Source organism: Suncus etruscus, chromosome 3 (assembly GCF_024139225.1).
Source record: "Suncus etruscus isolate mSunEtr1 chromosome 3, mSunEtr1.pri.cur, whole genome shotgun sequence".
Taxonomy (NCBI): Eukaryota; Metazoa; Chordata; class Mammalia; order Eulipotyphla; family Soricidae; genus Suncus; species Suncus etruscus.
This window is the reverse complement of record NC_064850.1, coordinates 125,771,921-125,844,009: the sequence shown is the minus strand read 5'-3', so window position 1 is coordinate 125,844,009 and position 72,089 is coordinate 125,771,921.

Here is a 72,089-nt window from a genome sequence, read left to right as displayed (position 1 = left end):
TCACCCAGGCTTAAATAAGGACCCAATTAGGTTTAATTAACACAAGTACCCTTAACTAGTTCAATCCTGCCCCTCAGGTAAATTACCATTGTTCTAATAACTCTGGCTGATAAAAAGTGGCAGGGGAAGTAGCCAATTTAAGCTTGGCTATCTCAGTAAGATCCGAGAGGCTGCTCAACCTCTTGGCTTTATGCACCTTCTCCTGTGGATTCATCTAATTTCTTGTGCAATGTCCCAGCAGTCGACCTGTCTATTCAGAGTCAGCAGAATTTGGCAAAGAAGGCTGCAAGCAGCTGTCACCCCAGGAAACCAACCCCCCATAGTGAGGGTCTTAAAATTTTGGTGATAATAAGTTGCAGGAACTGTGTATGTCAAACTCCGCAAGTTCAAACCATCGCAACCATGTGACCTAAGCTGCACTGATAAATCATGAAATTAAAAAAGTAAAAATGGAAATAAAGTGAACCTTAGATCCTGTAAACTTCAAGTGGCTGACACAAAGGCGAGCAGGCTGGCAGTCTCTGATCTAAACAGGGTGAATCATTCAGGTAGTAGTTTGTATTTATCCTCATGTCAGCCCATAGGGACAGCAGGGTCTTTGTAAGGAAATAGCCAGTGTGGGTCTGGATTTGTAGCTGACCTGACAAAAAAAAACAGCAGCAGGAGTGAGATGATCTCCTCAGCTCATTATTTAGAGCAGACACAAATCCCATCAAAAGGAGAATTGTAGCCATGTGAAAAGTCTTACTAGGAACTGTATTCAGGGCGTATGGGACAGCAAACCCCAAGGTCAGATCAGGTTTTATTTTGAATTGTGTATCCTTTGCATATTTAGAAAAATCCCATTCTGATCCCATTATGGTCATTTGCTATTAAATTGATATTTCATCTGTATTCTATTTCTAAATTTGATTTTTTAACCAGAAAGCAAGTTATCTTACAATTGACATAGTTTTGCCTTTTCCATCTCAACTTAGAATATGTTCTCTCATGACCAAACTATATAGACAGTCACAAATATGTCTATAATATTGAAGTTTGTATGCTATGATTTTCCATTTAATTAATAATTTAAGTATAATTATAGAAAATATTGCCTCATGAAAATTAAGAAAATAAAACAAAAAGAAATCAAACTTAATTATAATCAATATGTCATTAAGTAATTTAAACTTTTGTTCTATATGTTTGCTTAATTCAATAAATATATCCATTCTTTCTAGATAAAGTAACTTTAAATAAATTTCAAATAATTTTACCTTCAAATAATATAAACCAATTAAAGTTAAATCCTAGTAAATCTTTGCTTTATCTTAAACATATTGACAGTACTAATTATTTTTGTTTAAAATTTTACATTCATCACTCAGTATTATTAATATGTTTTAAACATAAGACAGAAGAAGAATGGCAGTTGGCAGTGATTGGGAGACCATAAATAGTACCAGGGATTTAAAATGAGGTTGACATGGTACAAAGTAGGTGCTATAACCTCTGTACTATCTTTCTGGCTTCAAGATATTTTCAAAAGAGGATTATGAGATACAATACCATAAAATTTGGGTAATTTTAATAAGATTTTTTGTGCACAAACTTTGACTAATATTGCAGACTACATAAGAAGTTGGTATGGCTTTCAGATAATGACTATTTGGGGTGTGTGTGTGTGTGTGTGTGTGTGTGTGTGTGTGTGTAAATTATAGTAACTAATCTCTGTTTGCTCTGGGGTGGTTCAGGACCAATTAAGGTAATGGTAGCCATAGTGGTATATAAATAATGATTTGGGAGCCAGAGAGATGGAGCATGGGGTAAGGCGTCTGCCTTGCCTGCACTAGCCTATGAAGGACCACAGTTTGATTCCCCCCCAGCTTCCCATATGGTGCCCTAAGCCAGGAGAGATTTCTAAGCTCATATCCAGGAGTAACCCCTGAGCATCACTGGATATGGCCCAAAAAAAAAAAAAAAAAAAAAAAAAAAAAGAAAAGAAAAAGAAAACAAAGAAATAATGATATAGTGCTTAGGGTCAGCAGAGCAAAGTCCTACCCATCTCAAGAAGGGAAGAAAGCATGAGATACTAGGGGTTGAACTATGAGCCCCAGGTAAGCTAGCCTCAAAATCCTGCACTTTGAGCTATTTCCCAGGAGAGGGAATGAAATGAAATGGTCATTAAAAAATGAAATGATCTCTTTTCTTCATGTCTCAATATAAATATAGCTTTAGATATTTAGATATAAATATACATATATTTTATCCTTGAAGTTCTAGGACAAAAATAGACATCTCATTCTGATTATGTTCCACTTAATATTGATAAATAATTCATGATGAAACCTCTAGATTTGACTATTGTCTTTACTTTGCATTTATAATAAGGAACTGTCAGTGTTCATTCCAGATTAAATGAAAAATTGTGCAATTTTTACTTTTACTATAATTTGAATTGAAATATTCTGTTTAAGTGATAACTTCTGGGAAAAAATTAACATTTATTTTCTATATGGATAGCTGTGAAAAACAAGGACCCAGCAGCATTGATTATAACAATGAGTATTTAAATAGAGATGATGAAAATGTAATTTTGCTTTTTAGCATTTCCAAATGTAAACCATACTACTTATGTTGCTTTGCTTCTTTCAAGTTTTCAAAAAATGAGCTGTTATACAATTATTAGGAATGCCTTTAAATAGTAATTAATCGTAACATGTATAATTTCATCCATAGAATGCACAACAAATTAAAGACAAGAAACATATATTGTTTTTCTGATACACTCTCTGAAGATAAAATGCAGAATTATTTTGAAAAACACAACCACAAATTACTAGTGAGGAAGTTGAGCAAGAAAATAGTCTGTAAATAATTTTTCTCTTCTCAAGCAACTGAAACTATTTGAAATGGTATGTAATTCAGAATTACTTGTTAATATTGATTTTGTTTAAATAGAAATAGTAATAAAGATGGAGCTGGAGATAGAAACACACTAAATAGATGAAACCATATTATAAATTATTCTAAAGAAGCACACCATATGCAATCTCCACATATTACTGTGGAAGTTAATTTTTCAACCAATGATCTAAAAATTTCTTCTGCGTGTCTTGTAATTTAAAGCAAGAGACCTAAGAAGGTGGGTCTGTTGTAAAGCACCTACTTTTCAAACTGAATGCCACATGTTTGAATCCAGAATTAGCTTGCAAGTGGACTGGACACCCAGCTTCAATGAGACTGCAGTTACCAACAGAGGACAAGTATGTCACAGTGAATAAAATCTCAACAGCCATATATCACAAGAAGTCAACAACAGGAAATACTGACACAATTCATAAGATTTTGTTTGACAAAGCATCTTTTTTAAAAGTGAAATTTATTGTTCTCACTTTAGATATTGTAAGATTATTTTCAGCACAAATTTCTCCTACTATCAAACCATGCATTTTCAGTTTGCCATTGAAATAATACATACTTTTAATTAGTTGTTGGCCTATTATGAAACACATTTCCATTTCTTCAAAACCTAGTTTGCTATCTTGCACATAAAATCATCAAATAAATGTGGTCGTTGCTGATGAATACTTGCCTAATTATGCAATATATTTATTTCCCACAAAAGGAAGCTGATATGATGAATTAAACAACAGTAAAACAAATGTATTCAGTAAGAATATCATCTGCCCTCTGTGCATACTTTTGAATTGTGAAGGTCAATCATTGTAGGAAAAATATAATATTTACTTAGTGAAACAAAAAGCATTACTTAATTTCAAGTGAATTGGTTAATAACTAGAAAGCATTTAAAATACCAAAAAAGAAGTACGACTGTATTGTAATATTCATAAAGATGTTGTCCTTTAAGTATCACAGAAAGGGAAGTTTAAAATTAAAACATACCAAAATCAAAAATAAATCCTCACAATAAATCAAAAACAGTAACAAGAAGTAGCCTGCAATATTTTACTTTTGTTTCTATTGAAATAACATACACATAAGCAAGTATTATTTTTCCATCATTCTTCAGTTTCAATTTTATTGAATTAAATAGTTGAAACTTCCACCATTTTCCTCGTTATCTTTATTTAAGTTTCAAATTAGGCTGGAATCAGCAAACTCCCCAGTTTTCTTCACTACCCACATTATTTAATTTGTGAGAATCTCTTCAGTCAAGAATGTGAATGAAATCTACCATTTTTCAAAATATTTTCACAAATTTTCCCTTTACTCTATATTATTTATCACCCTTTATAATTTGTTAAATGCAGAAGTTTTGAGCTATTGTTTATTCCCATCCAAGCCTTATCAATATTAATTTTTCATTATAACTGTTTTAAAACAGAAGTATTACATAATAAAAGTGAACATAACTAAAACACACAGCTTTTCAAAAACTACATGCCATAGACCAAAGTATCATAGCTCAGGTAAGAAATGCATTTTTTACCAGCACATGAATATTACCCTGTATATACCTGGAGTCACTATTTACATCCCTATCATGACTATAAAACAATCACTATTTTACGTTTTATTTTTCCACATGACTTTCAAGTCTTAACATTCACTGGATAAGGGTACTGCAATTTGACACTTCGGTCTTTTAATTACAAAAGCCATTAGTGATTTTCATATGCCTATTTACCTTAAATTGTCTCTATTATATGTCTTTTCAGTTGGTTATGCATATTAATACTTGATTTTTAAAAATTGTTATTTCTTTATTCAAAAGCTATAAAACATATTTTTCTGATTCATTTCATAATTATTTTGGGAGGTTAGATCCACAATAATTATCTATTTTATTTTATAATATTATAACTTGAGGTCAAGGTTTCTATTTATTTTCTTGTTTGTTTTGAGGCAATGTGCAATGACTAGTTTATCATTTATTTAACACAATATCATAGTTATCAATTTTCTACTGAAATAGATGCTTGAAATGGGACGATTATGGGATGATAAAAAAGCTTAATTCCACATAAACACGAATTGACAGAGAATCTCTAATTAATTTCACTTATGTTTATCATGATTAATTGCAATAATGTCCAAAAAGCTGTATCTTCCCAAATTTAAATATTAAACTGATTAAATCAATATTTTGGTATTTTTGGTTTGTTTTTTCGTTTTGTTTTTGGGCCACACCTGGTGACACTCAGGGGTTTCTCCTGGCTATATGCTCAGAAATCGCTCCTGACTTGGGGGAACCATATGGGATACCGGGAGATCAAAATGTGGTCCATCCTCGTTCAGCCGCATGCAGGGCAAGTGCCCTAGCACTGCGCCACTGGCGCCAATTTTCACGTTTTGTTTTAAAATGTCTTTATAATCTTCTTGGAATAACTTGATTCAATATAGAATTTTATTAAATCATAATATTATACTTTAATTTTGTAATGTTTGTCCTCTTTTGTTCCAATTACCAATGATCTTTTGCTTATGTGTATAGTCATCACTCAAAGAACAGAAAATAAGTTTCTAAGGCTGCAAATGTGTGTCTGATCAGTGCCAACACTTAACACCCTGAATCGTGCTAACTGTTATTTGGCAATGTTTGTACATTGTAAATCAGCAATTGTGATCACATTAAGCTGTGTGTTAACAGCTATATATTGACATTGGTTTCCCACTTCTCTCAGCACAGACACACTCACAGACAGATAAAACATATCCACATTTACCATCAGATAAATAATATCAATTGATTAAAACTCAGAGCCAAGTTCGGTGGCTATGCGATGTTTAAGTGGCAGTACCTTAAGTTGCTTGGTTTTTATAGACAATTCAGGTTTCCAAACTGTATACTAGGAGGAATACTATGTCAGACCTGTAGAATCAGAAGTCAGCAGAAGGTTTCAAATTGAATATTATCTTTTCTTTAGGTCACAGCCTCATCTAAAAATGTCCCATCTTGCTTTGGACCAAGTTTCCAATCGTTTAATTCCTCCTTTCTTTTTTTTTTAACAAGCATATGAGACAAGGAGACACCAACTGTTTAGACAAGCTGAGCATCGCCATGGCTCAAGTGCCCTGTCCAACCCTGGCTCTACCATCAACTGACATGTTTATAATTTTATTAACATTCATATGTGCACTGATTTGGGAACATGGTTTTGACTTGATTTTCTCAATCACCCACCCTAAGTGAGATATCCCACAGAAGAGGCCTTCAGAAGTGGAAACATGTTGAATATGTTTGTCTTTAAACAAATCTTCTAACATTTTTCTTAATGTTTCATCTCCATAATAGGAAACAAAATGTAAATCTCTTGGACAGCAGAAAACTGTCAGAAAAATGAACCTGTATTTTCCACCCATGGTTCTTCTTTCATGTGATTTTTTGTCAGACTGTCACTTCAGCAACTTTGCTTTCTGAGTAGACACTATTTGCCTGTAGATTTGGACAAAAAGATAAGTACATTGTCTATCAGTTTTGCAATGAGTATCCCAGTTAATAGTCAGGGTCAGAAGCAGATGCGAAGCTGCAGGATGCAAAAAGATGGATTCTCCTGACATAGTTGATTGATGAGGAGAAAGAAAAGTTCATTTCAGTTGCTGGAATCCTGGGTTTTTATCTCACAGTCCCATATTCAAAACATCACCATCTGGTTAACAGGCAGAAGAAAATGGAGAATCATCTTGGAGGGACAAAAGCTAATATTCATCGGCAAAGATGCAAGAGATCAAAGAGTGAATCAGATACATCTAAGGAGTTTCCATAAAGAAAAGAAAATGACACGGAGCAAAATGCCTTAGACCACAAGTCAGGGGATTCTGTTCACCCATGTTTTAGCCTGTGTGATGCTCCTGAGAGAACTGAGCTATGGGTCTTTTATGACCATATTATTGCTCTTCTTCAAGAAGCTACATGTACACCCATCATGAAACAGTTCAATGCATATTGATTTGCTTTGAAGGATTTTATGGAATTTTCTTCCTTTGCAGCATAGTTCTTTTGTTCAACTCTATTTGGTAAAAATCAAAAAACCAAACAAACAACAAAATAGCTCCCAAAATGTTGTTGTTGCAATAGCTACAGTTTATTTTCTCTGCATGGTAATTTTAGTCTCCTTATTTGGGTTATTTTATCATTTTGTTATTTTATTATGTATCAGCAGTCCCATATAAGTAGAAGCAAAGTTATTGTGAAAATAATTTGCACTTTTAATCTGAGAAGCAGAGCTTATCCTATGCATATAAATAACTAATAAGAAAGACAAGTGGTCATAGATTCAATTAGAAACTGGCACTTTTTTCTTTTACATTTATATTTATTTAGACTTTTTCTGCAGTATGTGGATTCCATGGCATCTTATTTTTCATTTAGCAGTTGAGCAAAAATGAAAAGTTTCATATTAACAAATTGCCATTTCTGATATGAACCACTTTAGATGGCAAATTTTGACATCTTTTAAATTTTACAAAACACATCATTAGAAAATGCAATTTCCTTTATTTGTCTTAGTGAAATACTAACATGTGTATACATAAAATATTAAAAAGAATATTTATCATAGATGTCTTTTTTAATTATTTTGAAATAACATGGTTGGCAACAATGTTAATGCTTATGTTTTAGACATTTGTTTGTCTTTGGGGGAACCACATCAGGATGTGCTTAGAGTTTATTCTTGGCTCTGCACTCAGAAATTATTCCTGGCAAAACGTGTGTCACAGATTGAACCCAGGTCAACTGTGTACAAGGAACTTGCTCTGCCTGCTATACTGTCTCCTGCTTCAAGATATTGAGTATCCAAGTCCCGTACTTACCACCTCACTGCCATAATCTGTTCATGACACCTATATCCTTCTCACCCTCTGCAACTCTCATGGCCCAGTCCTACTTTGTATTGCTGATTCACGGTCAGAGTCTAAGGACTTATTATTATTGAGCATGACCTATACCTTGTTTTGTTTCTTTATATACTACTTATGAGTGTATATAACAAATTTGTTATTTGTTCTTCTGACTTATGCCACTGAAGATGATAACCTCTAGTTTCTACCCAAGTGTGGTTAAAAAAAAAGTCCTATTTCTCATCCATTTTCTAATACCTAAGTCCATGTTTTCACAAATATATGTGATTGCTTTGGGGAAATGTCAGCACATGTGTACATCATACTGAAGCAGTATCTTGATATGACGTAGCAAAAAAAACTGTTGGCAATTTTTTTCAAGTGTCATCTATGACTAATACCTACTTAGTAAAGATTTTGATATTTCCAAATGTGATAATTATATATATATATATATATATATATATATATATATATATATATCACATGCAGGGACAACATCCTTGACTTGAGATAAGTATAAGATTTGTAAATATAGTATAAAGCTAATGAATATTAACCCATTCAATCTTCTCACTGTCTGCTTTTTTGTGACCTTCAACTAAGACTGACTATTTAAAAAGTATTTTTTTTTTTGTTTTTGGGTCATGCTCTCTGATGCTCAGTTGTTACTCCTGGCTATGTGCTCAGAAAATCTCTCCTGGCTAGGGGGACCATATGGGACTTTGGGGACCAAACCTGGTTCATCCTGGATCTGACACATGCAAGGCAAATGCCCTACCACTGTGCTATTGTCAGGCCACTATTTTTAAATATTTAAAGTTGAAACATCATCAGAAGAATGATATTATGTATTGTTTGAAATTACATAATTGAGTTTTTATAATTTCATAGATAAAATAAAGAACATTACCTCTATTTTTAAGTTAATTCTCTTTTTAAACTGGGAAAATTAGCTTTTTTTATACTTAATATTCACATTATATGTATGCATATTTTAATTTTTCTATCCACCTTTTAATTTATAGAACATTGTTATTTAAAATAATTATTAGTATATATCTAATTACAACTATATAATTTATATTCCATGTTCATAAATATACTTACATGCAAATGAATAAATTTTTCTGATTTAATTCATAACCTTGTTTAAAAGAAGAGTATTTGATATGATTATACTCACTTGACTGATCACTCAAATTAAATGAATAGTTAAGTCCTATTTTTTGAGATTTTGCTTTGCCAATACATAAAAAATAACTAGATCATGATCTTAATTATTTTTTCTTAATTAATATTAATATATATGAGAACTCTTTCTGACAAAATTTTGTCTTTCCTGCTTCCTAATTACTGAGTATGGACCTTTTGGGAAATTAAGAATAGAGATTATTTATGGTAGATCTTATCAAAGAATACTTTTAATAGACATTCCTTTAAGATAGTTCTCCAAAAATAATTTCTTCATTCTAAAATAGTGTGTTTAAATATAATAATGTTATTCCATAGAAAATAATTATGGCAGCAGAATTATGGGATGGACACATGTAGATATTCTAATAATACTGCTTGTCAAAAAAGTGTTGTGGAGGCTTTAGGACTAAAGACAATTTGTTTAATAGTGTCAGAATTCATTTTAACATCATGAAAAGAGTATGTATTTGTTCAATTTTCACTCACTGCACAAAGCATTAGATAAAAGAAGGTTTTCAGTAATAGCATTTTTTCTCTCGGTCTTACCAGTCCTTTTAGTTTGGGTATAACAAAAAGGCTATTAGCTTTTACTCTGTTGTATAGATTGTTGATATTTTTTGACAGTCTTCACTGAGGCACTCGAAGATGAAACTTGCCAGTCGAATAACACAAGATTTCATTAAATTTACCAAGCACAGAAAAGCCGCCTCTATCTCTTAACTTTTTGATGTGTTGTCTTTCCCTAATCCTCTACTCAGAATTTCTGTGATGGGAGGGAAAAATTTATTTTTTGAGTGTTCAAGGTTTTTTTCATAATCACAAGCACAGTTCAATCTTAAATTTAGAACTATTACATTTATAAATCTAAAAATGTAGATAAAAGTAAAATAAAGCAATGTTTTGCATTAATATAAAGTAACATATACTGTACTATGTTATTTTAAATAATTTTTTACAATGATATGGTTTTCAATTTGCTACAAAATAAGTGGAAAATATAGTATTATTTCATATGTTCACAAAATGGTCTATGTGTAATAAAACATGTTTATTAGTAATAAGTAGTTGAGGTGTCAGATATCAGTAGAAATGCTCAATTTTTAAAATTGTGCATCTTTTGTCCTTATATAGAATTGATTAGCAAAGGAATGTGAACTTTTTCTATTTGATTATTGGACACATCTTTGGGAGGAATATAATATTAAGTGTATGGGAATGCTTAAAGAATTTATATATCCTACTTTAGAAAGTACGTTGTGAGGGAGAAAAGGAAATTCTAGTTACCAGTGAATGACTTGTTTTGATTTTTTTCCAGTAGGTTAAGAATTGTAAGCTTAAAGACACTGAAAGATGATGCTTTTCTTTTTCTCAACAGTCATGATATTCAAGCTAATAAAACATATTTTAAAATTTGAAAAATAAAATTATCAACAAGATAAAGCAAAGGATTATATATTATTGATAATAATCTTTTATGAGAGCAATCTTGTTTGCAAACTGCTTTAAAGTAAGGGGGTATTCTGTTTATGACTGAAACCCAACTACAATCATGCATGTAATCATAGTGCTTAAATAAAGATTTTATAGAATAAAAAATAAAAAGAAAGAAAGAAAATAACTACACAAACAAGCATCATGCCAATGGTAGTGAGTGAGAGAAATAGAATGTCTGTCTGGAATACAGACAGGGAATAGAGGAGGTAGTAGATGGGGGCATTGGTGGCACTTGTGAAAGGGGTGTGCATTTTATGGCTAAAACCCAGCTATAAGCATGTTTGTAATCATGGTGCTTAAATAAAGATATTATTAAAAAATAAAAAATAAAGTATGTGAAGGGAAAAATGCAAAGATCTGTTTAATAATCTGATCTCCAAGAAACTTTAAAAAAAACAGGTTTTTCTATATAGATGTTTGAGGGTTTGCTTCTGTTTTTGTTTGCTTCTTTGTTTTCTGCTACATCCAATAGTATTGAAGGCTTCTCCTGGCGAAGTTGGAGTAACATGTGGGTTCGGTACTGAAATGAGCCCTGGTCAGTATCATGCAAAGCAAATACTCCACTATTGTATCCCCCGGGCTTCTCTTCTTATGCTTTATTTCTCATGAATAATAAGAAATAGAGTAAGAATAAAACTTTATTATAAGTAAAATATGGCAAATCTGATGAGGAAATGAAGGTATAACCACTTTTTTATTAAGATAAAAAAGCTAAGATAAATATGACTGCTGATTATTTAAATTCTAAGCAAGATAAATATATATAATCTCCAGGTCCTTACTTTTTATCATGCTAGAGAGAAATATCTACTCAAAAAGTCTGAGTTTTATTCAATTTTTATGATATCACAGAAAATTAAGCCAGAGACCAACTAAAATATTTCCCTATTACTTGTTTTCATTCGAAGCACACTATCAAGTATATTGATATTAGTTGCTCTATATTTTGCTAAGTAGGAAAACTGCCTATACTACTCTGTACTTAGAAAAACAGCTGCCTGAAAGTAAGATTATTTCATCAATTATGACCACAGTTTATTAATCAGGAGACAATTACTTAGACAAACTCAGAGTTTTTCAACATGCAACTCTGGCATTGACATTGTAGATGTATTATATTTGGTTTTGGACTCAGGGTGGCCCTAGTTAGTGCCAAGAATTAAACCTGAGCCAGCTGTGTTCAAGGCAAGCTTCTTCTTACCCATTGCACTATTTCTCTAACCCTATGATATTTTCTTTATCTTACACATAGATCTCTTAAAAAAAGACTAGTTAGAGAATGGCTGAGCACAGAATGGCAACAAAATTAAACAAATGACAAGAGGGTGAGACTATGAGGATAATTATCTAAGTACTTAGCAGTTAGGCATAGCACTGGGCAGAATTAAAGACAAAGATAAAATGAAGGTAGCAGGAGATGTGTGGTATTACAATCAACAGCCATACCCAAATATCACCATTAATTCCTATGCACAAGAGAAGTTTATCTTCCCTAGAAAACAATTTGGGGAACCAGATTAAAATTAAATAATATAAATTACCAGAAATAGAGAATTGTATGCGGATCAAAAGAAAGACAATTTTTATAAGTAGTTTTCAGAAATGGAAAGTGAATGGAATTCAGTATTATATGATTAAATGGATTCAGCAAAAAAATCCTGGCCCTTTGTCTACTTTGAGAATTTTCCATCAACTCGCCCCATCCTTGTTCTTTATAACACTCCATATTATCATCAGTCCATGGTTTGGCAGAAAGGATGCTTCCTTGCAAGTGGCCAGCCTAGGTTCAATCTCTAGCATCCAAGCACCTTCAGGTGTAATGCCCGAGAGCAGTCAAGAGTAACTCCTGAGAGATCGGAGTGATAGCACAGTAGTTGGGCTTTGCTTTACACTCTGCTGATCCAAGACAGAGCTGGGTTCGATCCTGGGCATCCCATATGAATCCCTGAGCCAGGAGCGACTTCTGAGGGCATAGCCAGAGGTAACCCTGAGTGTCACCACGTGTGGACCAAATACCAAAAGAGAGAGAGAGAGAGAGAGAGAGAGAGAGAGAGAGAGAGAGAGAGAGAGAGAGAGAGAAAGTAACCCCTGAGCATTACTAAAGTTGTTTCCAAAGCAAAACAAAGCAAACAAAAAAAACTGTATCATTAAAATGTAGGGAAGAATACCTGTTGGGGCCATCCACTGCTGTGCCCTGAACCATAGCTGGCACTGTGGATGGAGATGGGGACATCTGCTAGCAAGGCAAGTACCATCATCTGTACACTGTCTCTTTAACCTCAGAAACTGAATCTTTACCTTGTAATCATTGCATGGTTCTTCTCTTTCAAGAAAGAATTTTAGAGAAAAACATAAATGCAGTCTCTTCTACCAATAAAGGATAGAGATGAGGTCATAATGCCTTTGAAAGTGATACTGGTCATTCATAGTAATGGAAAGAAATTATTCCACTGGGAATATACTTTCAAAAAAGAAATAATAGTTCTATGTTAGACTATTGACAGGACTAAAATAAAAGAGGTGATTAACAACTCTTTTAGTGCTTCTCTCCAAAGCTTAGAGGAGTCAGGTATAAAATGAAAGTATTCCAGTTGCCAACGTATATGAGTCATTTAAAATAATGATCTTTTTTTAGTGCATCGCTCAATCAAGCATGGAGTGATAGATAATAAGCGCTAGTACTAAGTGATCTTCAACATTAAATTTGTCAAAATTGACATGAGAATAAACATTTCAGAGTGGCAAGAAGAATTTTAGTTTGTTATTCATTTAAGGACATGCATAAAAAAAGAATATTTGGAAGGAGGGAGTTGTCAATTATCCAAAATGCTGCTGAGACTTTGGGAAATGTGAATGGGCCATGCAAAAGTTATTGGTGGTAATTAAAAGAACACTTTCATTAAAATTATGGACAGAAAAAGAGATTAGAGAGAGATGAATGGGTCCTTAATTCCAGAATTATGGCAAAATAGAAAACCTAAAAACTCTCATTAGAAACAAAAGAAATGCAGCATAAACTGTAACAATCATCCATTTAAATATGTATTAGAGGAGTTCTGGTTCTTTTCATGATAAAATTTCTCACGGACAACAGGGCTATGTACTGGAAAAAGGCTATAAAAGATAGGAAAAATATCTAAGACAATAAGCTGAAGGCATTTCTTAGCAACCAACTCATAAAGGGATGTAAGGGATTTATTAAGTGGAAGTCAGCCCAGAAGATCAGCTTTTTTTTGAAATGCAAAGGTTACATTTATTCTCTACCACAGTCAATTTATAATAAAACAGAATTATCAATTTAAACAATTAAGATCTATATCCTATCATGCATACTCTTTCATCTATACCCCATAAGTGAGATGTTTGGCAAAATCTATTATGGATTCATAACAGAGGCTCTTACAATACCGAATTAAGAAGACACTTCATGCACCTAATACATCATAAATTTGTAAATCTTAAAATAAATGTTTCATGATATAATGTGGAAATATGAAGTCCATGAATAAGAACATTTATAGGGTTTGTGTTCTGTGCTAAAATGAGGTTTTGTGCAAGCAGACACAAAAAAATGACCTAGCTGTTATGTCTTAACCAAACAGCCAGCTATCATACTTGAAAATTGTTGTTGTTTTAGTGATGTTTTTGGTTGTTGTTTTTTTTTTGCTGCTGCTGTGTTTTTTGTTATTACTTGTTTTTATTTATTTTTTTAATTCCTTTCTTCTTTTGAATTGATATTCATAGCCTCAAGACTTTTTTATTTCTTTTTCCAACAGAATCACAGAACTTGAATCATCTTATTCTCCCTCTTAACTTGAGGGGGAAAAATGGATGGTACCAGGAGCAACCAGTCATATGAATATTGAGTGGAAACAAAAACTGATCAGACTGAAGTAAGACCCAATTTTAATGACACCAGAATCAATACCCAATCTACAACAAGTTATACACAGAAAGGACCAGTTACACTAGCAGTTTGGGGACAAAGGAGGAAGATATAGGATGCATGCTGGGAACAGGAGTGGAGGGAATACAACACTGGTGGCAGGAATGGCTCTAATTCATTTTCACTATGTACCTTAAATATTACTGTGAAAGACTTGTAAATCACTTTGATCAAAATAAAAATTATTTAAAAAAATAAAACTCAATAATGAAGAACTTAGTAAAAAAAAATAGAAAAGAAAATTAGGATGATTTAAGAGAAGCAAAGGAATTCTAATTTGTGGAGGTTGAACAAGTAGATGACCACAAGACAAAACCAAAGGATAGAGGTAAAAGCTCATTCTGAAATTTTTGAGAAGAAAAGGGTGTTTTGTTTTGTTATTTTTGTTTCCAGAGGAAAGTACAGTGGGATAACTTCTTTTAGGTGGGGTACAATTGTCATTGTTGTTATTAGTGGAGCTGCTGCTGGGGAGGTTTGATGTTCCACCAGGGGCAGAGAAAGAAGGTAGCTCTGATGGGATTCCAAGTGGAAGCTACTTCTTGTAGGGACTTGCAATGAAGAAAAATTGTATGCAATTGATGGAAGGTGACAGTGCACAAGACAACCCTTCTCAGGTCCAGTTTTACATAAGTTTTCCTTACTAAATTTTTATAAAATAAAAAGAAGAATAAAATTTCCTAGTATTGAGATCTCTGGTGCAGCTTAAACCTTACCATATTAATGATGCTACTTTATAGACTAAAAGGGTAATGAGAGATAAATACAATTTCATGAAATCTGCTATATTTATATAAGAATGTATTTCAAACATGCTTTAAATTTGAAAGAGAAAAGGAATGAGATAATAGTTGATGAAAATCTAGAAATTTAGAAACAAGAGATTCCATAAGGCACAGAATCCAAAAAAAATTAGTAAATGTCTCTTCTCAGAAACCTTTGCCATATATACTGTATTTTCCGGCGTATAAGATGACTTTTGAAACAAAAAAAAAGGCAACCGAAAATCGGGGTCGTCTTATACGCCGAGTATATCCCGAAAAAAATGTTTCAATATGCCGCTAAATGAAAATTGTCTGAATATTGCCACAAAATGAATTTTCCAAATCGATCCTGCACCAATCACTTCCAGGTTGCTCAGACCGCCTCTCTAACTCAGCCAATCCAAGCAGGCTTTTTATGCATGCAAATTAGACAATGTTCTGGACCCGAATCTACGCTGTCAGAAGCCTGCTCAGATTGGCCAGAGTCGGAGAGGAAGTCTATTACAGTATAACCTTTGAACCTTTGCTTTTTGTGATTGGCTCTCTGTGGTACATACAGCTGAAGCACAGGAACATTTTGTCTGATACAGCGAATATAGGCCTAAATCTATGTTTTAACTGCAAAATTAGGGGATCGTCTTATACACCCGGTCATCTTATACACTGGAAAATACGGTACTACCTTCTTTATTTTCAGGTTTAATGTCATACTTCAGTTTATTTTCTCCATGTAGCTATGTTTGCTTTCCTTTCTAAGGACAATAATTGTGGACGTCTCTTGACAGAAAATTCCAATTATTTTAAGATTTCATTATTAGGAATAGCTACACTTAATTAATCCAGAGTTGTTATTTCAAGTATAATTAATTACTTCAGGTATACTGCTTTTATGGGATATAATTAATAGACAGATAGGTTTTTGCTCTGCAGCACAGTTATAATTTAAATGTTCATGGTCTTATAAAATTAAGGATAGCCTTTCAGTTATTAATGATATCTCATACTATTTAGTCTGTGGGCTATAGCTCCAATGCAATGCATTATTTGTGCTATGATTTTACTTTGATATAAAAGTTAGATAAGATGATATTCATGGTAATAAGGTAGAATTCTTGGAAATGTACCTAAGAAGGATGGTTATGAAAAAGGCAACCCCATAGATTATTTGCTATTTTAGTTGTCATTCAAACTATTCAATTGTTTTTATTGTAAATTCTGTTATATAATTGATCTCTGACCTTTCACAGAAACAGATAAAAGCACATTTCTCATGCACTGGAGGCAGCGTTAAACATTAATTCTTTAAAATATTAGCATTAAAACAAATATTTGTTTTTATTGTCAAGAAATGATGTACTAATGAATTACTTTTGGTTCAAAATCAGCATTAGCAGAATGAGAATTAAGAGTAGTTCTTAATACATGAGTCAGAGGCAGTAATGTTAGTCCAGACATCAGAGCAATCTTCAGTAGCTAAATATATCTACAATTCTTCTCATTCAAATCTTGGTGAAAAGTAGCATTTTATTTTTTGGAATGTCTTAAATATTTTCACTATATACTCTAAAATAATTTAAAAGAAGTTATAAGTTCATGAAGGGATTACATAGAATAGGTCAGTCTGAAAATGACAAGTATAATTTTCTTATTTATTTTTGTTTTGGGGAGTCACATTCAATGATGTTCAGGGGTTATTTCTGGATCTGCACTCAGAAAGGCACTGAAGGCTTTTATAGGACCCTGAAGTATGCTGGGAATCAAATTGGGTCAATGACATACAAGGCAGGTGTCTTATATTTGGTACTACTGCTCTGCTCTGGCCAACACATTGCGCACCTATTTTTGTTGACAGGGTGTTTTCCATATATCTGTAGCTGAAGTTGGTTAACAACTGTAGTATTTACTATCACCAAGAATAGAACAACAATTCTACTATCCCATCTTTGACTTTGTCTTCGACAAAATTAACTTTTGATGGCAAGGTAGTGTTTTAGAATTCTCCTATTGTATAGGACTTCACTTCTTAAATATAATATATTTATTTAAATATCTAGCCCAATATCACTAGGATTTGTTTCTAAATTCTCATGCCTATAAACTCAGACAAAATTCTCTCATGGAAAATATTCAACAGGTGCAAGATTATTTGATATCAATCTTACTTTTGACTATGTTAATATTGCTGTAGGAAAACATTGCAAAAAAAAGTCCCTCACCAGAGAGAGTGATAAGATCCTTACTAGATCATTTCTGCTGTCTCAGATGTCTTGTATCACTTTCTTTAACCCAAAAGAATATATATCTTTTCTAATATATTTCATGCACAGTTCTTTGTTCAACTGTATGTAAAATTCTAACAACATATATGGAAATAATAAATAAATAAAATGCCTAAAGACATGAATATTTATGTATTTAGTGAATTTAAAAATGTGCTTTTTAAAACATGGTTAGTAATAAACACTTTATTTTTATTGGGTTTTTTTTTTTTTGGTTTTTGTTTTTTTGGGGGGTCACACCTGAAAGTCAGTGCTCAGGGATTACTCTTGGCTTTGTGCTCAGAAATCTTTCCTGGGGACTGAAGTGGTGGCACAAGCGGTAAGGCATTTGCCTTGCGCTCTCTAACCTAGAAAGGGCTATGGTTCCATCGCCTGGTGTCCCATATGGTCCTCCAAGCCAGGAGCGATTTCTGAGCACATATCCAGGAGTAACCCCTGAGTGTCATCAGCTGTGCCCCCGCCAAAAAAAAAAAAAAGAAAAGAAAGAGAGAAAGAAAGAAAGAAAGAAAGAAAGAAAGAAAGAAAGAAAGAAAGAAAGAAAGAAAGAAAGAAAGAAAGAAAGAAAGAAAGAAAGAAAGAAAGAAAGAAAGAAAGAAAGAAAGAAGAAATAAAGAGAGAGAGAAAGAGAGAGAAATGAAAGAAAGAAAGAAAGAGAGAGAAAGAAAGAAAGAGAGAAAGAAAGAAAGAAAGAAAGAGAGAAAGAAAGAAAGAAAAGGAGAGAAGAAAAGAAAGAAAGAGAGAGAGAAAGAAAAGAAAGAAGGAAGAAAAAGAAACAAAGAAAGAAACAAAGAAAAAGAAAAAGAAAGAAAGAAAGAAAGAGAGAGAGAAAGAAAGAAAAGAAAGAAGGAAGAAAAAGAAACAAAGAAAGAAACAAAGAAAAAGAAAAAGAAAGAAAGAGAGAGAGAAAGAAAAGAAAGAAGGAAGAAAAAGAAACAAAGAAAGAAACAAAGAAAAAGAAAAAAAGAAAGAAAGAAAGAAAGAAAGAAAGAAAGAAAGAAAGAAAGAAAGAAAGAAAGAAAGAAAGAAAGAAAGAAAGAAAGAAAGAGAGAGAGAGAGAGAAAGAGGGAGGGAGGGAGGAGGAAGAAGGAAGGAAGGAAGGAAGGAAGGAAGGAAGAGAAAGAAAGAAAGAAAGAAAGAAAGAAAGAAAGAAAGAAAGAAAGAAAGAAAGAAAGAAAGAAAGAAAGAAAGAAAGAAAGAAAGAAAGAAAGAAAGAAAGAAAGAAAGAAAGAAAGAAAAAGAAAAGAAGGAAGGAAGGAAAGGAAGGAAGAAAGAAAGGAAGGAAGAAAGGAAGGAAGGAAGGAAGGAAGGAAGGAAGGAAAGAGAGAGAGAGGAAAGAAAGAAAGAAAGAAAGAAAGAAAGAAAGAAAGAAAGAAAGAAAGAAAGAAAGAAAGAAAGAAAGAAAGAAAGAAAGAAAGAAAGAAAGAAAGAAAGAAAGAAAGGAAAGAAAGAAAGAAAGAAAAAAGAAAAGAAAAGAAAAGAAAAGGAAAAGAAAAGAAAAGAAAAGAAAGGAAAGGAAAAGAAAAGAAAAAGAAAAATCTTTCCTGGCAGACATGGGGACCATGTGGAATGCCAAGCTTCGAGCCACCATCTGTCCTGGATCGGCTTCATGCAAGGCAAATGTCCTACTGCTGTGCTATTTCTACTGTCCCTTATTTTTATTTTTAAAAACCAAATTTGTGATTTAGACGTGAAATTCCCTGTCTATAAAGGAGATATTTTATGGAACCCAAATCATCATTTACTAAGTATATAAATACATTTGTATGCATGTGTTAGTTGGAGAGAGGACAAAATTACAGCAAGAAGGGGCTCTTTTTGCCAATGACCTTTCTTTCTAGAACATTAGAGAATTTATTATGAGCTACTACAAGAACACAGTTTTTCTTTTATAGGCTCCACTTTCGAGTCCATAAGTATTCATTCAATGAGAAAGAAACGTCAGATAGAGTTCCAATTTAATTTTCCCACTCAAGATATGCAGTGAAGTTAATTAAAATCATATAATCTTAGAGCCAAAAGGATCCTTAGAGATTGGCTAATCCTGTCTCTCATTTATGCATATGGAAATGGGTTTCGCAGTCTTGCTAAGGTCAAACACACTCAAAGAACACATAGAAGTCTGATAATAAAACACAAATTAAACTAAGAAACTTAATGGCATTATTAATTTATTTAATTTATTTACTTGTGAATATGTATAAGGAAATATTAAAGCCCTTGAAAATAATTTTCCTTAGGACTTGGGTCTGGTAAATTTAGTGAGTCAAAAGAAATCCATCTCATACTTTAGAGTTGTGTTTGTTATACAAAGGCACTACTGCATATTTTTATAAGACATTATTTGGAGAAAAGATAAATGCTATTTGCTTCAAACTTTCCAGTGTACATGTTGAAAAATAGCTTTTTGCTAAAAGAAATATTCTTATATAATTCTGATACACTACATTTTAAATTTTCAACTAAAACCAGTTTTTGATTTATAATCATTTTAAATACCTCAATTTGGTTTTATAATTAACATTAAAATGCTGTTTTTGAAATAAAAGGTAAAAATACTGCATAAAAATAAATTGATTTATAGTAAAATGATTCAAGTTTATGTCATGATCTAACAGTCCTGGACGCCCCTTTAATATTGGTGACTCATTAAATGTACTTACTTTCCTTAGCATCACAATATCAGTTAGTCTTATGCTTAATTTTCTTTTCTTTCTTTCTTTTTTTTTTTTTGTTTATGGGCCACACCCGGTGATGCTCAGTGGTTACTCCTGGCTATGTGCTCAGAAGTTGCTCCTATCTTGGAGGACCATATGGGACGCTGGGGGATCGAACCATGGTCCGTCCTAGGCTAGTGCTGGCAAGGCAGACACCTTACCTCTAGCATGCTTAATTTTCTTTATTGAAAAAGTATCAGAGCAAAAGAATCCTATCCTAATTAATGGTAAAACACCTGTTTATATATATTAATATATATATTTAGAAAAAATATATATTTAAATATAAATATTATAAATGCTATATATTTATATTCATGTAATATATGTCCACATAGAGATATATAGTCTACTACATGGACAATAACTTGATTGCTTTTGTGTGCAAAACCTGGTTGTTCTCAGGTTTTTCCCCTAACTCTGTGTTCAGTGTTCACAACTGACCATGTTTCTGGTTATATATGCATTTCTGAGGATTGAACTTGAATGTTTCACATACAATGCAAGTGCATCATCTGCTGTGTTCCTTGGCCACTTGATCCATTACTGAGACATCGGTTCTTTGTACTATAGCCTGGTTTACTCAAATACGAGTGTTACAATGATTTTATATGGGTTTAGAATTTTGAAGATGGGAAGAAGGTTTTTTAAATAATAAAGAAAAGTTGGGTAGGATGAATAGCTCTGTGCCTTAGACTTGAGTTCTTCAGTAGTTACTGAGATATATTAGTAGGATAATTTTGTTATGATTATAGATAGTCAAGTATTTAATAATAAAAGTTCTTTTTACTCGTTTTATGAACATCCAGAATATTACATGTGAAATTATATAACAAATAGTAGTGTCATGTATCTATGTTTATTATTTCTGTAAAAATATATGTGTATGCATACAGGTTACATTTATGCAACTGTTTAACATTTTATGACAAAAGTATTATTATTTTTAAACTAAACAAATTTTTCTAGAATTTAAAATAAATTATGCCTGTATATAAAAGCCCATTCTAAAATTAAGCATCATTGTTCTTATTCCACAAAATGTATTATAAAACTACTGATTACAAAGTATTTATAGAAAAGAATAAAATCAGTCAATAAAATTTTAATTGTACGGGGCCGGTGAGGTGGCACTAGAGGTAAGGTGTCTGCCTTGCAAGCGCTAGCCAAGGAAGGACCATGGTTCGATCCCCCGGCGTCCCATATTGTCCCCCAAGCCAGGGGCAATTTCTGAGCGCTTAGCCAGGATTAACCCCTGAGCATCAAATGGATGTGGCCCAAAAACAAAAAAAAAGAAAAGAAAAAGAAAAAAAGAAAAAAAGAAAAATTTTAATTGTACGGGCTTTATAGAATTTCCATTTCAGCATTGAGAGAATAAATAGAATGACCAAATGTAATGTAATTTGTGACACTTAAGGACTGAATCTTATCATTAAAATGGAGAAGCAGAGTAGGACAAGGAGTTGGGCAGGAACTTTGGGGATATAACAAACTCAAGGATAAAGATATCACATAAAGAATATCACATGAAGGGTTATAAGAGTTGGGAGCTCAGTGCAACCAACTTGCTCAGGGAATGAAAGTTCCAAGTTCTGTGGTTCAGATAAGGAGGTTCAGGATACAGAGAAAAACGATAAGACCAAGGGTTCAATGAGGATAGATAAAGGGAGCAACTTAGGATATGGAAATTTTCTTTTTTGCTTTCTCATTAAACAGCTGATTAGTAACAGTTGTAATATTTAATGGCCTATAAAGTTTTCCAGAATTGCATATGTCCATGTGAACAGACTACAAGTAAGCCAAAGGGGAAATAGGAAGATTAGAACAAAGACAATTTTTAGTGAGAAGTCTAAAACATTTTATATGGATTCTGATCTAATTGGAAGACAGTCTTTTTTTAAAATATATATTTTATTTAAACAACTTGATTACATACTTAATTGTGTTTAGGTTTCAGTAATGTAAAGAAAACCACCCATCACCAGTGCAACATTCCCATCTTCGATGTCCCAAATCTCCCTCCTCCCCACCCTACCCCACCTGTACTCTAGACAGGTTTTCTATTTCCCTCATATATTCTCATTGTTAGGATAGTTCAAAATGTAGTTATTTCTTTAACTAAACATATCCCTGTTAGTGCTGAGCTTTATGAGGTGGGTTGTAACTTCCAGCCCTCCTCTCTTTTATGTCTGAAAATTATTATTGCAAGAATGTCTTTGATTTTTATTAAAACCCATAAATGATGAGACCATTCTGTGTTTTTCTCTCTCACTCTGACTCATTTCACTCATCATAACAGATTTCATGTACATCCATGTATAGGAAAATTTCATGACTTCATCTCTCCTGACAGCTGCATAATATTCCATTGTGTATATGTACCAGAGTTTCTTTAGCCATACATCTGTTGAAGGGTATCTTGGCTGTTTCCAGAGTCTTGCTATGGTAAATAGTGCTGCAATAAATATAAGTGTAAGGAAGGGATTTTTGTATTGTATTTTTGTGTTCCTAGGGTATATTCCTAGGAGTGGTATAGCTGGATCATATGGGAGCTCAATTTAAAGTTTTTGGAAGAATCTCCATATTCCTTTCCATAAAGGTTGAATTAGACAGCATTCCCACCAGCAGTGGATAAGAGTTTCTTTCTCTCCACATCCCTGCCAACACTGCTTGTTCTCATTATTTGTGATATGTGCCAATCTCTGGGGTGTGAGGTGGTACCTCATAGTTGTTTTGATTTGCATCTCCCTGATGATTAGTGATGTTGAGCATTTTTTCATGTGTCTTTTGGCCATTTGTATTTCTTCTTTGTCAAAGTGTCTGTCCATTTCTTCTCCCCATTTTTTGATGGAATTAGATATTTTTTCTTGTAAAGTCTGTCAGTTCCTTGTATAAATTTGCAGATTAGACCCATATCTGATGGGTACTGGGTGAATAGTTTCTCCCACTTAGTGGGAGGCTCTTGTGTCCTGGGCACTATTTCCTTTGAGGTACAGAAGCTTCTCAGCTTAATATATTCCCATCTGTTAATCTCTGCTTTCACTTGCTTGGAGAGTGCAGTTTCCTCCTTGAAAATGCCTGTAGTCTCAATGTCCTGGAGTGTTTTGCCTACGTGCAGTTCTATATATCTTATGGTTTCGGGTCTGATATCGAGGTCTTTATCCGTTTGGATTTTACCTTTGTACATGATGTTAACTGAGGGTCTAAGTTCAACTTTTTTGCAAGTGGCTAGCAGTTGTGCCAACACCACTTGTTGAAGAGGCTTTCTTTGCTCCATTTAGGATTTATTGCTCCTTTAACAAAAATTAGGTAATTGTATGTCTGGGGAACATTCTCTGAGTATTCAAGCCTATTACACTGATCTGAGGTCCTGTCTTTATTCCAATACTATGCTGTTTTGATAATATCGATTTGTAGTAAAGTTTAAAGTTGGGAAAAGTAATTTCTCCCATATTCTTTTTCTCAATGATTGCTCTAGCTATTCTAGGGTGATTATTGTTCCAAATGAATTTCAAAAGTGCCTGATCCACTTCTTTGAAGAATATCATGGGTATCTTTAGAGGGATCACATTAAATCTGTACAGTGCTTTGGGAAGTATTGTCATTTAGATGATGTTAATCCTGCCAATCCATGAGCAGGGTATGTGCTTCCATTTCCCCGTGTCCTCTCTTATTTCTTGGAGCAAAGTTTTATAGTTTTCTTTGTATAGGTCCTTCACATTTTTAGTCAAGTTGATTCCAAGATATTTGAGTTTGTGTGGCACTATTGTGAATGGGGTTGTTTTCTTAATGTCCATTTCTTCCCTATTATTATTGGTGTATAGAAAGGCCATTGATTTTTGTGTGTTAATTTTGTAACCTGCCAACTTGCTATATGAGTCTATTGTTTCTAGAAGCTTTTTGGTAGAGTCTTTAGGGTTTTCTAAGTAAAGTATCATGCCATCTGCAAGCAGCGAGAGCTTGACTTCTTCCTTTCTTATCTGGATTTTCTTGATATCTTTTTCTTGCCTAATTGCTATAGCAAGGTCTTGCAGTGCTATGTTGAATAGGAGTGGTAAGTGAGGACAGCCTTGTCTTGTGCCAGAATTTAGAGGAAGGCTTTTAGTTTTTCTCCATTGAGGACAATATTTGCCTCTGGCTTGTGGTAGATGGCCTTAACTATATTGAGAAAGGTTCCTTCCATTCCCATCTTGCTGAGAGTTTTGATCAAGATTGGGTGTTGGACCTTATCAAATGCTTTTTTTTGCGTCTGTTGATATGATCATGTGATTTTTATTTTTCTTGTTGTTGATATTATGTATTATGTTGATAGATTTATGGATATTAAACCAGCCTTGCATTCCTGGGGTGAAACCTACTTGATCATAGTGGATGATCTTCTTAATGAGGCTTTGAATCCTATTTGCCACGATTTTGTTGAGGATCTTTGCATCTGTGTTCATCAGCGTTATTGGTTTGTATTTTCTTTTTTTGTAGCATCTCTGTCTGGTTTATGTATCAAGGTGATTTGGCTTCATAAAAGCTATTTGGAAGTGTTCCTGTTTCTTCGATTTCATGAAAGAGTCTTGCCAGGATTGGTAGTAGTTCCTCTTGAAAGTTTTGAAAGAATTCATTAGTAAATCCATCTGGGCCTGGGCTTTTGTTTTGGGGCAGACATTTGATCACCATTTTAATTTCCTCAAAAATGATGGGGGTGTTTAGATATGCTACATCCTTTTCATTCAACCGTGGAAGACTATAAGAGTCCAAGAATTTATCCATTTCTTCTAGGTTCTCATTTTTAGTGGCATAGATTCTCAAAGTAGTTTTTGATTACCCTTTGAATCTCTGCCATATCAGTAGTGATCTCTCCTTTTTCATTCCTAATACGAGTTATCAAGTTTCTCTCTCTCTCTTTCTTTGTTAGTTTTGCCAGTGTTCTATCAATCTTGTTTATTTTTTCAAAGAACAAACTTCTGCTTTCGTTGATCTTTTGGATTGTTTTTTGGGTTTCCACTTCATTGATTTCTACGCTCAGCTTTGTTATTTCCTTCTGTCTCCCTGTTTTTGGTTCCTTTTGTCAGCACTTTCTAATTCTATGAGCTGTGTCATTAAGCTGTTCTGGTATGCCCCTTTCGTCTTTCCTGATGTGTGCTTGCAAAGCTATAAATTTTCCTCCTAGTACTGCTTTTGCTGTGTCCCATAGGTTCTGGTAGTGTGTATCCATTTTTATTTATTTCTAGCAAGGTTTTGATTTCCTTTTTGATCTCATCTAGGACCCACTGGGTATTCAGTATTAGACTGTTTAACTTCCAGGTATTAAAATTTTTCTTCTATGTCCCTTTGTAGTTCACATATAATTTTAGGGCCTTGTTGTCAGTGAAGGTAGCCTGCAAAATATCTATCCTCTTATATTATGGAGGTATGTTTTATGTGCTAGCATGTAGTCTATCCTGGAGAATGTCCCATGTACAGTCTTGATTTGCTTTCAGATCAGTCTTAAATACATTAATTAAAGAAAGGAGATGTTATGATGAATATATAGCAACTTCTTGAACCATCATGCTGTGAATAGTTATCTGTGACCCCATCAAAATAAAGTATTTTTAATAACTCAAATGAATTATATGTAATCAAATTTCTATAAAAATAATAATGTAATTACAATACTTCTTACTTCACTTGGCTTGATTGTCACAAAAATAGCATTCATATTTAAATAATCTTAAACATGTATTGGCACTGTAAATTCAGCTTTTCGAGCATGCCTTTTCAAAGCCTATTTGCTGTGATTCAATGACTTCATTTTAAGTCTATTTAATGAATAAATTAATGAGTACCATTTATTCCCATGTGAAAGTCCTTTATTGTATGTCCTATTTCTGAAGATGTAGGGTAATTTCAATGACTACATGAGTGATTCAGTATCACGTATTTTATATTATCACATGAATGGACCCCAAACAGTATAAACACTAGAAATGTTGCATCTGCTGACATATGAAAACAGTATGGTAATTCAAAATTGTTCAACACGAAGTCATTTTTAAAGATGATACTGCATATATGTTTGGCTACTTAAAATCTAAAAATAAGCTTCCATTAATCACAGGAAATATAGTAGATATCAAAAAATCATAAATAAATTTCAGGATCCAAACAATAATATGGCTTTATCTTTTTCCCTTAAAACAGGTGTAAATACTTAGTCCAGGGCTCTGAAATCCCCCCACACCAGGTGGGTCTTCAGGGCCACGCCTGGGTAATCGGGCCCTGGGGGGTGGGGAGGGAGAGAAATTCCTTCGTATGCATCCACAAACTACAGAACCACATGGGGGCTAGCGCCCCCATGCACACTGCTTGTATTAATAGTATTCCTTATCCTTATGTTATGTTTTGCGTATTCAGAATGTCCATTTTGTATTCTGCCCTTTCCCACACCCCTACAAAGCTTATTTTTACTCCTTAACTCTCTCACCCCCCAAACAACACTAACCCACATTACTCTTTTTAACTTCAGTACTGCACAATCTTAATCACAGACCAAAGCCATGCATTGTGTGTAACAACTCCAAACTGTTTCAAGGGACATAAAATGGACACGTATTTCTTTCAACTATTTTGTGTTTTTTCTCTGACAGCTATAAGTCTTACTAAATATTCTCTTATACAGTTACGATTCTAACAGCATTTTATCTTCTCTTTATGAGCTGTTCAACAAGAAATTTTGGTGAAAGAGTCCCCCAGTTTAATGCTTATGATTGAACCATGTCATGGGGATTGTTGGACTTGTTCTTATGGCTCCCATATGTGCCAATAACACAACGTGGCATTGATCCTTTTTTGCATAGGCACATTAAAATGGGAAAATACTATACATATAAATAAGATCTTATATAATAGAGATTGGAACACACAAATCTTGTGGTGCAAAGGGACCTTACACCCTGAACATTGACATAACGACCTGGCACAGGCCTCTGAAGAAAGGGCATCTTCCATTCACCCCTGAACTTGGGAAGCCATCCATGAAACATCCAGGTTTGTCTATAACATCACCTGGAAGCAATCCTCTACTACGGAAGACCCTACCACTGCTCAGACATCGACCTGCTCAAAAGAGACTTCCCTTAACACTGAGGGGACTTAACAACAACAATGACCTGCTTATAGGACAGGGCTTCCTGCATTGCCCTTTAATGGTGAGGTAAAACGAGAGGACGCTCCACATCCTGACTTCAATGTAAGATATGCAGATTCCAGGATCTTTAATACAGAAACATGATACCAACAACAAAAACTGTGTGAAAAATAAAAGTGTGTTGGCACTACAGACAATGTCTTGGATTGGACGATCTAGCTTGCCTGGAGCCTAGTTGGTCTTATGCCAGGAAACTTGAGGGGTAGGGTCTCTTTGTATTTAGGCCAAGGTTATTCCTTTCCATATCCCTCATATTTTGGTGGGCCTATGCAAACAACAATTGCCACACTAACACCGTTTTTACTGTGCTCCTTTGACTCTAATCCTTAAAAAAAAAAAAAACACTTAAAATTTGAGGTTAACTTAAGCTAATATGCATGTACATGGAAATGTAAAAATACTATGCCTCTAATATTCAAGGAGTTATGTAAGTTTTATGGCTTTAGATTGCCTTGTGTGCTGTTAAGAAATATTATAATGTGTTACAATCTGGGGACTTGAGGGACAAAGTAATTGTACATGGATTCTGTTTTATTTATCTTAATGTTCTTTGGCTGAAAGTTTAAAGTTAAGATATCAGCAAGGGGACTTCTTCTGAGAATTATGTTATGGGTGATTGTCCTTCCACTGTAACTTTACCTTGTCCTCTTTCTTTGCATCTTTTTTCTTATAATTAAAAATAAAAAATTTTAAAAAAAGAAAGCGGAAAAGGAAGGAAAACATAAAAATAATACAAAAAAAATCAAACCCTAAAGACACAAAACAAAAACAAAAACAAAACCGACTTCTCTTTTAACACACACCAAATGAAATTAAAAATCATAAGAGAAAAATAGTAGAACCCTCAAAGTTTAACAGTAGATGTTTAATAAAGCTAGACTTTGTAGTGCCCCCACCCCAAAAAAAAACAGGTATAAATATCTGGGATAGCTACAATACTAAGTAGATTAAAGCTGTAATTGTTGTTACTCCTTGATTCAATGATATACTTTGAGTCGATGACTGTAGGTCTATAGATCTTTCTGCAAACAATGGAGGGAGGTCAATTCCCTTGATTTCTGCTCACTGACACAACTCCAGTGAATTTATTGTGTAAAATGCTGACATATCTGTCTCTTTTACTACACTACCTGTAGGATTTGGGATTCTATTTAATTGACTTGATGTATTTAAACATAATTTATGTCATATCAGTTTGGAACAACTGCTCAGTAGGGATTTGGCAGGAAGTATAGACACTGCTGGAATTCCTGAGCAGCATAACTTGAGGGACACTGACCATGAAAGAACACCTTCTAGTACAATGACAGCACATCTTACAGGAGGGACTGGAGTGAGCTGCACACACACACACACACACACACACACACACACACACACACACACACACACACACATATATACACACACAGGATTTTCAGCTACGCACACTAAACTTGGTCCTGCTGTTGATAAATCAAATAAATAATTGCATACAAGTGTGATTCCTATATAATAATATATAATATATAATAATCGCATACAAGATGCATTCCTATAACTTTATAGATTTAGGTTGGATCATGACTAATGTAGAAAGAACATCTAATTTTTAAAAACTGTTTATCTATGATGCAAAATAAATATAGTTAATTTTGTCACAGTGACTGAATGTCTTTTGTAGAAAATTTGAATAGTTGGGATAATTCATCACCTTAGTGCAATAAGACATTTAATTTAGACATAAAGTAAAACATTGGTTGAGACAGTGTAAAATGTGCACTGTAGTGACAAGTTACCATAGTAGATCTCTTTCTGCAAATGAACTTATTTCCCCCCACAAAAATAAAGACTTCACTTTCCTTCAGTTACCAAGGATATGATAAATTACAAGGAAAATTCTACTAGTGAATGTAAATATAAGTCTTCTAAAAATGTTGCATACTACAGCTATAAACTAGGTAAAGAATTGACATTTTACTGACCATAGATGCTATAAAAACTGTATATTTTGTTTTAAGTGAGCCAATAATCAATATCAATTGCTCCTATTATTGTGATAATCTCTCAGAACTTGCTTTATACTAGGATATTTAATTGTATTATGTCCTTTAATTTTTAGCCAGTCTAGAAATTAGATGTGTCTTTTCTGTTGGGCAGATGATAAAGAATCAAGAAAATTCAACAATAATTAGATATTTTTAGTTATTAAAATGAAAATAAGTTATGAGCTATATGTCAATTTTATTTGCTACTAAAGAAACAAAACAATTAAAATATATAACTTGCTTTGAATTTTATTACAACAAAACATTTGTAAAGAAATTTAGAGAAACTTATTCAGTGTACCAATGAAATTATGGGTAATATAAATTGTATGTTCTCAATACATGACACAATTATTAGCAATCTTAAGGAATTTTTTCAAAATGTTAGAAAGGATATGAATACTGTATTCAGTTTAAACAGTCAAATTAAAGGAAGTATCTGTTGGAAACAAAATTGCTACAAACATCAAGAGAAAAAATGTATAATAATAGAGCAGACCCTTTCTCCTTCCTCTCTCTCTCCTTTCCCTCTCTTCCTCTCCCTCTTTCTCTCTCTCTCTTTCCCTCCCTATCCTTTTCTTCCTCTCTCCCTCCCTCTCTTCCTCTCTCCTGCTCTCTCCCTCCCCTTCTCCCTCTCTTCCTCTCCCTGTCATTCCTTTCTTTCTCTCTCCCCCCTCTTTCTCCCTCCCTGTCCCTCTCCTCCTCCTCTCTCTCTCCTTCCTTCTCTCTCATCCCTCTCTCTTTCTCCCTCTCTCTCCCTCTTTCTCTCCCTGTCATTCCTTTCTCTCTCTCTCCCTTTCTCCCTCCCTGTTCCTCTCCTCCTCTCACTTTCCCTCTCTCTCCTCCCTCTCCCTCTCCCTGTCATTCCTTTCTCTCTCCCTCTTTCTCCCTCCTTGTCCCTCTCCTCCTCTCTCCTTCCCTCTCTCTCCTCCCTCTCCCTCTCCCTGTCATTCCTTTCTCTCTCTTCCTCTTTCTCCCTCCCTTCTTGTCCCTCTCCTCCTCTCTCCTTCCCCCCTCTCCTTTCTCTCCCTCTCCCTGTCATTCCTTTCTCTCTCTCCCTCTTTCTCCCTCCCTGTCCCTCTCCTCCTCTCTCTCCTTCCCTCTCTCTCCTCCCTCTCTCTCCCTCTCTCTCTCCTCCTCTTCTCTCTCCTTCCCTCTCTCTCCTCCCTCTCTCTCTCCCTCTCTCTATCACTCTCTCTCTCCCTCTCCCTACCTCTCCCTCTTTCTCCTTCTCCTCCTCCTTTCTCTCTTCTTTCCTCTCTCTCTCCTCCCTCTTCCTTCATCTCTCTCCCTCTTACTCCTTTCTTCTTCCCCCCTCTCCCCCCTCTCCCTCTAACTCCCTCCCCCCTCTCTCCACTCTAAAAAAAATAATAGAGCAGAAAATCCTACAGAAAGCTGATTTATTTAGAAAATACACATACATAAACACACTATCTACCAGGTACTTTATGGTCTCAGACTAGGTCAAGGCAAATAAAAAAGGAAGAAAAAATAAGGTCAGGTGTCAGGAGGAAGGCAAGGTAAAACAAGTGAGAATGTGCAGGCTGAGATCAGAAAACAAAGATTGCATTTGTGTGTATGTTTGTGTGTGAGAGAAAATATAAATAACGAAGCCATAGAGAGCACTGTGCTATTAATATCTTTTTCCCAAATATGTTAAACATCTGATACAAATTACTCCAGATTGTGAGCACAGGCCTTGTACGTGTGAGGCTCAAGTTGCATCCCCAGCACTGCTGCTGTCATCTTCCATCCAGCACTTTGCTGAGTTTCAAGTCATCCCTGGATTCATGGGCTAAATAGATTGCCTCACTCACTTTCATCCTGAATGTCTTCCATGGCCAATGAGCACTGTTTGGGAGATACATCTCCAAACATTCCCAGAGTAAACTTAGCAAACTAACCAACAAAATAAGGGAGAGAGGAAGTTGACTATTCTTAAAAGCTAATTTAATAATTAAAAAAAAAGTGTTTAAATTGTACAGGAAATCACAGGGAATTAAAAGAAAAGTACCAGGGCAAATACTTAAGTCCTAACAAGCTTAACCTGGAGAAGAGGATAGACTCTTTCTACCTTACTCAGAAAAAGCACCATAAAAAAAACCATAGTCTAATTGACCCTTAAATAAAAATGTAAGGAAATCAACACAATGATATAACTAATATATGAAAATGATCCTATATTGTATCAAGTTTTATATTTTTATTAGGACACTCTTGGTGATGCTCAGGGACCACTCCTCTATCCCCTGGTAGCTCTCCTGATAGTGCTCAAGAGAACATATCACAGAGGAGATCAAAAAGGGCCTCCTGCCTGCAGAGCTCATCCTACCCTGTTAAACTATCCCTCTAGACTCCAAATTAAAATTAAAAGTGAAAATATTTCAACATTGTAACAGTTATTACCTAATTACTAGAATAAATATCAAAGAAAAAATCTTATAGTCATTCAAATAAAGGCAAAAATTTACAATGCCCAATATTCATGAATTAGGGATAGGCAGAAACTGTCCCCTCCTAGTAAATTGCTATTGCTTGTGAAACAGTTGGGTGTTATTTTTAAACTTAGAAGAAATGTAGCACAAGTTCCAAATTCTATTAAGTCATAGTATCAATTCTGTTTAATGACATATTTTTGATTTGGGGTCACACTTGTGCTTATGGGTTACTTTTGGCTCTGGCAGGAAACACATTGGTTACCAGAGATCAAATCCAGCTTGTCAGTATGCAAGACAAATACCTAACCCACTGTACTCTTTCTACAGCCCCTGTTTCTTCTTGTAATTAATTTTATGTTCAGAAAAATGATTAATATTTAAATATCATGTGGTATATTTATATAATATTTTATTGAAACTAGAAAACAATTTATGGATTATAGAATAAGTGACAAATATTATAGCAAAATTATTTTACTATCTTAGAAAAATACAATATAATACAAAATACATAGTAAGTTCTCTGAAAACATTACATCAAGAAAGTACTTCATACTTTTTGCATACTATCAATATGTTTCTACTATTAATTTACCTGAACCAAATTAATTTTGATGTTAGGTATCATTGATGCACTTCACCATTGCAAACTTATAATAACATGAAAATACCCAACTTACATAAACATGTGTGTTCTATAAAAGAATACACATATAACAGAATTAGCTTGACAGAATATTATAGTTCAAGAATCTTCCAAAAGATATCATTTATGTCTATTTTACTAGATCCACTATTGATTCATTTCCTAAGTCCTTTGTTTGTAAAATAATTTTGATGAAGTATTTTGTTTACTCAGTGTTCTCTGGAAGGTCAAGGTAATATAAAGCCATCATTATTGCCTTTTGGGGATCGAGTATTATTTTTTTTGCTACTTCAGGTAGGCCCTTGGTGGCCCTGGTTAAAATTTTAATTAACTGGTAATTTTATAAAAAGAAACTGACAAGAATAACATAGTTTATTGTGTCTGAAGTATTTATAATGGACCTCACTTATTTTTGTAAATGAGAAATGTTCATTTACTTTTTTTACCAATTGATTTGATTTGATTTTTCGTCTCATTTATGGATTTGTTTTTTGTATGTGTTATGATTTACATGCTTATATCTAAGTTGAATTTGGACTTAACTTTGTTACCACTTAGATTTTTATTTTAATGATCATCACAACCTGTAGATTGGCTCTAAATAAGCAGAATGCCTCAAGAATAAACCATTCTGGTGATAATAACTTAATTGTAAAGTAAACAAAAACTGACATTTGACAACTTCTAATGTTTGATAATGTCCACTTGATATGTGTATTTTGATGTCTGTTCTCTGGAATGAAAATGTTTGAAATAATACATGAGAATATTTTTAAGGAAAGTAGAATTTATTATACATTTATTTACTCCCATAAATGTATACATGATATGTTTTGTTTGTGAGTATATTTTATAGCAGAATAAAAATACTCATTCAAAGAGATATGAATGACTCTTGATGTTTAATATAATTATTTTCCATTCTTTGTTTCTGATATTCTTTTTTGTTTGATTTTTTTTATTTTTAATTATGAGAACAAAGATGCACAGAAAGAGGACAAGGTAAAGTTACAATGGAAGGACAATCACCCATAAACAGAATTCTCAGAAGAAGTCCCCTTGCTGATATCTTAACTTTGAACTTTCAGCCAAAGAACATTAAGATAAAAAAAAAACAGAATCCTTGTACAATTACTTTGTCCCTCAAGTCCCCAGATTGTAACACATTATAATATTTCTTAACAGCACACAAGGCAATCTAAAGCCATAAAACTTACATAACTCCTTAAACATTAGAGGCATAGTATCTTTTTACATGTCCATGTACATGCATATTAGCTTAAGTTAACCTCAAATTTTAAGTGAGTTTTTTTTAAGGATTAGAGTCAAAGGAGCACAGTAAATATTCTTTTTTAACTGAACATAAATATATAGTCAATAATTTCATAAAATTAAATATAATTTAGAAAGGCAAAAAAGTAAAATAAAATTAAGTACAATTTTAACAAAACTCACAAAATATGTTATATTCTTGGAAATCTTACCTGAAACTTTAGAAGTTTGACTTGAAGTACAGCTCAGTTTTGCTAATCTTACTTTTCCATCTTATATGTGTCTTCACTTTTAATTTAATTGCAAGAATTAAGTGCAAAGGTAATCGAAATTTTTAAAGATTATTTTAATGGGACCAGAGCAGTGGTGCAGCCATAGGGCATTTGCCTTGCACGTGGCTGACCTAGGGCGTACCACAGTTTGATCCCCTGGAGTCCCAGTCCCATATGGTCTTCCAAGCCAGGAGCAATTTCTGAGCACAGATCCAGGAGTAACACCTGAGCATCACCGGGTGTAGCCCAAAAATAAAAAAAAATAAAGATAAATAATAAAGATTTTATATTATTAACACTTAAGCACAGTAAGAAATAAAACCTAAGTTTGTCCATGAATTAGTTGTATGGTTTCAAATTTTGGTTCAAATTTTGGTCATGATGTTCAGTATTTTAAAACATATTAATTCTCTTTATAAAACTTTGCTTCAAATTCTCACAGTAAATATACAAGCTTGAATATTTTAGCACTATTGAAAATAGCATTTAGTTGATGTTGTGTATTATGTTGATAGATTTATGGGTGTTAAACCATCCTTGCATTCCTGGGATGAAACCTACTTGATTGTAGTGGATGATCTTCTTAATGAGGTATTGAATCCTATTTGCCAGGATTTTGTTGAGGATCTTTGCATCTGCATTCATCAGCGATATTGGTCTGTAATCTTTTTTCATAGCATCTCTGTCTGGTTTAGATTTCAAGGGGATGTTGGCTTCATAAAAGTTATTCGGAAGTGTTCCCATTTTTTCAATTTCCTGAAAGAGTCTTGCCAGCAATGGTAGTAATTCCTTTTGGAAAGTTTGAAAGAATTCATTAGTGAATCCATCTGGGCCGGGGCTTTTGTTTTTGGCAGATATTTGATCACCATTTTAATTTCCTCAATAGTGATGGGAATGTTTAGGTATGCTACATCCTCTTCATTCAACTGTGGAAGATTATAAAAGTCTAAGAATTTATCCATTTCTTTCAGGTTCTCATTTTTAGTGGCATAGAGTTTCTCAAAGTAGTTTCTGATTACTCTTTGAATCTCTGCCATATCAGTAGTGATCTCTCCTTTCTCATTCCTAATACAAGTTATCAAGTTTCTCTCTCTATCCTTGTTAGTTTTGCCAGTGGTCTATCAATCTTGTTTATTTTTTCGAAGAACCAACTTCTACTTTTGTTGATATTTTGGATTGATTTTTGGGTTCCACTTCGTTGATTTCTGCTTTCAGCTTTGTTATTTTCTTCTGTCTCCCTAATTTTGGGTACTTTTGTTGAGCACTTTCTAATTCTATGAGCTGTGCCATTAAGCTGTTGAGGTAGGCCCCTTCTGCCTTCCTGATGTGTGCTTGCAAAGCTATAAATTTTCCTCTCAGTACTGCTTTGCTGTGTCCCATAAGTTCTGATAGTTTCTGTCTTTATTATTATTTGTTTCCAGTAAAGTTTTGATTTCCTCTTTGATTTCATCGCAAACCCTATATTTTAACATGAAAATTAGGGGTTAATCTTATACACTAAGTCGTCTTATAAGCTGCAAAATACAGTAATTGTTTTTTATTATCTAAAATGTATGTAATAGGAGGAATCAATGTTTATTTCTATCAAAACTAAGTAAAGTTTTAGACTTATTGGTTAAAACCTCTGGAAGTACTTGATTCACCACAAACATTGCCATGAACGGAATATTTGTTGTGTCTTTTCTGTTTGGTGGGGTGTCAAAACAGAAAAATATCTTTGGCAAGGCTCAGGGCTTACTCTTGGCTCTGGGCTCAGAGGTCACTCCAGGTGGCCTCTGGAACCATAAAGGATACAAGATTCAAACTTGGGTCAGTGCCCTAAAAGCAAGCTTTTTGTCTGCTCAATTGTCTCTCTAAGCCCACCAAGTCAGGCTTTTAGCACCAAAGTAATCCATATACTCAGCTAAATGTTGAAGTCTAAGCAGTAGGAGAAACAGAAATGTGAGAGAACAAGTGTATGTACATTAATTAACTTGTTTCACATCCTTTTTTTTAAACCTGGAAAAAGTTCCTTAAACTGTGCTGAAGTACAATACAGTGCTTTGCCAAGCTGATCACTAAATATTGATCACATCCGTTGAGTTCTTTCTGAAGATTTTTATTTTTCTGAATTTCTTAATTTCTGAATTTCTGAATTTAATTCTTAATTTTTTTAATTTCTATATAAGGGAAATAAAAAGCTTCAGAAACTAACATATATATGTATATATACATATTATTGCAGGTTGGAAGTAGTGTAGGTATTTTTGATTATGATATTAGTTTCAAGCCTAAAGTCCCAGTGAGACTCTATTTGGAGCCTTAAGCAAAAGAATCAAAACTCAGAGGCCTGCCAGGAGAATCAGCCCTAGGAGATGAGAGATGGATGCCCAGATGGGGCTTTCTCCTAATGAGAACAGGAGAGAGCAGAAAAGAGCTGTGCTTGTGGATACAGAGCAATGTAGTGTGTGTGTGTGTGTGTGTGTGTGTGTGTGTGTGTGTGTGTGTGTGTGTGTGTGTAGATGGGGAAATCTCACTGGCCTAGGGATGCTCATTCAAAGACCCTTTGTACTGCAGTTAAAGCTTTGTGAATTTTCCAAATTAAAACTTGAAATTATATGTTGGGGCCAGAAAGGTAATACAGTGCATAGGGTGCTCGCTTGCTTGCTTGCCTTTCACAGAGTCAACTAGGGTTTGAAACATGACATCCTATATGATTTCCCAAATGCACCAGGTGTGTTTCCAAGTATACCATAGCCCATGAACACTACCAGCTGTCCCCACTTTGAAAAGATAAATAAATAAACAACAAATAGTCTTCACTATATTTCTTTCAGATTATATTTTCTTTTTTTTTTTTTTTTTTTTTTTTTTTTTTTTAATATAATTTTTATTTTGATCATAGTGGCTTACATATTGTTGACAATAATATTTTAGGTACATATTTACATAAAATCAGGGGGGATTCCCATCCCCAAATTGTCCTCCCTACTCCCCCGTTTCCGTCTTACCTCCCATTTCCTCTTCCCTCACCCCCAGGGCGGCTAGAATATGTGGTCCCCTCTGTCTCTAACCAACTACTTAGTAGTCTTGCATCAGTTTGGTCTTGATGCCTCCCTTATTTCCCCCTCTAAGTAGGGGCAGGGGTAGCTAGTTCAAGTTGCGTGGTTTTGCCTGAAAAAGAGAAAATAAATAAACCGGGGTAAGAGTTTAATACCCCGAAAATGGGCAGAATCCTTCTAGAGGTTCTCATCATCGATTTGGGAAATGAAGGAGAAAAAGAAGTTGAAACACTCCACCAGTACCAAAAGAAGTGTCAAATATCCAGTGAGGACTCCAGCTATAACGATAAGCACCACAAAAAAACAGATAAAAAATAAACCAAAACAAACTAAAAACAAACACAAACAAACAAAAAACACGCCGTGGTCTTGAAATAAGAAACATGGCGTAGCACATAACGAAAGAAAAGAAAGGAAGAGAAAGAAAAGAAAGAAAAGAAAAAAAAAAAAAAAAAAAAAAAGAATAATTGGGGCCAACAATTTCAATAATCACATCCAAACTGAGGAATCGACCAAAATAGCTAGGTAAATAAAAATAATAATAACAATAATAAATGAAGGTAAGATATATATATATAACCAAGGTTTTGTGTTTTTTGTATTTTTTTTTCCCTCCTGCCCTGGCACAGTAAATATTGGGGTCATTCGAAAAGGAATTCACTTGCCCTATAAGATATGGGGTTTCTCCGTCCTTGGAGTATACTGTCATGGAATCAGCTCTAGTCTTTGCTCAGGATCATTACTCTCCAGGTTGTGGTTTTTTTTTTTTTTTTTTTTTTGGTGTGTGGAAAGCTTCTGCTCTGTCCAGTGTGATACCGTCAGAGCTCTGTGTTTAGCAGTCCCAGTATCTGTACATATCCTGAGGTGGGACTTATGGTGAAGTCAGTCTTTGTGAATCTGGAGGTTCTGTTACCTCAGTGCCATTTTAATCCATCTTCTGTGGTTGGTGATCTTGGTCTTTGCGCTGAACCTAGGAAGGCATCTAGGATAGCGTCTTTCTTTGTTCTTCCAGAAGCCCCTTTCCGTTACAATTGTCTCTGCCGGACCTTTGGGACTGGGGATCATGCTTATTGTGCAGGTCTTAGTTCAAACCCTAGACTAGGGCTTTTTTATTGGTCCCAAGATGTATACAGTCTGGTCGTGGTTCTAGTATCCAGTCATCTGTAAATCACGATCTTGGCTTTTGGACCTACCAAAGGGTGCCACGTCTTCTGGTTTTGTCTTGTCGTTAGCTGGTGAGGTAGGCTAAACTGCTCTAAGGTCAAGTTGTTCACATTTTCCTCATTGTCGAGATATCATGTTAGAGCTGGCCCTTGTTGTTGACCCTGCAGTAATAAGGCTGTCCCAGATGGAGATTGTTTCTTACAGCTGTTGTGAGGAGCTGTGCCGTTTCTATGTCTGGGATCCAGGGTTCAAGGCTGGTTGAATGGTATCTAATCACCTGAGGTCTAAGTTGATTCCACATGACATATTTTCAAGGTAGGAGATAACCCTGTATTGTAAACAACTATGAGTTCCTATCTCTAGTAGATAAGAGCTCTTTTTTTTTTTTTTTTTTTTTACTATGTAAGATTTCCCCTTTATTTAGTGTGCCTTTGCAGGGGGAAGTGGTGCTCCATTATATGTCGGAGTATTTGGGGTGGACAGAGTGAGTAACAGAGATAGGTCACATACCCAAAGACGATTAAAAAAAAAAAAAAAAAAGGAAATAAAAGTGTATGTGCCCACAAATGTATATGTAAGGCAGACATTTAAATAAATAAGTTAATTAAAAAATATAAAAAAATTAAAATGAGTTAGCGAAGTTTTTAAAGGACCAATGTGGTGCAAAAGACTACTTTGCATTTGGGAGAGAACAGGTAAAGAGTTGGTGTATTACAGGTCTTATGCCTATGTTGGAAGTACAGTTTTCCCATTGTCTTTTGGATTTTTCTTGTGGTGTGTGGGTTCCCAGGCATCTTCCAATCACACCCCCTGCCCCCCTTCAGATTGGTAAAAATTTGCAGCTGGGAGGTCTTGGAAGAGTTCTTGCATTGGGGATACTATTGGACCTAAGTCCGGTTTCAAGAAACAGTCCATGTTAGGGGGAGTTGGTAGGGAGGGTCTCGCAGCATGTGTCCACAGGGGAGTTGGCTGTCTTTTCTTGCAGGAGACGATGTGTGGGTTCGGTTGGGTGTCCCCTCGCCTGGGTGCTGGGTACTGGTTCATTGGGTAGGAGGTCGATCTTGATGCCTAAAAGATTAAGGACTGAGGGTGGAGAGTTTTAATATGGTGGGAGATCTGGATGGGATTGAGGGGTGAAGGGATAGTTGGATTTCCGGGGGGGAGAAAGGGGAAGATATATGGGAGGGGTATGAAGGAAGAGAAAAGAGAAAATACCGTAGAAAGGGAGAAGAGAAAGGGAAAAAAGTAAAGAGAAGAGTAGAAGAGAAAAAGAAAAGAGAAAAAAAATAGAGAGAAGAAAGGAGAGAATAGCAAGGGAATGCTGGTTTGGTTGAATGTGTTCGATGACTAGAGCCTGTAGTTTAGGTCTGTACATCGCAGGTACTGCTTTGGTGGTCTGACTGGTCACGTGCTTCGATTCCTAAAAGAAGGTTTAACCTAGAGGTAAAGTGAATGTTAAAGAGTTTTCTCGTGGCCGTCTCATAGTGCAAGCAAGGTATGGTATCTCGTGTGGTATCCCGAGTTGCCATCTTAGTTTGTCCGCCCTTTGCATCTAAGGGCGCCTGTGGAAAGAAAAGCTGAGAGGTTATTTTTAAAATATAGTAAGGTAAAGGGATTAAAACGTAGTGTTATGGTATGTTGCCATTGCATTACGTGATTTCCCGCGGTGTTCTATACTTGTGTTCCTGTTTACGATCTCTAAGGGATTATTGTGGGCCTTTGTTGTAGGAGTCTGGTTACATACCTGTTCTCTCCATGTTGCTGTTTCTGTTGTTGCTGTTTTCTTTGTGGTATAATGTGCAGTCAAGAGTTTGCATTGTTCCTTTTTCATGTATTTTGGACACTGCTCCCACGTATATGTTGACTATTACAGTGATCGGAGTTTCTACCCTGTTAAACCCTGTTATATGATTGTTAGGTATTAGTTGTGTATAAAATATATGTTCTAGGTGTTTCAGAATAGTGCTACCATTCTGTGTTTATCTTTTGTCTTCTGGCTTACTTCGTTTAACATAACATGATCTAGGTCCATCCACGTTGCTGCAAAGTCTGTGATTGTATCATTTCTAACTGCCATGTAATATTCCATTGTGTATATGTACCACATCTTAATGATCCATTCATCCGTTGTTGGACACCTAGGTTGGTTCCAAGATTTGGCTATTATACTGAGTGCTGCGATAAATAGTGGGGTGCATATGTATTTTGGAATGAATGTCCTTCCATCTTGTGGGTATATGCCTAGGAGGGCAATTGCTGGGTCAAATGGCAGCTCAATTCTGAGTTCTTTGAGCACTCTCCAGACTTTCCTCCATAGGTGTTGGACTAGGGGACATTCCCACCAGCAGTGGATGAGAGTTCCTTTCATACCGCATCCCCGCCAACAAAGGTTGTTTCCATTATTTTTGATGTGGGCCATCCTCACTGGTGTAAGGTGGTATCTCATTGTTGTCTTGATTTGGATCTCCCTGATGATGAGTGAAGGTGAGCATGTTTTCATGTGTTTGTTGGCCATCCTTCTGTCTTCCTCAGAGAAGTGTCTATTCATTTCATCTCCCCATTTTTTTATAGCTTTGTTTGCTTTTGGGGGGCTCAGCTTTCTGAGTGCTTTGTATGTTCTAGATATCAGCCCTTTATCTGATATGTCGAGTGAAAAGATTTTTTCCCATTCTGTTAGCTGTCTTCTTGCGTTAAGCAGGGTTTCTTTTGCCATGCAGAAGCTTTTTAGTTTGATGTAGTCCCATTTGTTTATATTTGATGCTAACGTTCTTGCCATTGGTGCTCCATTCTCAAAGACCTTTTTGATATATAGGTCTTTGAGTGTTCTGCCTATTTTATTCTCAATAAACTTTATGGATTCGGGTCTGATTTCAAGGTCTTTGATCCACTTTGAGTTGATTTTTGTATAAGGAGTAAGGTATGGGTTGATTTTCACTTTCGTACATGTGGTTTTCCAGTTGTACCAACACCATTTGTTGAATAGGCTTTCTTTGTTCCATTTCAGATTCTTGCCTCTTTTATCAAATATTAGTTGGCTATATACCTGGGGGTTTATGTCTGGGAATTCTGTTCTGACCCACTGGTCTGATGTCCTGTCTCTGTTCCAGTACCATGCTGTTTTGATTACTATGGCTTTATAGTATAGTTTCAAGTTAGGTAAGGAGATGCCTCCCAGCTTCTTGTTTTTCAGTATTTGTTTGGCTATCCTGGGTCTTTTGTGGTTCCAGATGAATTTTGTGAATGCTTGTTCTAATTCTTTAAAGAATTGTGTCTGGATTTGGATAGGGATTGCATTAAATCTATATAGGAGTTTGGGTAGGATAGTCATTTTGATTATGTTAATTCTACCTATCCATGAGCATGGGATGTTCTTCCATTTCTTTAGATCATCTTCAGTTTCTTTCTGGAGTGTTTTGAAGTTTCCCTGGTATAGGTCTTTCACTTCTCTTGTAAGGTTGATTCCTAGATACTTGATATTTTTTGATACTATCTTAAATGGAATTGTATTTTTAATCTCTCTCTCCTCAACTTCATTGTTTGTATATAGAAACGCTACTGTCTTTTGTGTATTGACTTTGTAACCAGCCACTTTGCTGTATTGGTTAATTGTTTCTAGGAGTTTTACTGTGGACTCTTTAGGGTTTTCGATGTATATCATCATATCGTCGGCAAAGAGAGATAGCTTGTGTTCCTCTTTCCCAATTTGAATTCCTTTGATTTCCTTCTCTTGTCGGATTGCTATTGCTAGGACTTCTAAGGTTATATTGAATAAGAGTGGAGAGAGTGGACAGCCTTGCCTAGTTCCTGATCTTAGTGGGAATGCTTCTAGTTTCTCACCATTGAGTATAATGTTGGCTGTAGGCTTTTCATAGATAGCTGTAACTATCTTGAGGAAGGTTCCTTCTAACCCTATTTTGCTGAGTGTCTTTAACATGAAAGGATGTTGGATTTTGTCAAATGCCTTCTCTGCATCGATTGATATGATCATGTGGTTTTTGTCTTTCATGTTGTTGATGTGGTGTATAATGTTGATTGATTTGCGTATGTTGAACCAACCTTGCATTCCTGGGATGAATCCCACTTGATCGTGATGTATGATCTTTTTGATGAAGTGCTGGATTCGGTTTGCTAATATTTTATTGAGTATCTTTGCATCTATGTTCATTAGTGAGATTGGTCTGTAGTTTTCTTTTTTGGTAGTGTCTTTGCCTTCTTTGGGAATGAGTGTGATATTAGCCTCATAAAAGGAGTTGGGGAGGATTCCTGTTTTTTCTATGGTTTGGAAGAGCCTATGGAAAAGTGGTAGTAACTCTTCTTGAAATGTTTGATAGAATTCACCTGTAAATCCATCTGGGCCTGGGCTTTTGTTCTTAGGGAGTTTTTTAATTACATCTTCAATTTCCTCTGAGGTGATTGGTCTGTTTAGGATTTCTAGATCTTCCTTTTCCAGTCTTGGAAGAGGGTGTTTTTCCAAGAATCTATCGATTTCTACTGGGTTCTCTAGCCTAGTTGAGTATAGTTGTTCATAATATGATCTCATGATATGTTGTATTTCTTGGGGTTCTGTTGTAATCTCTCCCCTTTCATTTGTGATCCTATTGATTTGGGTGTTTTCTCTCTTTTTTTTGGTGAGTTTTGCCAGTGGTTTGTCTATCTTGTTTATTTTTTCGAAAAACCAACTCCTGGTCTCATTGATTTTTTGTATTGTTTTCTTGGTTTCTATGTTGTTTATTTCTGCTCTGGTTTTTATTATTTCTTGCCTTCTGGATGTGGTTGGACTTCTCTGTTGCTGATGTTCCAATTCTTTGAGGTGATCTTTTAAACTGTTGGTTTTGTTATTTTCCTGATTCTTGACATAGGCCTGAATTGCTATGAGTTTCCCCCTAATTACTGCTTTTGCTGTGTCCCATAAATTTTGACATGTTGTCTCTTCATTGTCATTTGTCTCAAGGAATCTTTTTATTTCTTCCTTGAGTTGTTCTTTGATCCAGCTGTTGTTGAGCAGCATGTTGTTTAATCTCCAGGTATTAGTTTTTCTCCATTGCTTCTTCTTGACCTCAATTTTGAGCTCTGTGGCATAGTGATCTGAGAGGGTACTTCTAATGATCCTTACCTTTGTGGTCTTATATAGGTTGGCTTTGTATCCTAATATATGGTCTATTCTGGAGAAGGTTCCATGTGGGCTTGAGAAGAATGTGTATTCTGCTTTCTGGGGGTGGAGGGCTCTATATAAGTCTATTAGCCCTAAATCTTCTAATTTTTCATTCAGAGCTCTTATTTCTTTGCTATTTTTCTGTTTGGTGGATCTGTCCAGTGGTGATAGTGGAGTATTGAGGTCCCCTGCTATTATCACATTTCCCTTCATGTGTTTCTCCAGGTTTGCCAGTAGTTGCCTCACATATTTTGCTGGCTCTACATTAGGTGCATAGATATTGACCAGGGTTAGTGTTTCTTGATCTAATGTTCCCCTGATCAGTAAGTAGTGACCCTCTTTGTCTCTGATCACTTTCTTGAGGTTGAATGCAATTTGGTCTGATATAAGAATTGCTGTCCCTGCTCTTTTTTGTTTTCCATTGGCCTGAATAATCACTTTCCATCCTTTTATTCTAAGCCTGTGCTTATCCTGCATCTGTAGGTGTGTTTCTTGCAGACAGCAGAAGTCCGGTTTATTTTTCCTAATCCAGTTCTCTACTATGTGTCTTTTAATTGGAGAGTTTAGTCCGTTAACATTTAGGGAGATTATTGAGAGAGAGGATTGTTGTGTAGTTGTGTTGTGTAGGGTGGTTTTTGTTACAATCGGGGGTTTGGATTGTGTAATTCGTCTTTGAGTAAGTCGTTTAGGATCGGTTTTGTTTGCACAAATAGTTCAAATTCGTTCTTGTTTGAGAATGTTTTTAGTCTATCCTCCCATATGAATGTAAGTTTTGCTGGGTATTGGACCCTAGGTTGGAAATTTCTTTCATTCAGTCGTTTAAATATGTCATTCCATTGTCTTCTTGCTTGAATTATTTCAAATGGGAGATCTGGTTTGATTCTTATGTCCCTACCTTGGTACTTGAGGTTTCTTTTCTTCCTTATTGCTTTAAGGAGTTCTTCTTTCTCTTTGTTTTTTGCCAATTGGATTACCATGTGTCTTGGTGTTTGTTTATTGGGGTCTATCTTATTGGGAACTCTTTTTATTTCCTGTATTGGCATTGCAGTATCCTTCCAGAGGGTGGGGAAGTTCTCCGCTATTATCTCTCTGACTACTTGTTCTTCCCCTTTCCCTACTTCCTCCCCTTCTGGTATACCCACAATTCTTAGGTTGTTTCTTTTGTCCTTTTTCATTAGATACTGGACCTTTCCTTCCAGTGCTTTGCCTTTTATTTCTTTGTTGGTTTCTTGATCATTTTTTGTTTGCAGTTTTCCTTCGAGTTCTTCAATGTGTTTCTCCAATTCTGTGTTTCTGCTTGTAAGGCTTGTTACTTTGTCTGTTAATTCCTTCACTTCTTTTTGTATGAAATCTCTCATGTTCTTTAACATTTCTTCTTTAATTTGGCTGATTTGTTCATCCATAGATTTCTTATACTCGATAGCTAGGGTTTCTCTAATTCCTTTTATTAATTCTTGCATTTCCTTCCTCATGGCTGCTTTTAGGTCTTCATCGCGTGTATCTGTGTATTTTGGTGGACTTGGAAGCTTGCAAGAGTTTGTCACCATATCTCCAGATATTAGTGATTTCCTTGATTTACGCATATTTCTTTGTATTTAATGGTGTGTTTTAGGGTGCTGTGCTTCTAATTTTCACCTGTTTTGATCCCCTGTGGTGTGGGAGTTGGTTCCCTCCCTGAGGGTGGTTCTAGAGGGACTTTTGGGTGAACTCGCTGAGGTTTTGATCCTCCTGTACTCTTTATGTGGCCTGGTTAGTTGTTTTCCTCTTTTGTTGGCAGCTAGTACTGGCCCTTTCCTGACCACAGTGGTGGGGGGCACTGTTTCTCCTCTCCTTTTTCTCCTCTCCTCTACTAGTTGGAAGTCAGTCTTCCTCTTTATTCCTGTCAGCAGGTGTAGTTCCGCTTCTGGCCACACTGGTTGCGGGCGCTGTTGAGCCTGACTCTCTGTTCCCTCCCTTATCTGGGGGTCAATGAAGCTCTGCTCCTCCGAGTTACCGCGGAAGAAATTCCCCCAGTCAAGCCCTCCCGGTAGCTGCTCTCAGCCCTAGGGGGGGTCTCAGGTCCACTCTGGGGCTCGGGGCTAGGTTGCTCTAGGTTACGTAAAGGTCCAGGGGGCAGGCCCAAGCTCACCTAGTCTATTCGTCCCACCTGTCCCAGCTGGGCAGGTGACTCCGGCCCACTAGGTACTAGGGAATGTCCTCCCCTGTCCACGCTCGGGTCAGGTGGGATGAACTCTGGGGCCTGGAAGTTGAGGCAACGGGTGGTGTGGTCTCTGTGCCAACAAGCTGGCCTCTGCAGTCTATGGGGGGGGGGGGGGTCGCGCGCAGGGTGGCTGGCGGCTGCGGGTCGTCCACGTGTGAGCGCCCTAAAACAGTGCACTCACCAGGGACGCCGGGGTTCCCTATTCCCCGTTGGCGCGGCTGGCCTCTGCAGTCTATGAGGGGGGGGGTCGCGCGCAGGGTGGCTGGCGGCCGCGGGTCGTCCACGTGTGAGCGCCCTAAAACAGTGCACTCACCATGGACACCGGGGTTCCCTACTCCCCGTTGGCGGCGGCTGGCCTCTGCAGTCTATGAGGGGGGGGGTCGCGCGCAGGGTGGCTGGCGGCCGAGGGTCGTCCACGTGTGAGCGCCCTAAAACAGTGCACTCACCATGGACGCTGGGGTTCGCTATTCCCCGTTGGCGCGGCTGGCCTCTGCAGTCTATGAGGGGGGGGGGTCGCGCGCAGGGTGGCTGGCGGCCGCGGGTCGTCCACGTGTGAGCGCCCTAAAACAGTGCACTCACCATGGACGCCGGGGTTCCCTACTCCCCGTTGGCGCGGCTGGCCTCTGCAGTCTATGAGGGGGGGGTCGCGCGCAGGGTGGCTGGCGGTCGCGGGTTGTCCACGTGTGAGCGCCCTAAAACAGTGCACTCACCAGGGACGCCGGGGTTCCCTATTCCCCGTTGGCGCAGCTGGCCTCTGCAGTCTATGAGGGGGGGGGTCGCGCGCAGGGTGGCTGGCGGCCGCGGGTCGTCCACGTGTGAGCGCCCTAAAACAGTGCACTCACCATGGACACCGGGGTTCCCTACTCCCTCAGATTATATTTTCTACAAATATGCAGACTCCTTAAAATTATGTTACCCACCCCAAAGCACAAATTATTTAGATTGTCATTTTATTTTTGAAAAATTATTATAATTTAGATCACATGAATAGAATAATGTTAACATAAGATTTTATTGGGAGGAAGATGTCACATGCTTAGGGCTTTCTCTTTGCCCTATACTCAAGGGTTATTCTCTTCTGAATTATCCATTTAAGCTCTATAAAAATATTGCTTATTAGGTGGTTCTAAACACTCTAATTTATACTTGAAAGCCAATTTAAAAGTGTAAATTAGCACAAATAAATATTGTATAAGAAAGTAACCTCACAGTGTTTTCAGTTAGCATTCTATTTCCCATTATTCTTGTATTAATAATTCAGACCCACATTTATTTGTAAACAAATTATAAAAAGTAGTTCTGACTTCTAACATCCACGTCCCTTTTATATATATTTTCTATTTCAGATAAGTTACACTTTCACACTTAGTAGTAGCTACATATAGCTAAGCAATTCTCATTGGTTATCATACAATAGAATAATGTAATATTTCACTTCACCCAGCCCTCTTATTAAAGTGGAATTTCAATTTTAATTAGACCTTAGTGTAACCAAGACATGAATTTTAAAAACTCACTATGATATTCAACTATGGAGTCAGGATTAAGATCCATGCTTTGGTTTTCTAAAACAAATTCATACTGATTACTGAAGATATTTTGAATTTGGTTATGTAAACTTTCTATTGAGTAGAAAGTGTATACATCAAGTGTATACAGGCCTGATTTGGGCCTGTAAGTAATTGTCACAGACTGCTCTTTATTTTTATTAAGTATAATCAAATACTCATTTACTTTGACATTTATGATTTTTTAAAAATTCAAAAAATTTTAATGTACTATTTATTTCTTAAAACAGTATACATAATTTCCCCCAAATCCCATTGCCTTTTTAGTGCACTTAAAATTATGATAATTATTAGCTACTCAGCAAAAGTAAAATGATTTAACCATTGTGTTTAAAGAAATATTTTAACACATTTTGTTGTACTAAAATACAGGGCTTTTCTTTATGTTTTATGCATAAACTTTTCTTTTGCTTTCCTTCATTTCTCTTTTACATTTAAAAAAGAACTGTGATCTTCTTTAAAACTGATTGTTCAAAGTATTTAATCATTTTCTTATGCAATTACTAGAGTAACTTAAGAATCTTATAATTAAAGAGTTTTCTCTTGTGTGAATGAAACCTGCTGACATAATGTATTGGGAAATATCTATTCTTTTTTTAAATCAATCAAAATTTATATTACATATATATATATATATATTTTCTGATACAATTGTTGCATTTACTACTTGGAGGTATGCTTTTTCTTGCAATAGATAACTTGAGTAATGTATTATTCATAGTCTAATTTACTTAAAATAGATGTAAATAGCATTTTTCCCAAGACATGTCTATGAACTTTTTTTGGGGGGGGCACACCTTGTAGTGCTCAGGAGTTACTCCTGGCTCTGTGCTCAGAAATCACTCCTGGCAGGCTCAGGAGATCATATGGGATGCAGAGGTTTGATCCCAGGTCTGTCCTGGGTTGGCTGAGTGCAAGGCAAATGCCATACCATTGTACTATCATTCCAGCCCCCTATAAACTGAAATTAAATGAATTAATTATATGCTATTTACAGCAATAAATATTTCAAAACTATATTGCGAAGAGCATTGTTTCAAGTTTTGTTTCTTTTCTTTTTGTTTGTTTTTGTGCCACACCTGGTAGCACTCAAGAATTATACCTGATTCTATGCTCAGAAATCATTTCCGGCAGTGCTCAGAAGATTATATGGAATGTCAGGGATTGAACCTGGGTCAGTCACATGCAAGGCATATGCCCTATCCACTTTACTATTATTTTGGGCCCAACTTTCACATATGTTTTTCCAAAGTTTATTTAAAAGGTTGAGGTTTTCTCTTGTTTCTTTGCTTTTGAGTCACACCTGTTGATGCTCAGTGAGTGCTGATTCCTGTCTCTGTATTCAGGGATGGGATCACTCCTGACAGGGTTCCAGGGTTCAGCTCTAAGAAAAGATGAAGTGCTGTTTTTTTTGCCACAACGTGGAACTGGAACTAGGTTCTATTAAATGGAAGTCAAAGGGATAGTAAGACAAATTCATAGTGATTCACTCATATGTGGCACCTGGAGTCTAAAGCAAAAATGCAGAAAGCATCCAATAAAATGAATGCCTATGGTCTGGTGTCACAAGGTAAGGCACTCGCCTTGCATATGACTGACATAAGTTCAACCACCAGCACCACAGATGACCCCTTGATCATAGAAGTGACCCTGAGTGCAGCAGAGCCAGGAGTCAGCCCTGAGACAGGAGGGTCTGGTCCACCTCACCCCACCTAAAAACTGATCCTTAGTTTATGATACTGTGGGGGGGAGGCAAGACACATTAATATTATGGTGATACAAATGGCCCTAAAATATACAAACATTCATATGTTAAACCAATTTAAAAGGCAAGTTTTATTTTACCCCAACCAATATTACAAAACAAGGAATTCTATCCTGTTGAAGAAGGAGGTGTTTCTTACAATTTGCTTTTCTAATAAAAAATATCTGTAGCAAGCTGTGTTATTCATTTATTCATTTATGGAGCATAGTTGGGGCCTAGATGTTCCAGTAAAGAAACACCAACACTTTGGCTTAGTCCCAGGAGCCAGATGTCCCACCCTCAGCATCAAACTAGGAGTAGTGCCATGAGTCATAGATAAACCTGAGCTTCTGAGCATCTTCTAAGTAATGAAGAACATCATGACTGTCTGGCCCAAAGGGGCACATCTTGGTCCATTGGAATGGACCCTGAATTCTATTAAGGGAAGGCTGTATACTGCAAATATAAGAATTATACCTAGAAAAAGTCAGGAAGGGATCAGAGTGATATTACAGCATGTATGATTTTTTTCCTTGCATGAGGTCAACCAGTTCAATACCCAACATCCTATGTGGTGGATCCCTGAGCATGTCCACTAGTAATCCCTGTGCTCAAAATGTAGAATATACATGATAACCCCAAACAAAATAAACAAACAAACAACAACAAAAAGGAATAAAATAGGTTGAGGACAGTCGTTAAGATAACTATGTTTGCTATAATATACAAATAGTCATAATTTCTAGTGCATGCACAGAGAAAAGCAAGAAATTTTGCTTTTTGGATTACATATATACTGAAAATATTAAAAGTTTTTATTTTTTCATAACATTGCTTTCTATAGAAAAGACATTCTTAATTATTTTAAAATTGTATTTCCTTATAAAATTACTCTTTTCCACTTCATCAGATGAGAATATTATATGTTTACTCTATAGGGATTTGGTTTTGTTTGTTTTATATAAATACAGTTTTTTTCTCAAAAAATGATGTGAATATTCAGTCTTTGTTAGCATTATTGTTTCTAGAAAATTTAATAGTGTTTATGAGAAATGGGTAATGTTGTTTTGACTTAACCTTGAAAGAGTAGAAAAGAAAAAAAAAGAGCCCAGTCTAATAGCAGCCAAAGTTGCTCAGATGCAGTAATCTCACCGCAGGCCTGGCAGACACAATCTCCACACAACTTAATCAAAATAAGATTAAAAGTCCATAGCAATTTCCTTGAGTGGCCAGTCAAATACCCCCATTTCAGTCACCCACCAAACTGCCTCATGGGCCTATTTCAGAAATAAATTGGTTTGTAGATGAGCTTAAGCATAAAAGGAAAAAAATATGTTTTTTTGAGACTGTACCCTAAATTTTATCAAGCAATACAGAAAAATAACTTTAGCATTTTTATTTGAAAATATTCTTTTTACTGATTTATATCTCCTTACTTGTATTAGTATCCTATTGGATATCAGATTCAGGTTTTGTGTAGAAACCTTTACAGGTTTCTGTAGACATCTTAATAATTTATCTTAATTCAATTCAATATTTGATGACATAAATTAGTATGCACATCTGTTTAAATGCTGTTTTTGTTACAAGAAAATTTGCAGAATTATTTTATTGATATCATTTTTCTATAAGTATTGTGTAATGCCAGAGAAATCTGAATGATTAACATTAATATAGGAAATTCATTAAAATTTTTGATAAGAGGGGTATTTATATAAATGTAGATATAGTTTGTAATTGCTTACAAGGTGATTTATAACTATTTTATGACTGTAGAACTTTATCAAAGTGGAATGTTCTATCTCATAACAAAAGGCAATTGATCAAGATTTTTATGTTGCAAACTGTAAATTAAAATATATTACAATGCATGCAAAATTTGTATGACTATTTTATATTATGTTTTTCTCTAGCACTGTCATATGTTTACTTCAAAAACTAGAATACTTCCTGAAATGCAGTTTATAATGTTTTTTATGAGAATAAAACTATGAATGATTGAACCAATTACTTTGAAATTCTAAAATTCTAGTGCCGCATATTTTATTTTTTTTAAACTTTATTCTTCTATAATTCCCCATCTCTGAAACTCAACTTCTAGCACAATAAAAATGGTGCTGGGTCAGTTAGTCAAGGAATGTCTTGCCTTCATCATGATTCTGGTCATTTTGGAAAGACAATCTTCTGTAACTCAACTGGTTCTTGTAGCTGTATGTGTTGTGACCTGTATGTGTGTATTGATGGGGCTACAGTTTGAATGACAGGGACATGCAAGGCTCCTCTCTGGTGGGACAGACAAATGTTACTTGCTACGACTTACTGTGTCTCAAGTGTCCTGTTTCTTTCCTTTTAAATTTGGGCTAATTTGGACAAAAATGCTACCTTAGTGTTTCAGGGAATGTGTGGAATTTGCCTGTTTTAATCTATCAAATAATGACAGCCTTGACCTTAAACTGAATTTGATTGTATAAATTCTTCTTTGACAGACAATAAAGCAACCATTACAGGCTCTCTAGAGAAACCCATCTTCCAAACTTCAGTTATTAAGTGCTCAGATGTCTGACATGGAAGTGTCAAAGCCATTAACATGGGCTGAAATGGCAGAGGAGTAGGTAAGGGAAATATAGTGTAACCCCCAATGGACTCCTACTCAGCGATAAGAAAAGATGCAGTTTTGCCTTTTGCAACAACCTGGATAGAACCTGAGGGAGCCATACTACGTGATGTAAGTCAAAGGAGAAGGACACCACAATGATGTTACTCAATTGTATAGAGTAGCAAAGGCAGGGAACAAAGTCACATAAAAACAATCCATTGGACCTTGAAGATACAACTGAGATCACCAAGAGGGAGTAGGAAAGGGATTGAAAGATAGATGCAGCTTACTGCATCATGGATGAAATACCTGTACACTGGGTGGGGAGTTGGGCATGTACCCATAAAAGTATGCTCCCATGAATCATTGCCTGAGATAAAAAGATGTAACAACCATTGATGTTACCCTTGGTATTGTGATACATTCATCTTCCTGCCTATTATATATGTATATGATATTACATGGTATATGTATAAATATGTATTTAATATAGAATCACAGTCTATAAGTGTAACCAGGTTTATCATTATATATTGCACAGTCAGAATATGCCAGTGAAATTATTCCTCTCATTATGTTTTTGTGACTCTTAAATTGAATCTATTGAGCAAGTTTTAGCAAACATCTAATCAGAGGCTAGAATACATTTGTTCAGCTCAAGTTGGTGCTTTTTCTGAAAAGAACATCTTAACCTTATCATAATTTATTATTGTATAGCTATGTTTAATTATTTATACAATATTAATTGACTGATTAAAAATAAAGATAGTCGGATTCACCAAAATTATAATTAAATAAGATTTTAGCTGGATAATAGAAAAAAGGCTTACTTGGAAAAAAGGAAATGTTCAATAATACAGTATATAAAGTAACAATTTTACCTGGAACAACATAGGTTTTCATCCACTAGGAAATAAGTATGGTTTTTCTTAAATTTATCTCTTGCTAATATTTAATGCTGATTTTTGCATTCATTTAAGACATTATTGTTTCTATTATTTCAGAGTGTATTTTATAAATATTTCAATTATACCTTTTCTAACTTGTCAAATTTTAATCTCTTTGCAAGCATATTTAGTAAACATTTTTACAAATAATTTTAGATCTCAAATTTTGTAAAGGATAGTCTTTCAATATTTAGACTTAAAAATAGCTCAATTTTGAAACTAAATAATGAATTTAAAATTGCTTTCTTATTTTATAAACCTACATTGCAAGTCTTAACCAGGTTAAAGATGCTGCATGGTACTACTGACAAGAAATGCTTCCACTGTAATATATTTCAATTGTATTATCTCCATTTATTAAAACCCAAATCCCTTTGAATTATAAATAAATGTAAATAAACTGAATACTTTTGGTAGAGGAATATCAGCATTCAAAGCATTAGGTAGGTTTTGTGAAGTATACAAAATAAATGTCAGATGTAACTGAGCTGATAATAAAAATATTCACAGCCAAGTAAAGGAAAGGAGTCTTGTCATGAAGATAGAAATGTATTAGCAAGCTAAATAAATTATGGGATACTCTGACCACTTTCAACTTTGCTAAGCTTAGAATATTTGATTTTAGTTTAATTATTTTCACATGTCACTCCTTCTGTGAATTTTTTTTTGCGAGTCATCAACACAATGCAATTACCCAATGCAGGTGTGTTGCATGGACAGGGGCTAATAATCATCACCTAATAGCTTGTATGCCTATTGTTCTGAGCATCATAGATGCTTTGAGGCAAAAGTGAATGAGTTTCCGATACTAGCCCAAATTACAAGAAACATAGACACTGCATGCCTGAGGTTATCCTCAAATGAAGTTAGATTTAAATTGCATTCAATATCTTTTATTGCAAAGTGAAGATGCTCAAAGCAAATGCAAAGATAAATTCTCTTTGCCCCTGTGACTGAGATGCTCCTCTTGGGTTTAACTATAACTTTGAAAATGTTCCTTCACCTAGGAAAATTGAACAATTGGACTCACAACAACAATTTCTGTAATAATCTATTAGTGATGAATTTTGGGTGCAAAACAGGGATCTCAACAGAGTACAGCTGAATGAATACCAAACTTTACAATCTGAGATTCTGCTCACAAAATATTCACATTATACACATCACAATAGCATTCAGCTAAAAGCACAAGTTAAAATAAAATAAATAAAATGACTTCAGAGAATAAACTGTTTAAAAACACAAATATTCGGGCCCGGAGAGATAGCACAGTGGCGTTTGCCTTGCAAGCAGCCGATCCAGGACCAAAGGTGGTTGGTTCGAATCCCGGTGTCCCATATGGTCCCTCGTGCCTGCCAGGAGCTATTTCTGAGCAGACAGCCAGGAGTAATCCCTGAGCACCGCCGGGTGTGACCAAAAAAAAAAAAACACAAATATTCAAGAAGTCACATCATTTGTATAACCTTTTAAATAACTCATAGCACATATATGCCTTTTTAACCCACTAATATTTATTCTAAATATCATTTCATTTTTAAATAGGAGCTCAAAGTGAGTGATAGCCCAATGCACTGGAAAGTTGATTCTGACTATAAAACATGTAAGCTATAGGGGCCGGGCGGTGGCGCTCGAGGTAAGGTGCCTGCCTTACCTGCGCTAGCCTAGGAGACGGACCGCGGTTCCATCCCCCGGCGTCCCATATGGTCCCCCAAGCCAGGAGCAACTTCTGAGCGCATAGCCAGGAGTAACCCCTGAGCGTCACTGGGTGTGGCCCAAAAACCAAAAAAAAAAAAACAAAAAAAAACAAAAAAAAAACATGTAAGCTATATAAACTTGATCAAGAAACTTGGTTACAATTATAAATTTTATTCTTGGCTAGAATAAAAAATAAAAAAATTTAATTATGCTAAATTGCTTTTAAATTCTATGAGAACAATGTAAACAATCTGGGCAATGATTCTGAATATAGTTATCTACACACAACTATTTTATCTTTGTCGTATTTTTGGCTGGTTCTGGTTTCAAAAACTTTATCCTCTTTGACTACATAGTCTACAGACACACACATCAAGAGCAATTTAAGCAAAATCAACTATACATGTTTTCCACGTGTTGACTGGTTTGTGTGGTCAATAGGTCAGTAGCAGAAAATGTTTTGGGCAATTTATCATTGCATGAGATACATTTATTTGCTATAAATAAATCACTCTGATAGCTTCTTATTGGGCATTATTTATTCCTTTTTTTCAGAACAACTCACTTTAAAGCAACACAGAGTACAGGCTAATTGTGAAAATGATAATATATTCAGCAGCCTTAAGAAAGAGGATAACACCATCAATGAACAAGAACCAACATTTATTTTTCTTGTAGATTTTTTTTAATTTAAATGCCAGCAAGAGAATCTGAAATGCCTAAGTACTCCTCTCTTCTTATAACTTCCCTCCCCATGGTAAAACTCAGTAGAAACAAGCCCATCATCTGCTCTCAGCTGAAACCACCAATATTGTCCACTTTCTTTCTAGACTGCTGAGAGACCTGGTTTAGGATTTACTAAGACAATAAACACATTGAGGATAAAATTCCCTAATATTTCTACCCACATCTTTACTCTCCTTCCAGCACTGCTATTCATTGAATCTGGATCTGAGGATTCACTTTTCCTCTGATCCAAGCAAGCTCTCCCATAAGATTGGACAATATGCTCTGTTACTCTCCCATGGATTTCTTTCATTCACAATTCTCTTTATACTGAAATTGTACCCACTTTGACTTGGTATCGTAATCTGCTAGCAAAAACCCAATTTGCGGCTCTAGTCTTTGGCCAAAAGGGCTTTCTGTATTCAGCTTACTTGTTCTGATTTCCCTTCATTTTAAAGTCCAGTTTAATGTCTGCACCTTCACATCAATTGCTATAGCCAAGATTAGCAGTATTTTCCATGACCAGATTCACTGGTGCATTCTCAAGCACTGTCTGTTCACTGGCAGAGATAGCTCTAAAAAGAATATTATTTCTTTTTCTTTCTTATTACTTCATGACTTTCCCTTTCTCGTGACTCCCATTTCTTTTGTCTAATTTGTTTAATTTTCATCTTTGTGAGTAGTCGCTCTGTATTAAAATGCTCCAGAAATTAATTGTAAGGAAAGTCTCACCCACATCTGTCCAATATGTGTATATTTAAGACTGAAGGAAAAATAGTCACACTAAAATGGGTATTCTTTTATAGCATTCATACTGTTGTTATAATGCTTCTTGAATCTTTGAAATTGGATGCTCAAAACAGCTCATCATAATTTATAAGAATTGCAATCCCCTTCTTTCTTCACTTCCTTATAAAATTGCATCGACATTAAGAAAAGTTTGTGAGTGGATGTAGTTTAAAGATGAACAAAATTTTGTCTATAAGTGTATACTAACTTTTCCCACAACAACTGGTAATAATGCCGGGGTGGGGGTAGTCACACATGACTTAAATAGGCAGGTAAGAAGCAAGCATTATATCAGGTCAGATAAGTAGTTAAATAGAGTTCACTGAAACTGGGTGAAAGTATGGGATATAGCTAATGAAGTGCATTTGTTTATTGCTGTAATAGATCTTATCCAAAGCCTGCCAAACACAAAATCTGATTTCTGTTCATTCTATTTCCTAAATGAATGAAAAATAAAATTCAGAGTGACACAGATTTCCATATACAGCATCTATCAGAAGCTCATTACAAAGAAATCTTTAAAACACAATCAGTAAAATTTTTGTCAATAATCTATATTAATTGTATACCACATTATTTAGGTCTATTTCTAATTTTGGGGGGGGATGCACATCTGGCAGCACTCAGGGGTTACTTCTGGCTCTGCTCTCAGAAATCGCACCTGGCTGGGGAAACAATATGATGCTGGAGATCTAACCTGGGTCCATCCTGGGTCAGCCAAATGTAAGTCTAATGCCCTACTCCTGTGCTACCATTTCGACCCTTATTTCTAATTTTTAATGATTATATACAGACATTTATTAGTTTATGAATTTTGTGTCTCAATTTTCTTTTCTGTTTTATGATGTATTCTATTCCAAATATTATAAGATTAATGGCTGCAATAATTTAAGGTAATTTTTAAATTTTAATTGTAGTTGTCAGTGCATTAATTTCCAAGCATAGACTAACACTTATATTTGTCATTATGGGAGATTATTTACCTTCTCACTAATTTTAATAATAAATGCCCCAAATATATAAATCTAAGATTAAATTTAAAATATCAATATATGAATTTTTCATTCATTCTTAAAATTGGTTCTCTATATGAGCCATTTTAAGAACTCTATTTTGAATTGATGTTGCATAATTAGTATAAAGTTATAAGGTTACACTTAGACAAAATGGTACAACTTAAGTATCATTAAGAATGATAGGTTTGGGGCTAGAATGATAGCACAGCATTAGGGCATTTACCTTGCACATTGCCAACACAGGACAGACTCAGTTTAATTTCCTGCATGCCATATGGTCCCCCAAGCCTGCCAGGAGCAGCTTCTGAGTGCAGAGCCAGGAGTAACTCCTGAGCACTGCCGGGTGTGAACCAAAAACAAAACAAAACAAAAAAAGAATGATAGATTTATTTATTTATTTTTGTTTGCTTTTTTTGGGGGGGACACACCCTGTGACACTCAGGGGTTACTCCTGGCTATGCGCTCAGAGATCACTCCTGACTTGGGGGACCATATGGGATATCGGGGGATGGAACCGTGGTCTGTTCTAGGCTAGTGCTGGCAAGGCAGATGCTAATAGGTTTTATTTTAACTACCCTTTCACTTAAAAAAAATCACAAGAATGGCATTTGAGTTATGGGAATTTTATTACCTAAATAATACAGTGAATATAATCAGTGTCCTATAGGTACATACTCATCACATCATATATGTTAGATATATGGTATACAGTCTGGATTATTAATTATATCTCAAGAAAGCTATAAAAATGCTTCAAAATATATGCTATAAAGCTGTCAAACTAAGTGGTAGAAAAGTGGGAACAATTATAAGTGAGATAAATAATTATAAAATACAGGCAATACATACAGGCAATTCACTGTATAAATATTATATTTAGTTCAACTGTTTTCAATGCTCTTCTTCTCACTTACCAAGTTAGGAGGAGTCCCACATGATATGTATTTAAACTCTTCCAGAAATTAATTATGAAGTACTAAAGTAATAATAATCCATAAGAAAGTGAATACAACTTTTAGTTCTCAAAATATGAAAGAAATCATAAGGTCCAAATAAAAATGATTTTAAGTGATATGGAATAGTTATAAAGTAGAAATATAGTTATATATTGAGAAAAATGTAAATGACATTTTATTTTAATGAAAATAAGAGATTAATTAGACTGAAAAAGTCTCATTTGGGTTAAAGGAATATTACTAATACATTGACTATAGTGGGTCGGGTTCTGCACTAGGAGTTCATTTAGGAATCGAGTAGTAAATAAGTGGCTTCATAATGAGAATTTGTATTGATCCAATTCTGGGGAAAATATGCAGGTTTGGATAGAGAAAGGGCAGAAGGAGAGCTTCTCAGATGGGATCGATAATGTTAACTGCCTCAATCTGTAGGTATTGCTTAAAGAAAAGTAATGGTTCACCTTGCAATTTCACTTATTAAGTAATGTTTTACTCATCCAGAGATGAAGCTTGCCAGCCCTCAAGTTTATTTTTGTTCTCCCTTAAGTTGATCAAGCTCATATTTGATTCCCTTGTTACCCAGTAGGATTGTTTCTAAGGCTGAGTTTGAAAATCTGATGCAACTTTCCTGTGGCCATGACAATGATGCCGGTCAGGTAAACACATCTCCCTCCATTTTGTATGTGGTTTTGAAATATCTTTTGTCTCGAGTGATGTATTATAGTATAAAAGATCTATTTGGCAATTTATAACTCACTTTTTTTATCTTTTCAATTGTTCTCTGGTATTCTTAGAACAGAAAAGGGAACCTTTTAAGAATAATAACTTGCCAATTACCCTTAATTACTCTCTAGCTCTTTCAGTTAAAAAAAAAAACCTCTCATTTTAGGTTTAGTTTGTGTCTGAATAGAAAATTTTACATCTGAAACCCTTAATGGAAAAGCTTTTCTATTTTCCACGATGCTCTTTTTCTATTTAATGTATTCTCTAAATTTAACACATTATTTAAAGTGCCATCCATCTACCTGATGAACTTGAAAAGATGGAGGCACACATAGAAAAGCTTATAACCTATTTTTATTTTATTCTGAAAATGTTTCCATTTTCACAATTAAATACCTGTTGGTGCTAACATACATTTTACAATCTGTTTGATAAAATACATTTTATGAGAATTGAGGGAAAAAGAGTGATGTAAGCAAATAAAATGTTGTGTATCATAACAGGAAAGAACCTAGCGAAACCCACACATAACAATAAAAACTGAAATTTTAGCAGACAATAAGACATTTTTGTAAGCAGAAAATAAATACACTAAAACTTAATAATCACTAAAGTTATCAGACTTTTTCTCTGTACGTTTGTTATGCTTATAATAATCATTACAATCAGTTGAAAATTCAACATAATCTTACTAAGAACTCTGGTTTACAAGTTGCTCTATCTAAAATTGTTAATTTGAATTAGCATAAAAATATCTTTTTCAGTGGGGGGGAAGGCCAAACCCTGCCACTCCAGCACTCCTTCTTTTTCTTGTTTTGTTTTGATTTGTTAGTTTTTGACTTTATTTTCCTTCTCTTTTTTTCTTCCACTTTTTTCTTTCTTTTTCACTCTTGTGGTTATTATTTGGTGATTTTTTTTTTTGGCCGGGTGCATTTTTTTCTCCTCTTTCTTTATTTGGTAGTTGCTACCAAATTTTTTCTTCCTTTTTTCTTATCCTTTTTATCCTCAAGGACAACAGAATAGATACCCAATCTACAACAAGCTGTAAAGTGGAGACCATTTACACTAGTATTCTGGGGAGTAAAGGAGGGAGATATGGGATACATGCTGGGGACAGAGACGGGGTGGAGGAAGGACAACATTGGTGGTGGAAATGCCCCTCATTCATTGTCACTATGTACCATAAATAATTCTGAAAGATTTGTAATGCACTTTGGTCACAATAAAAATTTATTAAAAAAAAAGAAAAAAAAAACTTTTTCGGGGCCAGAAAGATAGCATAGAGGTGTGGTGTTTGCCTTGCATGCAGAAAGACCGTGGTTTGAATCCGGCATCCCATCTGGGCCTCTGAGCCTGCCAGAGGGATTTCTGAGTGTAAAGCCAGGAGTAACCCCTGGGCACTGCAGGGTTTGACCCAAAAACCAAAAAATAAAAAAAAAATAATAAAATAAAAATAAAAAGAAGAGAAAAAAATATTTTTCATGCAATAAAATCCAAATGGGAACTTACTTACAGATTTATGTATTGCAGTTTGTTTTGTTTACTCTGAGATTCTATTGATTTCTATATTTTTGACAGAACATATATCTAAATCTAAAAAACTATGTGGTCATTAACTCAAAGCATAATCTCTTAGAAATGTCTTATCTAAAGAAAATGCTCATTTTTCTTATAAAGAAATGTCAATGAAACTAAATTTATGACACTCAGTTTTGCTCTATTATTAGCAATGTGCAGCTACTTATATTTTAAAGCAATACATTTTTATACTTACTTTGAAAAGCATGGTTTCATTTTCCATACAGATACGAAGTTGCAAATGAAATGTAAAAGAAAATTAAATGCAACACTATAGCAATGAGACAGGTCTCACACATTCAAGAATTCTGAACAAATTTCTTAAAAAAAATGAAAGGGATAGTGAGGGTTTTATGAATATTACACATAAATGGATATATGCATCTATAATATCTGTGAACTTGATAAAACTTTAAGAACAGTTAGTTGCAATGGATTCATTGGAAGACAAACAATTTCAACTTGGGAAATAAATTTTGACAGAAGTCGAAAATATTTGTAGAAAGATAAACAAATCAGTTCCTTTTTTAAAATAAAAATACAGATAGTAAAATAGATGAGAATTTGGAGGAAGAAGTCATGGGTAAAATAATAGATAAAACTGGAGAGGTCAGTTGTAAATGCAAGTAAAGTTGACTACATTTGTCCTTTAAACAGATGTTTTATTTTTGTTTTGGGTCCACACTTCTCAATGCTCAGGACTTTCTCCAGGTTCTGTGTTTAGGAATATTTCCTGGTAGACTCAAGGAACCATATAAGTTGCTGGGGATCAAACTCAGATTGGCTGTGTAGAAGCAAAGTGCCCTCCTTGCTTGCTGTGCTTTTTGCCCCCAATACCTGCAGTTGAATTTAAAAACTATAAAACTATTTTTCCCTCTCCCCCACAGGTTGCTTTCCCTGATCCAGTTTATTATGACAACCGATATGTTATATGTGGAAGTGCAGTGTTCTGGGAGTTGTGAGATAAGATGCCAGGAGCAAGATGTTCTTAGAGTGATAATCCTAGATGAAGCACTCATCTGAATTAGTCTTAGGTACAGAGTGGTTTTAAATCCAGTGTCAAAGTAGGCTTTCAAATTCAGTGTCACGTGTCTACTTAATGAAAAAATCAGCCCCATATCCTTAACAGAAATCAAAGCACTCAGGGTTCACAGAAAAACAATGAACCAATGGGTGAAAAACAAAACTTGCTATGACGCATAGCCCAGAGATATTGCTTGATAAATAATCTGAAATGAAAGTGGTGTAACCAACCAGTGACACTGATGTAGACATGGGCATCAGGGAACCTCATATTCCACAGTAAAGCCATTGACTCATTTTCCATACAGATACAAAGCTGCAAGTGAAGTGTAAAAGAAAATTAAATGCAACACTATAGCAATGAGATAGGTCTCACACATTCAAGAAGTTTGAAAAAAATTCTTAAAAAAAGAAAAGGGATTGTGAAGATTCTATGAATATTACACATAAAATCAATATATGTGTCTATAATATCTGTGAACTTGATAAAACTTCAAGAACAGTGTGTAAGTTGCAATGCATTCACTGGAAGACAACCAATTACAACTTGAGAAAAAATATATATACATATCAATATATATCAACATATATCAAATATATGTTGCTTATTGTAATTCTGAACCTGAGAAAAATATAACAGCAGAACCAGAAACCAGCATTCTGAAAATCCCAGTCTGGCACTCCAGAAATAGCAGAAAGGGCTTTTGTGATTGGAATTAATTTCAGTTCCGCATGGATCCTGAGCACTACAGGAAGTGACTGAGGACCATGATGGGGTTAGACCTGAAACATGCATGGCATGCACCCTTCTTCCAAGAAGAAAAGTATGTTGGCATGGATAATTTTGCATTCAGTACTCTTTTGTTTGTTTATTTTGGGGCCAAACCCAGGGGTTACTCCTGGCCTATGCGCTCAGAAATCACTCCTGGCTTGGAGGACCATATGGGATGCCAGGGGATTGAACGTGGGCCATCCTAGGTCAGCCACATGCAAAGCAAACACCCTACCGCTGTGCCACCACTCTGTTTTCTGCATTCAGTATTTTAACTGAGAGCTAAAAAAGAATACTAACAACTTCAGGAGAAATACCATAGGACTATAAATATAGATTACTATATGACTATATGTCTAACTACATATATATGATTATATGTGACTATAAATACAGGCAAATTTTGTTTAATTAAAAGAGAATAATGTTTATGTATTCAAGACTTATTTTTCCCTTCTGAACACTCTCTTTTGAGATAGGGAGTTTCTTGGAATTAACAACATAAAATAAAAATTTTCATATTTTTTGTGAAGCAAGTTATAAGATATTAAAAGCATTGATTTCACCCAGAAAATAATAAGATTTTCCAAAATGACCTTACTAGATAAAGCAATGGAGAATGAGAAGTAAGTGCAAGAATTTGGTCACAGAGGCAAAGCATCCATTAAAAACAACCATGTAGCTATTTCATGCTAAGAGAAATGGAATATTCTGTTTTTCTAAACACCTTGTATTAATTTTGAATGTGTTTTTGGAATTTGTATTTTTCAGCCCGATCATGTAAGTATGTAAAATCCATTTTCCTTTAAAGAAATTTCCTCTGTACATACATTTCACTTTATTTTGATATACTTATTACTTTATCTACCTTTTGTACAGAATTTTATTGGTATATTTGCTGGCATATAAAATATATACTATTTTAATGTAGATACAAGTATAGGAAATGCATATATAATGACATTAGGGGAAAAGATTGTCTAATCTTTAGGTTGAAAATACTAAGTGCTGTCAGTTCCTTCAGCCTCTTTTTTACATTTTAATCTAGTTCCATTTTTTTTAGATGATAAAGATCCTGAATATTGTTAAATGATTTTCTTTCTTGGTTTAATATTAAAAATATTTATGATAATATTATCTATTTTGTGTGTTTTAAATTTAATTCAGTGAGAATCTTACAATAAGTGTATGTTTTGTGATCAATGTCACTAACATTTTGTTTGTGAGACTAAACCATATAAATGCATTAAATAAAGCTCTTTATATGTTATAGAATATATTTTTGAGTAAAATCATTTTACATATGACAGACATTTTATTGTTACATAATGAATATGAAATGCTAGGCTAGAATTTGTATTTGATTTCTATTCAGCGTAAGTTATTGTCTTGAACATTTCTAGATAGTGCAGACTATGCAATTAGAAATAGTTTTTTTTTTTCATTCACAGGAAATCATACAGAATCCCCATTACTATACATCAGGCTATAAAAACATATAATTTAATTTTCTAGTACATTGTTTTATTGTGGGATATCATCCCTCTAACAACAACAAAATAAAATAAAATAAAATAAAATAAAATAAAATAAACCAGATCTGATAATTCTCCTGGTCAGAACAAATTTGGATAAATTTGGATAAACAAATGGAACTCACGCAGAATAGAACAGGCATTGTAAAGCTTTAATTTTAAGGTGCCTACTAATTGGTTATGTTTATATTCCAGCTTCTGCTCTTAATGTGTCTTCTCAATTCTGATGTTCCTACTAAGCATACTTAATTTATCTCTTCCACAATGCTCAGGTGTCTGGAGCAGGGAGCCAGGGCAAAGGAGCATAAAGTGTGGTCAGTAATTGACCAGTTCATCCATTTGTTCAGGGCCATGTCTAACTTGCAACCTGGACCTAAAACATGTTCAGTTGTTTCATTCTTTGTGACAAACCCTGTGGACAGAGGTCAAAGCGACCAATCCCCTTGGTTTAGTCATGTTTAATTTCATGTAACTGAAAATGTCTGAGTATATAGAAATATATTTGACTTGTAATGCATATAAAGATTCCCTTAGTGAGATTTTGAGTTTCATGCAATTTTTGCTGAGCTTTACACACAAACATTTATAATCCATAGTACTAATTGCTGCAGAGTGTGGAGATGATTGGACTATTTTAATTGCTTTCCAAATGTATAGTCAGTCTAATTAACTTTATTAACAAATCTATCATACATCACTGATCTTTAGTATTTATTTACTTACACTAGTGTGCCCTTAAACACATTTTTCTTGTTATGGTCTAACAATCCTATTCCATTTATCTATTTTTAATTACTTTACTAATACTTCACTATAGAAGTTAATGTTACTTTATTACTGATTTTTTTCTTTTCCTTGGGGATGATATTAAGGTAGAATATTTCAGCATTCAACATGAATTATATAATTAGCTTTATAACATTTAAATACATAATTATTTACAGATTTTCTTAGAAATGGAATGATTATAAAGATGAATCTGGGGGGAATCTATGTTTTATGCTTTAGTTAAGGTATTTCCATTCAAGAATGATGGAATTCTCAATATTGTAGTTCATACTTAATGATTATAAATAAAAGTTCCCTTCCTCACAATTTTTCAGATGCCTCATATACTTTTTATTAGACTTGACCTCAAATTTTTATTTGTTATATAACTGGATTTTGGCTTTCTAGCTCACATGCAGATATGAAATTATTGTTGCATAATTAGTTGGATTTCAACATATCTTGTTAAAATGTATCACATATGTTTACATATATGTTGTATTTAATCGAAATTTTCTGTGGGAATAGTTATATTAACACTGTTGAGGTAGCTAAATTTAATTTTTCTGATCATCAGTCATAAAAAACTCTTATATCTATGACTAAATACTCCAAAATATTCAATAAAATAGCTTTTAGCAGCAATAATTCTTTGGCTCAACTAAATATTAAATTCTCAAAATAAATATTAAAATATTACATTGTTAAAATAAGTTGCATTTAATAGGCTTTTTTGAAAATGCTTTTCACAGTTTAAGCACCTATGATTTAAAAGCTATTGTTAAATAGATCATTTTAGAAGACCATAACTTGATAATATATATGGAATAATTTATCTTAATAAAATAAATAATAAAAATAACGATAATGATAATAAAATTAAAAATAAATAAATTATTTATGTATTTAAGAAATATTTTTTCAAATATTGAGTTCCTGAAAAATTGGGTTAAACCTTTAATTGTATGTTATGGTATAATCAGTAAGATATGTAAATAATAAACGAGCTAATTACTGCACTTGTTTTTATAGAAAAGTAAATAGTATACTGACTTTTATACAGTTTTATTTTTACAAAGCATTGTTTTTCTTAGAGTTTATGTAAATATTCTTAATTTTTGCATGAACCTTACCATCTGTTTTGTTAAGCCAAAGTTGTTTCATTCATGTTGAATTATTATTTTGAGAAAAGTGAAATAACCCATTTATTAACGATATTTTTGATGCTAGATAGAGAACAGAATCAATAGCTATAATTCCAACGTCTCCATAAATAACAAAACTGCACAAAAATAAAAGAACTGAAGCCACATTATCAGCCCCTCTATGACCCATTGACAAAAGAAATAAAGGTCGTTTTCTAACCTCACTGCTAATGGAAAACTTCTGATATTATTTCCCAAGGTGGGAAGCATCAGGGATATATCTCTGAAATGATGGGATTAATTTTGCCAGCCAATGTAAGAAAGACAATCTGGGACTGCAGGTAAAATGTCATGAAAAGAAAATTACCAGATATCCTTGTGCTGAACACCCCTTTCAATATATATTCTTAGGAACATTTACACTTTGTCAGCTTAGAAAGGCTCAGCCAAGACCCACGTTATAGAGAAGGTTACATAAGCACATAAAATCTATATTTAAAAATAAAAGAGATTATTTATTTCTCTAACACTTCGTTTTAAACACAAAGCAAAGACAAAAAGAAATTGTTAGAAAATATCAAGAATATTCCTTCCATGTATAATTTTTTCTATATATTTCACTGTGGTCTCCTTTGAATATTTTATTAGTTGTTTCTTATTCTGTTCAACATTTTCATTTCAAATAAATGATACATCAACTATCAGGTTAGCTCTGTTATTATACTTAACTTCTTTTTTATGCAAAGAAATGAGTAGAATTATAATAAAATAATTTTATGGACATGCCCCAAATTATTTTTCCAGATTCATTTGGAAACCACACTCTTAACATAAATTAACTGGATATTGCAAGAAAGGAAAATGATTTCACTCTAAATATACTAAAATAATAAGAAATAATGGCAACTTATTATTTGTGGATGAATTTCTTTAAAAAATATTCCACAACTTAAAGGATGCAATTAGGACTTGTTAGGAACATTTTTCATGAGTCCAATACAGATGGTGAAAAGAAAATGTAGATATTCAATTGATTTATTCTGCAACCTTGCTAGGGAAACAATCTGGTAAGAACAATGACTTCTGAAGAGGAACTTCCAAAATGTTGGCTGCCAGAAGGTTCTGTGATCTCAGCGTTTCTCTCCACCATGAAATTGGCAATCTAAACTCTGTATCTTGTCTCCATTAAATTATAGCAATCAGGGCCCGGAGAGATAGCACAGCGGTGTTTGCCTTGCAAGCAGCCGATCCAGAACCTAAGGTGGTTGGTTCGAATCCCGGTTTCCCATATGGTCCCCCGTGCCTGCCAGGAGCTATTTCTGAGCAGACAGCCGGGAGTAACCCCTGAGCACCGCCGGGTGTGGCCCAAAAACAAAACAAAACAAACAAAAAAAAATATATATATAGCAATCAAATAGGTTTGAATATGAATTTATTCCACCTAAATTATTACAAAGTGACCAATACTTATGCTGAAACACTAAGGCTCCAGTCAAATAATTTATTACTAATTTCTATAGCAAAATATGTTTCCAAGTGACATGGCAGGGTGTCCAGTTTTTAGGGTGCTGCCTAAGGTTTTAGGGTACTCACTAAAGAATTTCAACTGCAGATGACAGACAACATTGTGCCATTGTCAATAGATTACGAGATTGCTATGGTTTAAAATGGTTGGTAGATACCTGAATGACAGTTTCATAAACAACCTTGGATATCATGTTGGATAAATAGTTGATTTCCTAAAGAGGAATAAACTAAAGATATGATTATTTACAACGAGAAGGTCTTATGGTGCTTCTCACCCATTCTCAGATCCCTGGCAAGGTCATAGCTGTGGCCAGTGAAATGTGTTGGCCTGGCATCATGAGGGGAATAGGACTATTGATGCAGGCCAACTGAGTTGGGCAGCATTCAGAGCCATTTCAGGGTTATTAGATAAAAGGATGGGAGCAAGGAGTCAGTGAAGAGTGGGTATTCTGAGACCAGACATACTCAAAAGTAGTTGGAACTGAGTTCAATTTATTGGGTGTTCTGCTTCATATTTAAGCAAAAAGTTATCAATAGTAGGAAGTTGAATATATCAAGTGTAACATGTTTTTGTTATAGGATAAATATAACATGTCAGCATAATCATTAGACAATCATCTAAACGTTATAAGTATATTGTAAATTCCTTGTCATCAGATTCATTTACCATAATCAGACATTGGAAAAGTACTTATTATTTTCTTTTAGATATTATTCTTCGTAGTCAACAGAAATCAGAAAAATACTTATTCTTTCCTCATGGATATAATTCTTGCTAGTCAACTATTAATTGACAAAGTACAATCCATTGTCTATTTAATATTATGCCAAAGAGCTATTATGAAGAAACGGCTGATTTAATTGAAAGACCAAACATACCTGTAGCCTACACAATACTAACTGGGTGACTAAAAAATTATTATTATTGATTCTACCAGCTTGGAAAAATATTATTGCAGATTATTCCATCAGCTTAGAGTAAGGTATTTTCAGCAATTCTTGTTTTAATGCAAGGGGCTAAGGCACACAGTTTTGTTTTGTTTTGTTTTGTTTTGTTTATGTTTTCGGCATTGCTAATTTCCATGAGACATTAATGTTTAGTAAATTCATGGTTGTTAAGTGCTAACCTAAGGCATAACTGGCCTGGTCTCAACAGTGTCTGCCAGGATCTCACCCCTTTTTCTAAGGGAAGGCTAAGCCTTCACAGCAATCCTGACAACGTGCCTGCAGGCCCGTGGCTAAAGCAGACTGCACTCTTTCTTTACACGGATCCTTTCCGGACATCCTTTATTGTTTTGTCGCCAAGTTGTTTGAAGTTAGGAATGGAGTACATAGACTCATGAGAGCTTGTGGTACATATATTTTTATGGATTTTGTGTTGTTTTTTTTTGAGTTTTGGTGGAAATTTTCTCACGGAGGTAACAGAGAGAGAAAATTCTGAGAACATCAGAATAACGGGAGAAAAAGATAAACTTTGTGAACAATGAGCCATGTTTCCAAAGAATTTGAAAAATTCGGAATGTCTTAACTTGAAGACAGAGTATGTATGTGAACAACTCTGAAAGGCGAGAAAGAGCTCAAGGAAGACTATGGTTCAATTTCCAGAGAAGGATAAAAGGAGTGAAAGGCATATTCTTCAAATAAAGTGAATATTGGAGGTGGTCATAGCTAAAGACACCATGCACCTGGAAAATCAAATAGAAATTCTCCAGTGTCAGGTAGCTGAATAACCCCCTCCCCCACCCAAAAAAAAAACTGAAAAAATTACAAAGGAAGGAAGGACACCTGCAGAGGATTCTCAAAGAGGTCAGGATGGATAATCCCAAACGTCAGAAGAGATAGAAACAGATGTTCCAAGAAGCTGAGCAGTGGAAGGAACAAGTGAGGGAAATTATGGGTAGGAAGAAAAATAGGGGCATTCTACAGAGGATGTCAAAGAAGTTAGTGTTGTTCAAAATCAGCAGGTCAAGACTGATGGAGCAGTTGCTGAAGATTCAGGATCAGGCTACCCTGTTTAACGATGACCAAACAGGAAAGTCACAGGAGTCAGGAAGTGATGCCCAACCAAAAGGAACTTTGAGAAAATTGGTGCATGCCTCTATATTAAGAACTTTAGAAACCATCCATAAAGAATTCAACTGAATGTTCAATTTGCTGACATAAATGAATGAAATGAAGAATTTAGTCAGTATCTTGACAGTCTCCAGAAAAAATAAACATCTTTGCACTAAAAAAAACACACAGCCTGAAAGGAAAAGACAAAAACTTCAACACAATTTTCAAGCAATTGTTGAACTTAGCAGAAAACTGAGATATCCCTTTGCCAGAAGCTAATAATAGGGAAAAATGACAAAGTAGAAGAAGAGAAAACCCTTTCAAAAGTAGCTGAAAAGACACAATATGGATATAAGGAGTCAAAAGTTTTCGAATATCATAAAGAATTGGAAAATCTCATCAGTTATATCAAGAGCAGATAATGTTTTTAAAGATAAAAAATGGGGTCATTATTTCACAATTAAGAGTGCTAAAAGTCACCTCCATCATTTAAAGAAAGGCTTATATGGAACAAAATTCAACAGAAGCAGAGTTAAAATTTGAACTTCTACAGAAAGACCCTGATGTATCTGATATCTGAAATACCTATGCTGGTAGAACTCATCGTACTCGGGGTCCCTTTCTTAGGGTCATGCTCCACTGAAAAGGAGAGATTTTCTTCCTTCTCCAACTGTGCTTTGAGCCATAAAAATTGGAGTCAACTCTATATCTATTCAAACATTCTACCTTCTTACAGAGTCTGAGCATTTTTATTACTCCAAGTTTTCATTCTTGACAGTAATGAGAACCTGTGAACCATGGACAAACAGACACCTGCTGACCCTAATCCTGCATCAGATGCAGAATAGAAAGAATATAATGAAGCCTCCTTGGTAGCTTCTGACTTCGCCCTTTCAATCCAATATAATGGAGTGCAATATCATATTATGCAAAGAGCTAAACTGAGGTCTACAGTTAGAAGAATAGAAATATTTTTTGTGGGTTTTTTTTTTTTTTTTTGGTTTTTGGGTTACACCCAGCAGTGCTCAGGGGTTATTCCTGGCTCTATTCTCAGAAATTGCTCCTGGCAGGCTTGGGGGACCATATGGGATGCAGGGATTTGAACCACTGACCTTCTGCATGCAATGCCCTACCTCCATGCTATTGCAGTAATTTATATAAAGATTCACAGTTGAAACATTGATATTGAATCCTGATAAAAAACATCACCTCCCAACTTTATTAGAAATTACTACTTCAAAACATTTTAATTTAATTTAATTAGGTTTCTTTGGGTCAAGCCCTTCAGTACTCAGGATTTACTCCCAGCTCTATGCTCAGAAATCACTCCTGAAAGGCTTAGAAGACCATATGGGTTGCCAGGGCTAGAACTCATGTCAGCCATAGTGCAAGGTTTGCTAAATCTCTGCTGTGCTAAATCTCTGGTGACCAAACTTCAAAACATTTTAAATGGAACATTATATATATATAATGGAATATTGTATATAATGATTAAGCCCTATAAAATAATAATTATGAAATTTGTCAGACAAAGGTTTAAGTTCTGAACTTTCAGTCTCTGCTTCATTTTACACTTCTGTAAAGTAATATTCATAACAATATTTTATATGGTTAAGAAGATCTAATTATGCAGAAAATAGTACTTAGCAATGTATGTATCATAGTTTCCCTATATAATGCTTATTGTCTTAATTATCCAAACTTGTTAAACCTGAACTTAATCAGAAATTATATACATCATTTAACACTGTGCTTTGTAAAGTAAGTGTTCATAGGTTTATCTGTTGTGGAAATTTTGGTTTGTTTCTAATAACTGTGGTTCAGATAGTATTTTCATTTTCATTTAATTTTGATGTGGAAGCAAATTTTTAAAAGTCCATTGTTATAATTTTATCTATTGTGATTGATTCCACAAATACAGCTATTATAATGTAACATATTTAATATATTACTGGAATGTTCACATGAAATTCTATCAAAAGTGTGTCAGGTATTGTTTTCCAACTAAAGCTGCATCATTATTCATACCATTTTACAATGCTCTTTTGAGAATTGGTCTGTATTAATGTTATTCTATTTCTATGGAGTAGGCCTGGGAGAGGATAAAAATGTTATTGAATGTCTAACATGCAGGATATTTTCCTCAAATAGAAATTACAGATACTTATCTGTCATTGATAATGTATCAGTCGGTTACTATAGCCTAGATTGAAATATTTGCAGGAATGAGAGCTGGACTAGAAGCGAAAATGACATTGATAGAGAATCTTGGGAACATGAAAGGTGATGGAGTGAGGGTAGGACTGTGTACATCAAAGCCATAAATTCTCACTATATGTAAAAACAAGTTTACTTAGGTGACATCAATGACAATAATTAAATTCCAAACATCAAAATATAAAGGCAATCAATTAAAATTAAAATATATAACAAAAGGAATTTTTGATGTGTAAAGAAAGTTTCAGATTTTAAATTTTGAAGGAAGAGTGTTAAGATTTAACCAAAGGTTTCAAGTCTAACAGATTCAAGCATATACATGAATGCTACTTTACATTTCATTAGATTTTATTATCTTAAAAGTTATCAGTAGAGTCTAAGGTGTCTCTGCTGGATAAATTAAATAAAGTCAGCTGTACGATTATGATCACCATTAATGTATGCCATAGTAAGTGTAAGAAAGGGAATTTGAGAAATTTTCATTATAAATATGCTCCAAGAATTATTTTAGGTCATATTTTCTACAAATTTGGGGCAGGCAGATAAAACTCTCAAAGACAACTGACATATTTAAATAATCAAGGCTATCATGTTTAGAATTAAAATGTTGCAGACTTGAAATAAAACACTCTGAGAAACGTTAAGAAAAAAGAAACCTGCTTTCCTAAATCAGTTATAGTTTCTTTCCTGTTTAATAAGATCAAACAAATGCTTGGAGGGGTTGATGTTATCAATTCTTAATGTTTCTTTGAAGATTGATAACCATAGATAATAACAAAATATGCATTGATGTTTTGTTTTTAAGCCACTCTAGCTATACTCAGAATTTACCTATGGCTTTGTACTCAGGAATAACTTCTGAAGGGCTTGGGGGATCAGATTGTGATTTCCCTCAATCTCTTTTCATATATATATATATATATATATATATATATATATATATATATATATATATATATATATATATATATATATACACATATACAAATGCATGTATGCATATACAAATTCATAAGCATTTAAATGTCCATAGTTAGATTCAACTTTGAAGAACCTTGACATTTATAGAAATAGTTAAAAATAATTCTGGCTTGTGTTAGCATAACTGGATATTATCCTCCCAGAAAACTACAAGTTG